General features: G+C 34.2%; 1 long non-coding RNA gene and 1 pseudogene across 1 annotated transcript; one reads left to right on the plus strand and one right to left on the minus strand.

Annotated features, from left to right (window-relative positions):
• The first annotated feature begins 9029 nt into the window (after nucleotides 1-9029).
• On the plus strand, nucleotides 9030-10090 carry LOC111886767 (GDSL esterase/lipase At1g29660-like; annotated as a pseudogene).
• Nucleotides 10091-31253: 21163 nt separating this feature from the next.
• On the minus strand, nucleotides 31254-32505 carry LOC122197654 (uncharacterized). The gene is made up of 3 exons (XR_006191265.2): nucleotides 32286-32505; nucleotides 32086-32210; nucleotides 31254-32011 (listed from the first exon to the last, which is right to left on the minus strand). It is a non-coding gene; the product is annotated as an uncharacterized LOC122197654 (long non-coding RNA).
• Nucleotides 32506-72089: the final 39584 nt, after the last annotated feature.

The raw sequence follows: 72089 nt of genomic DNA on the forward strand, positions 1-72089 counted from the left end.
ATACACCAACATGAATCATGTGTTCAACGCTCTCAGGATCACGACGTAGCAATCCGATTGCAGACGCAACATTCTCCTGACCTTCTGGTTTCCCTTCTTTCACCAATTTCAGCAACAGATTGTCTCCACCTTCTTCAATTATCAACTTCCCATACCAATCGTTGTCTCTCGCAAGCGAGACAAACGCTGCCACCGTGTCGGACCTGTCATCTAGGCTTCCAGTGTACAAATTAAATCGCGATTTGCTCCCAAATTAAACATAAAATAGGTTCATTAGCAGCGATCAGAAAGAGATGACCCAAGGTCAGAGGTGAGTTGAGGTAGATTCAGTACTAGTGGAGGCAGATTAGGGTTTACAGAGAAAAGGAAAAGGAGAGAGTGAAGGTTGTTGGCTGGTGGCGTGCTTGCCTTGATCGACGTCGACGACCTGGCCGAAATGGCAAGTAACGATGTCGATGTCCAATATAGATTGGAAGACATCTGAACAGACACAAATTCCAACCAAAACCAAAAGATCAAAAGTTGCGATTACACACCCCCATCTAATTTTTAACCGGAGCCAATCGAAGAGTCGTTTACAGAGAAAAGGAAAAGGAGAGTGTGAAGGTTGTCGGCTGCTTGGAAGGAGCGTTGTTAATTAGGGAAAGAGGGAAAGGAAGAAAAAGGGTGGCGGGCTTTTTAATTTTTTTGGATTTCATTTCCCTCCCCCCCCCCCCCCCCCCCCCCGGCTATAAAATGATGGAACGCGCGTTTCCATTAAAATTTATAAAGCGACGTCTTCAGACGACACACATTTTATTATAGGCGCCCTCCATGTTTTTTTTAGACACTAATTTAAGGGCACGCAAAAATACACGTCTTAAATCCTTAAAATTTATAGAGAGATGACATTATTTTTAGGCCGCACACTTTTGCATATCGTAAATCGATGCGTATCATAAATTGCGCGTCGTAAAAGGCTGTTTTTCTAGTAGTGTGTAAACATATACAATAACAAACAATAAACAACAAACATAGGTAGTCCAACAGATCTACCAGTCTAATCACATAACCATTGAACACATATCTCAACATAAAATTATGTAAGAAAACAGGATATCTAATATAAAGGGCCGACCTTGCTGCCCTCGACGAATTAGTACAGGGAAAACTCACCTTTTAGTCCAAACATATAGCTGAATAGGTCTCTGCTCTAAATATCAGCTCTAACCGTCACCTATTCACCAATTAGGGAACAATCTCAAATACAACTAAAAATAAAGTAAAGTACCCAAAATACCCTTAGGTCAAACTTGGTCAAATCTTGGTCAAAGTAAAAAGTCAACAAACCAACCGAGTCAACTCAGCTGAGTACGCAAGGCTTACTTAGCTTCACGCGAGGCGTACTCAACTTCACGCGAGGCGTTCTCAGCTTGACAAAGAAGTCGAGGTTTTGACCACGTATGGGAAGTGTACCATTTGGTACGTCGAGCGTACACACCTGGCCACCTCAACTTCTTATTCAGAGCTAAATTCATCAAGTCCTTACGTCCAAATCCAAATCCAAGCCCTAAATATCATTATAAGTCATAAACTTTCCAACTTTATGACTTTGCATGGCTAGAAGTGCTTAATACCAACAAATCATCACTTCTTAAGCCATTAGGACATCCTAGCACATGCATGGGGAAGAAATAAGAACCAAGAGCGTATTTTTATGCTTCTAGAAATCTCAAAACGTATAGACGACTTATACAGGATAAAGTATGCGATACTCATAAATGTCAAGATTTGGGACCCAAATGCTTCAATGCTCAAGAGTTAACATGATCTAAAGAAATGCAATCCAAATTCAGAACTTTATACCTCTTGGAGATATATAGATGGGGGTTCCAGATCCAAAGCTTCCTCAAGCTCCAAGGTGATTCCACTTCTTTCTTTCTCCTAAAAGGTCACCAAAAATGTACACTAAAGGTCAAGAATGTTCAAACAAGGAACTAGGGTTTGTTATGGTCGAGTGAAGTGATGGAGGATAATGAGAGAAAAGACTTAGAGGCCATAAAGATGTTTAAATAGGGTCTAAACCCTAAAATTTAGGCTTTGGGATCCTCCCACGTACGCCCAGCGTACGTGCCCCTACACTCACTATTTACAAAAATGTCACTATAGGCCATTTGCAGCTCTTGTCATACATAAGGGCTAAAATGCAGTAATCTTCATACTTAGGGTTAAAATTTAGAAATACCTCACACACACACACACACACATAGATACATACTAATTGTGAACCTACCAGACGCAATGACATAGAATAGTTTCGAGGTAGCAGACTTCAAGTGCCCGGGGGGTGTTGTTGGGGAGTGTTTTTTTATTTATTTTTATTTTTATTGATCTTTCTTTTGTAAACATATTATATTAAATAAAAATGCATTTCATTTGTGAATAGTGTCCGTGATGCGGGTAATGAAATTTTCTTTTGGGAAAATGACTTAAAAGCCTAACGAAGTTTCCAAACTGTTAAAAAAAAACCCTAATTATGTTTTGTGTTCAAGAAAAACCCAACGAACTTAACATTTTTTCTAAAAAAGCCCAACTAACTTACATTTTTGCTCAGTTCTTATTAGGGTCAACCGGCTAATGAAAGCCAACGAATGACATGTAATTAAATATATGGAAAATGACTTGTAAGACCAACAAAGTTTCGAAACCAGTAAAAAAACACCAATCATGTCTTGTGTGTTCAACAAAAACCCAACAAACTTAACATTTTGTCCAAAGAAACCCAACGAACTTACATTGCTCAACTTCGACCACATAAGACGACCCTCACTCGACTGCTTACCTCCGGCAATCTCGCCGGCCTTCAGTGCTCTATGTCTGACGTTCTTCTCCGTTGAAGTGTTTATCATCCTTGTAGCCATCTGTCAACAATCCAAAGTGGTTAAGGACATAATGGTAAGCATCCGTTTCATTCCTTATCTTTTTGTCTACAGATTTCCATCTCGTTGATTTGCACATTCTTCATTGATTTGTTTAAGTGAGATTGAATAGCAATAGAGAAACATTTGTGAAAACTTAAATTGGTGAAGTGGAAATCGTTTGTTTAATTATAATTTCTCTGTCACATTCCAATCGAGCTTAATTTATGTTCAACACACAAACTGCTTGATGAAATGACTTATGGAGATCTTCTTTTGAATTTCAAAATAAAAACTTCTTATATTAAAATTAACATATAAGTAATGTGTTTTGTGATGAGACGATATAACAAAATCTAAGGTGATGGATAGCTTGTATAACTTTCTACCCATTGTAGGATTTGATCACTCTAGTAAAGATGCACCACTGACCACTTGAAGCTGCTGTTGAGTAATTTAAAATTAGGTTAAGACTCAATGTAAAACCCTTGGCTAAGGCTTATATAGGTAATACACACTGATCAGTTGATTCCCAAATTTTTTAAGATTAATTAAAATATTAGTTGTTCCTTGTTGTACCAGGTTTAAATTTTGACATGATGCCTTCTTTCCGTTATGTGATGCCAATGAGCGAGAGTTTGCAAACGATTGCATTTGAATTTAAAATTAGATATTGTCATATTGTTTAACACGTTTGGCCTGATGAAAGAAAATACTAATTTGAGTTGATATGCTTCAATTAGGCATGTTTTTTCATTTAAAATTAGAAAAAAAATAAAAAAATAAAAAAAAATAAAAAAAAAAAATAAAAAAAAACTAATTTCAGCAATAAATATAGACATGAAAAATAGATCTCACTTATTTCCTATTTACGGTATTATATATGTTTTTTTGTGTTTTATGTTAAAAGTATATATATCTTTTTGTTGTAGTTTTGGGTTAACTTAAATTTAATCAGACATAAAAACAAACCGAGAAACTAGTTTGGCAATGGGTGAAGAATATGATTGACGATGAAAACAAATTTGGGTGGATCCCGCCTGCTTTACAATGTTTCTTGACATTATACCTACTTTTTTATTTTTTTGTTATTATTGATTTTATGATTTTGCATATTTTAAGTATTGAACATTATGACCGGAAACGATTGTTAATTTTGTTTTCGTTAGGAAACCGATATTTTTTTATTTGTAATGGTATTTATATAAATATATGTTGTTTTCTATTTCTGAATATCCGTTTAATAAGATACAGAATATAAATTTCAAATGGATAATACTGTAAAAAACTGTTAGTTATGTGTATTTTGTGTTTGGGGGTCAAAATGGTATTTGTAAAAAAATTAATACTATAAAGTTTAAAATATATATATATATATATATATATATATATATATATATATATATATATATATATAGGGTTAGGTTCATTTGAGACCACTTATATTTTGTGAGACCGTGAGACGCATTTGTTTATTTTTTTTATTTATTTTTTATTTTTTTTATTTTTTTTTAGTTAATTCATTTTCCGAAAATAATATTTAAAAAAAGAATTTTTTGATTTTTCCATTTATTTTGCATTTTAAAATTATTTTTAGAATATGTACAGTGTAATATTCTATTTAGAATATTTCACGTATTTTTCAAAAAAAATAGAATTTATTTTTTATTTATTTTTTATTTTTTTTAGTTAATTCAAGTTCCGAAAATAATATTTAAAAAAAGAATTTTTAGATTTTTCCATTTATTTTGCATTTTAAAATTATTTTTTAGAATATGTCAGTGAAATATTCTATTTAGAATATTTCACGTATTTTTCAAAAAAAAAAAACGGATTTTTTTTTATTTTTTTTTATTTTTTTAATATTTTTTTAGTTAATTCAAGTTCCGAAAATAACATTTAAAAAAAGAATTTTTGGATTTTTCCATTTATTTTGCATTTTAAAATTATTTTTAGATTTGGTCTCACGGTCTCACAAAATTAGAATGGTCTCAAATGAACCTGAACCTATATATATATATATATATATATATATATATATATATATATGTATATATATATATATATATATATATATATATATATATATATATGTATATATATATATATATATATATATGTATATATATATATATATATATATATAATAAAAATAGAATAAAAACTGAAAAATATAAAATTTTGAAACTATACGTATTTTGTAAATATTTTTGAAACTATATCTATTTGGTAATAAAATTTTCAAAAATTACCTATTCGGGCAAAAGCTCATTAAATCTTTGCGTCACGTTTTTTTTTTTTTAGATTTAGAATTACACTACAATAAGATTGGGCAACAGCGGCGACATGCGTCGCCGCTAAAGGGTGGGCTTGTCGCCGCTAATACCTTTAGCGGCGACATGTCGCTGCAAATGCGTCGCCGGTATTGTTTCGTCGCTAATACGCTGAATGTCGCCGCTAATACCCAGCGTCGCCGCTAATACCAGGCGTCGCCGCTAATACTGATCGTCGCTGCTAATAGTTTGTCGCCACTAATGACGTTACGTCGCCACAAAAGCTGTCGCCGCTAATACTCTTTTAATTTTTTTTTTAATTTATTTAACATTAAATTTATAATCAATCCAACTATTAATCCATATAGCATTTGAGAAATCTGATATGTTTTTATAGAAATATTAATACATATTATACAATCAATCCAAACTATCATACTACATTAACTATTCTTCCAAATTACAAAACGTTTCATAAAATCCTAAAATAACTACTCGTCCTCATCATTATCTCCTTCATTATTTGGTGGCGGCAATGAGCGCAACCACTCTTCCAATGCTGCAGAACAGGCCGGGTCTTGTAGTATTGTTTGGAGCATTTGCAACTATAAAGAAAACGAAATATATTAACAACATATCAGAATAACATTATAATTAATTATACCATTCTACAAAATATCAACATAACAAATCATAACCAACATATCATTATAGCATTCTACTTTCCAATATAGCATTTACTAACAATTACCTGTGATTGTGGTTGTTCTTGTGTCATTGGTTGCTGCTGATCATACATAGACACAACGGTAGGGGGTTTACGCCCAATGCCTCTAATATGTCCGCGTCGAACACCCAATATTCTTTCAAAACAATCTTTTATATCAGATGGAGCTAGACCGCTTGCCTCAGAAGTAGCTTGGGTTCGTTGGTTTATCTCTTCGAGTAAAACATTCTGTATTTTTTAAAAATAATAAAAATCATAAAAATTAGATTACTAAATACCTTTGACGATATAAACACTTATATGAAAAATACAAATTAACCACTTACGTATTGTTGCTCGACTGCAGGACTATAAAATACCCCTTGGCGATTGGAATTAGCTTTACGAAAAGCTTCGATTCGACTGATATCCTATTTAACATTAAAATTTAGATTAGTTATACTTTAAATAAATATTTAAATATATCATAACTTACCTCTTTAAAACATACATTGTTGTATGAGCTCGACCCCCCTCTGTTTACAACTACTTGTTTTGCACGACATTCCTTGTTTGACGCCGAACGCCTTAAAAATTCTGGCGTTTGAAAATGTTCGACTGCCTTCGCCCAATTTTCATGTGACATTCCGTTAGGGGGGTTGTTTAATGCGGCTTGGATATCTGTAGGCCCCCCGATTTCCTTAAAATAAGCATGAGCTTTACTTTTTCCACCTCTGTAAACTTTTGCAAGACTCGAATCAATGCTCCGCAACAATTGAGCACGCTCCGGATCCATGTTAACCTTATCCAAATCAAATTTATTCTGCAAAACACAAAAAATTTAGTTAATTAAATAACAATCACAACTAAAATTAAAATTGTATCCAAGTTACCTTTAGATAAACAACTGTTGCATTCCTTAAAGCGAGGGAAACTTTGTCCCAACCAGATATGTTGAAAGGGACATTGTTCCACAAATACCTCCCAATTTCATGGGTGAACCAATTACCACGCTTCCCGACAGGGGAATATGTGATCTCCCTGTCGAAATCCAAATCTATGGGCTTTCCCTTATTTGCCCTTATCAACTTTCTCAACTCAATATTTTTTGACATGCCTTTCCTTTTTTTAGGAAGCTCGGCTGTAAAAATACAATTAAACCTATTAGTCACGATAACTTATTATAAAATAATAAAAATAGTTAATAAATATATCATAATAAAACTCACCATCTTGTTCGTGCTGACCACGACCAAAGCCTCCTGGAGGTGGTGGATCCCCGGCTCCATCACCTCCGTGTCCAAGCCCCATAACATCGGCCATCATGGCCAAGAGTATTGCCCAAGTAAACCTCATCTGTAATATGAATAAAAGTTAGTTACCCTGCGAAATTGTAAGATATACAATATAGACAAAAAACATAAATAAAAGTTAAACAAATAATATAGACAAACAACATAAATAAAAGTTAAACAAATAATATAGACAAACAACATAAATAAAAGTTAAACAAACAATAAAAGTTTCTATTACCAAAAAAAATTGATTTTTTAATCAGAATCTTGATCATATACTTCAATGTCTTCTTCATCCGTATCATAATCTGAATCGTCATCATCATAATCAGTCTCTTCATCGGAAACATTATCGATTCTACCTGTTGGCGGAGGTACCTCAGTCTCGTCTTCATCATCATAATCAGCATTGTTTTGAGCTACGTCAACATTGTTTTGAAAGTATTGTGAGAAGTCAATAAAAAATCTAGCTCCAGATGAAGAGTTGTTTTGAACTATGTCAACATTTTCGGCCTCCACATTGTCGACATCTTGGACAGAGTCACTGTAAGCATTTTGGACACGAGGATTGTCGGATGGTAGATCCGAAATATTTCGATGATTAACATGCTCGATGATACAACGAGGGTTGTTGTTTTGGTTTCTTCGATGATTAACAGGCTGGCGGATGTAGAACACTTGTTTGGCTTGCGAAGCATATATTCCAATTTCATACACTTAAGTCAAATGTATACATCTAATTTGCATATTCCAATTTCATCCGATTTCATACAAATATAAACATCTAAATTTCATTTTAAGGCAATGTGGTATAAACATAAATTTCAATCCAACAAATGTATATATTCATGTCATTTTTTTATACATCAATCTAATCTAAACATAAATATCAAAATATACACAAAATGCATAATTAAATTCCCACAAATCTGGAAAAAAAAACACATACAAACCAACAAAATAATCCAACAAAATACATACAATCAAACAAAATTATCCAACAAAATGCATAATTAACCACTTCATATCTCAAAATACAAACATAATCACTCAATATAATTGAAAAATGCTCACATTTTATCATCTTAATTAACAAAAAAACAGAAAAATCATAGAAAAAGATGAGAAATTCGACCTTGGGGGAAGGAGGGGCAATTTCGGAATTTGCAAAAATATCACCGGTTTATGGTTGTCTTGGGGGAAGGAGGGGCAAGCACCGGTCTAAGAAGCAATTCCAACTCCACAAACTTGTCAAAAAATCGTGATATTGAAGAAAGAAAGAGAGGAAAACGAGAGAAGGTGGAAGGTAAGGAAGAAAATGGCAGAAAGGGAACCTGTGAAGGGGTAATCTGCGTTTAGTATTAGCGGCGACGGGTTTTAGCGGCGACGCAAGGGCAATAGCGGCGACATTAGGGTATTAGCGGCGACATGTGGAGGGAAAAGGTAACGCGCGTTTCCGCTTTCCTCTACAGTCGTTAGATCAAAGTAAAATCGGACGGATGGGGTGAAAATGACGCGGATCGCTAAATCAAAGCATTAGCGGCGACGCATAGCAATAGCGGCGACACGTAACGCGTCATTTACATGTCGCCGCTATTGCTATGCGTCGCCGCTAAAGGCGTCGCTGCTAATGCTTTGATTTCTTGTAGTGTTATATTATATAAGAAAAAAAAATACCATAATTAATATTTGAAACGACTTTGTGTCCACTTGCCTCCTTCTAACCGTTGAAAAACAAAAAGTTTCCCTAGCCCAACCCCCTATTTTTTTCTTTAATTAAATAGCAAACAGTTTTCATTCGAAATCTACCATCAACCGATAACTTTATTAATTCTACTCCAACAAACATGACTCAAACATGAGTCGTCCACTCAGACTCCTGTTTTCGGTCCTCATAGTTGTCACAATGACACAACTTGTAACATTTGTTGTGAGTCAGCCACAAAGTCCCATGCTACATATTTGGAGACGAATTGGTCGATAACGGAAATAACAATGCACTTTCTCCAACTCTCTCACTTATATATCTTGACAATTTATATTTTAAAATAGTTAACCAATCTTGTTAAAATTATGTAATGTTTAACTTCATATTTTTGTGAGCAATACCGTGCTTATTAACATTATTCAAGTAAATATTACAGGATAATAATATTGATATCAAGAAATTGTATGTTTGATTGCAGGTCAACTTCTAGGTTTCGATAACTTCATTCCACCGTTCGCTAACGTAAGTGACCAAGAGATCAGCACAGGCGTAAACTAGTGCTGGTGCTGGCATTAGAGATGAAACAAGACCACAGTTGGTAATCACGATCCTTTTTATTTTTTTCTTCAACATTAAACACACATAGTAATCAATTTTTGTTGTGTTACTTGATGACAGGGTGATCGTTTCACCTTCAATAAGCAAAATCTTAATCATGCAACAATAATCGCTCGCCTTTGGCTCTTACTATGCAACCGGACATTTACTCAAGAATACCTTAAAAAATGCATTTACGTATCAATCATTGGAAGCGATGATTACATCAACAACTACCTGATGCCTAATAATTACCCCACGAGCCGCATATCTACCGTTGATCAATATGCAGCTGCTCTCGTGCGACAATACTCTCAACAACTAACGGTACAAATTATTTTCTTCCCCTTTCTACACTAATCTAGTTTTTAAATGTTTTGTGATATTTAATCGTTTGATTCTTCAAATCATATTAATTTTCATTGAACTGAAAATTTTAAATTTGAATTTGTTTCAATATACATGATAGACTCTGTATAAATTGGGAGCTAGGAAGATCGCGTATCGATTTGGGTCCGCTAGGGTGCACCCCAACTGAGATAGCAAGGTTTGGAACCGGTGGAAAACCTTGTGTGGATTCGATCAATAATGCAACTAGTCTATATTTTGTATGACGTAAGATTCACTTTCATCAACGTAACAATTAACCCTTCAGCATCACAAAAAGGTAAAACACTAGTACAACCCATTCTAATTTATGGTGTATCATTCATGTTGATTAATTACAATATCATTTTTTTTCTTCTGAGCTTCACATTATTTCGTATGTAATTATTCGCATAAATTGATTTGAATTTGAAATTGGTCCTTGTTGTCAAGTACGAAAAGATGGACAATGTATTCCAAACTCAATTCCTTGCCCCGATCATAATTTAACTATTTTTCTATGACGGTCTTCATCCCATAGAAATTACAAACATGGGCATTGCATCAAAATCACACAAGGCACCTTCTCCCACGGATGCATCTCCATATATACGATATTAGTGGCTTAGTTCAACTTTAATTAGCATTGAGAACATGATTGCATAAGAAAGTGGTTTGCAATTCTTTGTATGCAAATCAAATAAGAAATGCAAATAAAAAATAAGAATTTTGGATATAGATACTTATTGGTTATGTTTTATCTTTATCTTCTAGTAGGTTTCTATGTTTTAGCCTTGTTTGTTTTTCTGTTTAAGCTATTGTATATATAACTTCTCTTGTAAACGTTTTTTTTTATGCTAATAAACAACAAGAATCAACTACCTTCTCTCTGATTTTCTCATGGTATCAGGCTAGTGGCGGCGCCAGGGTCAACGTAAAGGGGTATCCCGAACCAATGGGTTCGGTTTCTCGGTTTTCAGTTTTCCAAACTCAATTTCGGGTTTAAACCCAAACTCATTCAAAGGTTTAACTTGTTGAGAATTTAGAATCTTGTGTTGCTTATATAACAGATGTATAGGGCTATTTTCATTTTATGGCCGATGTGGGACAATTTTAGAATTATAAGAAATAAGAAAGAAGTTGAAGGGATATAGGATAGAAACTGACAAACAAAAAAAATTAACATGTGTCAAGCCGAAGATTCGAACTTCCAACCTCCGGAAAAACACCATGTCGTCATAACCAACAAAACCAACTAGAGCTTTTGTTATTTTTCGCAAAACACATTTATATTAAGGAACACAAAATAAGCAAAACTTCTCGGAAAAATTTATAATACTAAAATTTTTTTGTGGGGCATCCCGGGATACCCCGGGATCCAATGTAGATCCGCCAGTGGTATCAGGTCACAATATAAACCCTAATCACCCTCAAACCCTGCAACCATCATGACGGGGGATGATGATGATCCTTCAAAGAAAAATGGATGTGGACTGAATTCCAACTCACCACTCTATATCCATGCATCTGACTATCCAAAGTAGATTCGTGCAAATGATACCCTTACTGACAACAAGTACATAGATTGGTCTCAAGAGATGATCAACTATCTCTTCGCCAAGGACAAGGTAGGGTTCATTGACGGGTCTATTCCAAAACATGAGAAGACGTCAGAAGATTACACTACATGGATGCGATGTGACGCCATGGTGAAGGGTTGGCTCACAACAGTGATGGAGAAAGACATCATAATTAGCGTGAAGTACGCGAACACCGCCTCCAAGATCTGGTCAGGCCTTCTTGAAAGGTTTGGAAAAGAAAGCGCCCCTAGGGCTTACGAGTTAAAGAAAACACTCACAACAAATCATCATAATGGAGCCTCTGTGTCGGCGTATTACACCAAAGTCGTGGGAATCTAGGATGAGATGCAAGTTGTGCTTCCTACACACAAAAGCACGTGTGACGGCTGTAAATGTGATATAGGGAAAAGCCTCAGCCAACTCAAGGACAAAGAGAGATTATACGAGTTCCTCATGGGCCTTGATAACGAATTTGTTGTTATCAAAACTCAAATCCTTCCAACAAACCCGATTCCTAGTATAGGGAATGCTTACCATCTCGTTGCAGAAGACAAAGACAAAGGGCATATCTGTTGAAAAGAAACCTTCCATGGAAGCGGCTAATTTCAAGACTTATACTCCATGAAACGGGAAAACAACAACCCCAGTCAACGTCGTGACAAGCATTGCCAAATGGAAGTCAAAATTGGTGACGCCCTGGAGCACTTTAGTTTCTGTGGAAAAAATGGACACTCTCGAGAAGGTTGATTCAAAAGAATAGGGTATCTGGAATGTTGGTCAGGAAACTGGAAGAAACAAGAATCCAAACCGAAGGTGGTGTGCATTGAAACCAGTCCAATTTCAGGTTTAACTGCCACTCAATATGAAACCTTCCTGAAGCATTTTGAAGAAAAAGGAGGTATAAATAAAGAACACGCAAAACTGGCAACTTAAATGACAGGTAAAACGAATTGTTATAATGATTGGGTGGTGGACTTCGGATCCACTGAACATATCACCCATGCTATCAATATCCTTGAAAGCAGAACTAAAAATCACTGTGAACGCCTTGTACTTATCCCCAATGGAGAAATTATTCCGATCGAGGGTAAACGAGAATATATCTTGCCTAGTGGATCAAAACTAAAGGGAGTCTTACACATACCCAAGTTCACTTGCAATATTTTATCTATGAGTCAATTATGAAAATATCTTCAATGTACCGTAATTTTTTTTCCTGAGTTTTGTGTCATGCTGAAGCTTTACACGAGGAGCTTGATTGGTGCCGGTAAGTACATAAAGGGTCTATATCGGATAGGAGTAATTGAGAAAGAAAGGAAAGCCATGATGACGACTAGAGATAATGACATAAAAGGCTTGGTCACGCATCCAATGAAAAGGTCACCAAAACTGTTTCTCTTAATAGTTTTTCTTTTAATAAGTTCTGTGATTCTTGTTCCAAAGCCAAACACACCATGCTTCCTTTTACTAGTAAGGAAATTAAAAGCAAAGATTGTTTTGATTTATTTCATTGTGACATATGGGGCAAATATCGCATTCCTTCATTTTCTAGAGCTAGTTATTTTTTAACTATTATCAAAGATTGTATGGTATTTCTTCTAAATTTCAAGCATGAAGCAAGTAAACACTTGTTAAATTTTAACAAACTTATCAAGAATCAATTTGGAAGATATGTTAAAAAGATTAGATGTGACAATGGTAGTAAGTTCACTACAAATGAGATGCTCAAGTTCTACAATGAACAAGGGATCCTTCTTGAGACTATTTGCCCCCACACCCCACAACAAAATGGGGTGGTTGAACGAAAACATAGGCATCTTCTTGAAACAGCTCATGCCTTAAGATTTGAAACCAATCTTCCTAAGCGATTCTGGGGTGAATAAGTGTCAACGACTGCATACATTATAAATCGTCTACCGTCTAAGGTGCTCGATAACAAAGCACTTTACGAAGTCCTTTTAAAACGAACAACTGATTACGAAATAATGAAAGTTTTTGGATCCTTTTTCTTATTACACAAACAATGAGACCAGAGGGGACAAAGTTGAGATGAAAGGAAGGCCTGGAATATTCCTAGGATACACAACGGGAACGAATGGCTAAAAAATTTATGACATTGAAAGCAAAAGAATGATTGTCTCTATAGATGTTCGTTTTTGCGAAAATATCTTCCCATTCCACAAAATGGATAACGATCATCACCGACAAGAATCTTTTGATTTTTTAACACAGTCACTGATTATGAAGACTCACATGAGAGTGACATAAGAGTTAATGGGATTAAGGATCATCGCGAGCAAACACCCACTGTTAACAGTCCAACTGTTAATAGCCTCACTCATGAACCATACCTTGAAGATAGGCAAGCACAAGAACATGAAAGTGGTTCTAATCCCAAACAACTACGATCATAATGAAACAGAACTCAACTAACTCACTTCCAAGATTTTGTCATCCAACTCCCTCCTTCGATAGACCCTTCACATAGCCCTCCAAATCAAAGCTCTGTAATGGTACATTCTTTAACAAATTATGTTTCTTATACAAAATTTTTAAATACTCACAAAGCCTTTTTACTGACCATCAATTACAACGATGAGCCAAAACACTTCCATCAAGCCATAAATGATGAACGGTGGAAAGAAGCAATTAAAAGAGAAATGTGTGCTCTGGAAGAGAATGGGACATGGATTGTTCAATATTAACCAAAAGAAAACATGTTATCGACTGTAAATGGGTCTACAAAGTGAAGTATAAACCAAATGGAGAAGTTGAATGATACAAGGCTTGTCTTTTCGCCAAGGGTTTTTCCCAGTTGGAAGTGGTAGATTATCATGATACCTTTTCTCTGGTTTCCAAGTTATTCATGGTTCGAACCCTCTTGGTTGTTGCTATAAAGATCAACTGGACAATTCACTAACTGGATGTATATAACCCCTTTCTATATGGAGATCCTGATGAGGAAGTTTACCTAAAACTTCCTCAATGTTTTTCCAAAGAAGGAGGAATGAAAGTTTGTAACCTACTTGAACTTGGTACCAAAATTCACCAATAACCTACTTGAACTTGATTTTTATTCTTCCAAGGTGAATCAATCTCCTTTCATATGACATAGAAAGGATAACTTTGTAGCTCCTCTCATTTGTGTCGATGATGTGATTATTGTGGGAGATGACAAACAAAAAATACAAGACACAAAAGAAGAGCTTGCTAAAAGGTTTAGCATAAAGGATCTCGGCAATCTCAAATACTTCCTTGGAGTTGATGTAACCAGAACCACTAAAGGCTTAGTTTTAAGTCAAAGAAAATATACATTGGATATCTTACATATTGTAGTTTATAAGGATGTTGGCCTAATTCATTTCCAATTGAACAAAATATGAAATTGGACAAAGATAAAGATGGACCTCGGGTCGATGTTAGTAGTTATCGGCGTATCGTGGGAAGATTGTTTTACTTGCAAGCTACAAGACTAGACATTGCCTATACAGTAGATGTATTGAGTCATTTTGTTGTAGATCCAATCCAATCCCACATGAGTGTTGTCCATCGAGTACTACATTACCTAAAGACTCCCTTAGGACAAGGAGTTTTACTCCCACGTGAAGGAGGTTGTGTTAGGGTATGAAGTATTGTCCAACATGGACCACTTAGATCACAACAGCTGACTTAGGGTTCATGGAACATGTGACAAAGGAACAGATCATCCGAGAAAGCAATGGACCGTCTAACAAAGGAATGGATCAAAGGGATTTGGAGCACTAGGAATAGGTTTGGAGCGGTTGGGAGTGATATGGAGCGACAATGGGATCTTTTTGCACCATAGGTTAAAGGGATGGGCCAAAAAGGATGCTCTTGCACCATGGTATTCCTTCTTGCTCCATCATGCTCCCCCTTGCACCATGAGGGGTTCCTCTTGCGCCATGAGGATCCCTTTTGCGCCATGGAGTACTCCTCTTGCGCCATGAGGTAGCTCTTGTGCCATGCATGGCCTTTTTTTCGCCGTGCATGTCCCTATTGCGCCATGGTAGCATTGTTGCTCCAATCTTGATGTTCTTGTGCCATACGTGAAGCCACTTGTGCCATCCATATTCTTGTTGCGCCATGATGACACAAGATGGACCATCTTGGTACTTGATGAGCCAAGTATGCTATGAAGTCCTCTATGATGCTCATCATCATTCGAAGACGCTCAAAAGTTGGTATTACTCAAGATTTACAACATTTTGTGCCACCATGATGGATGTTGGACTATTAGTGTTAATTATGTGCCACCTGTGCATCATGATGTTGCACTGTGGTCAAGGTGGTATGTCATGTGTGTTGTTAATGCTCACGGGTTGTATAACATGGAATAATGTTCCATAAGATGATGCATGGTGGAGTATGATTGGTTGTCACCATCCATGGGCTTATGAGCCAATGGGCTTGGCCCATTAGGGTTTTAGGTTTGATCCCTCAAGTATAAATAGGCTCATACCTGCATCATTGTAAATTGCTAGATTTATGTGAGAGCTCAAAGTGAGATACAATTTTGAGTGCATGTAATTGTTCCAGAAAGTTAATAAAATCATCTCTCTCTCTCTCCCTCTCTCTATCTCTATCTCTATATATTTGTCTATCTATCTATCTATCTCGTTAGCTCATGCACGTAGGTCTCCTTGACTGAACCACGTTAAATATCATGTTCTTTTGATTTACATTTTACAGAAGTTTTGTGAGTTCACTGTAGTTTGTTTTTTGATATTTGTCTGAAGTGCTTAACTTGTTTTGTTGACACCCAACAAACTGGTATCATAGGTATGGTTGAAGACAGGAGAGTTAAGATTGACAAGTTTAATGGAAAATATTTTGGTTTCTAGAAGATGCAAATTGAAGACTACCTCTAAAAAAGAATTTAGATGAACCTTTGTCAAAAGATTAGTTGTTCCTTATGAAGTAGGAGGATTGGGAGTTGTTTGATCGGAAGGCACTTGGTGTGGTGTGTTTATCATTGTCAAAGAAAGTTGATTAATATATTGTCAATGAGAAGACTACTTATGGGTTGATTAAAGCGCTATCTAACATGTATGAGAAACCTTCAACAATGAATAAGGTTCACGTGATTCGACAATTGGTAAATCTGAAGATGAAGGAACATGGCACAGTGACTGATCATGTCAATGAATTTAATTCAATCCTATCAAGGTTGACATCAGTTAAGAAGAGTAAATTTGAAGATGAAGTCCATGTACTGCTACTAATATCATCATTACCAGAAAGTTGGTCAGGAAAAGTGAAAGCAGTCAACAGCTTAGCTGGAGGTGCCAAGCTGACATTTGAAAGCATACGCGACTTAATCCTTAGTGAGGATGTGTGCAGACGAAGTGCTGGAGATTCCTCTAAATATCTTTTTAGTATTGAGGAAAGAGGAAGGAAGTCCAACAGAGGGAGAGGGAGTAGAGGAAGATCAAAGTCGAGGAAGATAGGTGTATTGAAAAATAGGAAGGACGTCTCATGTTGGAACTACAAAGAAAAGGACCATTTTAGGATTCAATGCTCGAAGCCTCTTGCATACAAAGGCAAGAATGAAATGAACATTTCATTATACTCTGAAGGAGATGCTCTTATTTGTGCAGTTGAAAAATCAACTGAATCCTGGATCATGGATTCTGGTGTGTTGTTCCATGCTAGTCATTCCAAAGATATAATCCAGAATTTCAAGAAGTACCAGGGGAAAGTCAGACTAGTAGACAACAAGAGCCTTGATATTACAGGTGTTGGGGATGTGTTCCTCAAGATTACCTTGGGCACGAAGTGGAATTTGAATAATGTCAAGCTCATTCCAAACTTGAAAAGAATGTCGCTATCAGTGGGGCAACTTGATGATGAAGGTCACCATGTCAATTTTGGTGATCATCAGTGGAAGGTAACAAAGGGAAATTAGTGATTGGTAGAAGTCAAAAGCAGGTACACTTTACATGGTGGACCTTTCTGATGATGAGGCGCATGCTGTTGAAAAAGTTGGGGCATCCACTCTATGGCACCAAGGACTTGGACATATGAGTGAAAAAGGAATGAAGAGGCTTGCCTCCAAAGGAAGAATTCCATATCTATAGAACGTGACAGTAGATTTATGTGAGCCATATGTTCTTGGAAAACAGAAGAAAGTTACTTTCACGAAGATAGGACATCCACCCAAGACATGGAAATTAGGGCTTGTTCATTTAGATGTTTATGGTCCCACTTCATTTGCTTCAGTGGAAGGATCCTGATATTATGTTACTTTCATCAATGATTGCAGTAGGAAAGTCTGGGTCTATTTCTTGAAATAGAAGTATGAATTTTCAGTGCTTTCAATAAATGGAAAACAATTGTGGAAAATGAAACCAACTTGAAAATCAAGTGTTTCAGATCTGATAATGGGGGCTAGTGAAGTCTTGTCCAACATGGAACACTTAGATCATAATGGAGCACTTAGTGTTCATGGAGCATGTGACAAAGGAATGGATCATCTGAGAAAGGAATGGATCGTCCGACAAAGGAACAAATCAAGTGCTAAAGGAACAGATGATGTAGAAGGGGGTTTGGAGCACCTGGAAGAGGTTTGGAGCACTTGGGAGTGATATGGATCAATAGGGGATCTTGTTGCACCATATCTTAAAGCGATGGTCCAAGAAGGATACTCTTACACCATGAAGTCATGAAGATAGGACATCCAGTCTTGATGTTCTTGTGCCACACTTGAAGTCACTTGTGCCATCCATATTCATGTTCCACCATGATGGCACAAGATGGACCATCTTGGTCCTTGATGAGCCAAGTATGCTATGAAGTTCTATACGATGCTTAAGATCATTCAAAGATGCTCATAAGTTGGTAATTCTCAAGGTTTACACCATTTTGTGCCACCATGATTGATGTTAGACCATTAGTGTTCATGATGTGCCACCTGTGCATCATGATGCTCCACTATGGTTAAGGTGGTCCATCATGTGTGTTGCTGATCCTCGTGGGTTGTATGCCATGTAAGAATATTCCAGAAGATGTTTCATGGTAGAATATGTTCATTGGCCTATGGGCCAATAGGCTTGGCCCATTAGGGCTTTAGGTCTAATCCCTCAAGTATAAATAGACTCATACCCCGATCATTGTAAATTGCTAGATTTTTGTGATAGCTTTAAGTGAGATACAATTGAGAGTGCTTGTAATAGCTCTAGAAATTTAATACAATCCTCTCTCTCTCTCTCTCTCTCTCTCTCTCTCTCTCTCTCGTTAGCCCGTGGATGTAGGTCACCTTGACCGAACAACGTTAAATATCGTGTTCTTTTGATTTACGTTTTTCAGATGTTTTGTGAGTTCACCGAAGTTTGTTTTTTGATATTTGTCTAAAGTTCTTAACTTGTTTTTTTAACACCCAACAGGTTGCACTCTTAAGGCATTCTGTGACTCTAATTGGTTAGAATGTCCTTTTACCAGGAAATCTAGGACTGAATATCTTTTGTTACTAGGGTATGCTCCTATTTCATCGAAAATAAAGAAACAGTTGTGTCTCGATATTCGGAGGAGGAAAAGTATAGGTCTATGACATGTCTTCTTAGTAAAGTCTTATGGGTTCGTTGGCTATTAATGGATTTAGGTGAGACTTTACATGAACCAACTCCTCAGTATTGTGAAAATCACGCTGCACGTAACATTGCTAATAATCTCGTCTTGCATGAAAGGAGGAAGCATGTGGATATGGATTGTTATTTTGTTAGAGAAAGGGTGGATTCTCAGTAGATACAACCATGTCACATTGCTTCTAATAAGTATATTACAGATCTTCTTACAAAAGGCTTAAGAACTCAAAAACTCAAATTTCTTCTTAACAAGTTGCGTGTTTGAAATCTCCACATTCCAACTTGAAGGGGAGTCTTGGATAAATAGATACTTATCGGTTATGTTTTATGTTTATCTTCTAGTTGGTTCCCTATGTTTTAGCCTAGTTTGTTTTTCTGTTTAATTTATCGTATATATAGCTCCTCTTGCAAACGTTTTTTTATGCTAATAAACAACAAGAACCGATTACCTTCTCTCTTATTTTCTCAGATGAAAAACCTGAATTCCTAATCGATGGTAACATTTCCAAAAAAATCAAATCCAAGGAAATAAAAGGGTGTAGGAAACTATTTCCTACATATTTACAATGAAATTACTAACACATTTCCAGCATACTATTTTGTCGGATATTTATGATGGAAAACAATTTTAATAATTTGACGCTATTATGGCGGATCTGCTTCCGACGAAAAGTTTCTGATGAATTTCAACATATATTTTTGTCAAAATTTCCGAAGGATTTTCTATGTAAGGTTTTCTGGCACCTTTCCAACAAAAGTTTGAGATTTTTATTAACAAGTTTTTTCATCCGTATTATGTCCGAAAACAATATAGCATTTGAGAAAACATTAAAAAAAACCTGAAAATAACATATTTTTCATGCCAAAAATGCAGTTTAAAAATAAAATACAACAATCAAATCTTGTTCTCCAAGTTCAAGCACAAATCGTAACATTTTCCAAATTCAACCATAAAAACACAAATTATCCAATACAACATGAGTCTTGAGATTTTGGTGTAAACCACAAACTAACCACAAATATTATAAACAACATGATAAGTGCAACAAACTAAGAGTCATTTGGTGGATGACTAGATGGTTATGAAATTGTGTGATGAATTGTATCATTTCTACTCTTCGAGTCATATTTTTCTTCTACTCTTCAAGTCATATCATTTATAAAAAATCTATTTTTAGGGGGTCATTATTGTGTTCGCACAGGCATTAGATAACTCAGGACCAACCCTATATATATATATATATATATATATATATATATATATATATATATATATATATATATATATAGAGAGAGAGAGAGAGAGAGAGAGAGAGAGAGGTTCATATGTGGATTAACAAACATTGTGTTGATGTAAGGAGTAATATGGACCAACAATTTCAAAAACAAATATACAGGTAAGTTTGTAATCTTCACTATTAATCAATTTTTGTAATTAAATAATTAAATCATCTGTCTCTTTAATTTAGGCAAACTACTTTAATAATATAAAACCCTAAGCTTCCACCAGAATACAAAAAGATGCTGACCTTAATTTCTCCCCCTCTGTCTCTAATACCCCTAAGTTTCTCCCCTCTGTCTGAAAAAACCGTCATCGGTCGTGTTCACTACTGGTCCTCCACCATCCGTCGGATCACCAGAGGTTTCGCCTACAAGAAAACATCCATATTCTTTGACTCTGTTATGTTTTTTGTGTGAATAACATGTTAATAAAGGTTATTCATAGCCATATGCCATGATATTACTCCCATGAAGTAACCCTTTTTCTTCATTCTTTGTTTCTACCGACTACCAACTACTAAAAGGACTATTGTATTGAAAGCCAAAGGTTCTAGCCTTCTTCTCTTCTTCATGCATAAAGTAAGCAGGTTATAAAAATTGAAATTAATCACATTTTTTTTTGGTTCTGCCGAATCCCTGTGTTTTATATTTTATAGTCCCTCATCAATCTTGTTTTGCATAAAGTAGGTTATAAAAAAATCTAACCTAGTTCTCAATTTGCTTACTTTTATTTATAATTTACGAAAAATAGTTGCATTTAATCACGAATCATGTATACTAGAGAGTTGTTAATTCAATTTTCTCAATTATCTCTTATAAAGGAATATTGTAGGTATTTTATTATTAGTCAAAATAGTTTCCTAAATTATGCTTTGCTTCCACCTTGCATGCTAATCTTTCACTGTTATGTTGGTTTTTACCTACCATACAACCACATCTATGTTTCCTTTTCATGTTATTCCACTCGAATCTCTGTATGGCCTAGTTTAGAATTCAAGAGGTTGAATCCATTCTTTTTATAAGAATGCATAGTTGGACTCTTTTAACAAATTATAGTTTTATTCTTAATTTAGAATTCCATGGAGAATGTATAGTTTTATTATTTTTGAAATGTATTTGGAAATTCTTTATCATGTTGCAAATTCATGGCGATCATTCTCACGAAATGCCACTTATTCTTTTTGTAGATCATGAACAAGGCATGAAGATGAACATGGAATAAAATCTTGTTATTCTCAAGACATTTATTCTTTAAGAATATTGTTATTCTTCAAGAACGTTTTTTTGTATCACATTCTTAATTGTAATACTTTTTACAAGATAGTTCAAGAATGGTGTTATTCTTTAACTAATGGTGCAAGAATTTCGTTATGTTTTACGAAAGTATTTACATCAGAATGTATATTTGTTCATGTATTTTACTTCAAAATTGTTTATTGTATCTTATTCTTCAAGAATGTAAATAGAAATTGTTACTCTTTAGATGATTTGTTAGTCTTTTGATGTAACCTAGTTCTTAGAATGTAGTTATTTGATATGTTATTAGTTTAAAGAATGCTTTTATGTATTACATTCTGCCGAAAATAAATTTATTTAAGAAGAAAAAATCTCATATTAATAAACATATTTTAGAGAACACACCATACCCATAAACATATTCTGTAAGAATATTTGAATTAAGGGAATCAATTATTCTCTAAATTTAATTTTTTTTTTTTGAAACTAAGATAATATTTATCCCCTCAAATATGAAAATTCCTTTTGTAAATCTAGTTTAATTGAATAAAATACTTTTATAAGGATATTAGTTTAATTACATTCTACACGCTTTCACATTTTAATAACATACACCCTAAATCACATATATTCATTATTTTCATCAATTGGTCCAGAATCATTCCTATGACCATATAATATCTGTTGTTCATAAATATTTTCTGGCACTATATATATATATATATATATATATATATATATATATATATATATATATATATATATATATATATATCATACATACTTATAAAGCTAACATTTTCTCTTGAATCTCATGCATTTGAAACTCCCATGACTTTTCAATTTCTTTACAATAATATTATAAATAAGTTAAATAATGTTCTATAAAAGAAAGGGTGTTTTATTACAATGTCTTCATCCCACATCGATGGTGAGAGTAAACAAGTGAATGTTTCCTCTTCTATAAATAGGAAAGGTTATGAAATGTTTCAAAGGGACCAAACCATGAGAACTTCCTCATGCCTACCTTTGTAGGATTTCGAAAGTATTATTTGGTGAGATTGTCTATATTGGCAAGTGTTCAGTTAACTTTTAGAATTCCAAAAATGGTTTCGAACCAAATTTTTTTAAGTTTAAACCGTGTTTTAGTTAGAAAAAAAATTATGTAGTTGGGTATATTGAGTTGAACCGGAGCTGGATCAATTTGGACCGATAAAGGAATCATTTTCCTTTCATAACAAACATTTGAAACTCCCATATTTTTCAAATTATTTCTAATAATATTTTAAATAAGTTACATAATTTTATATAAATATAAAAAACATCTACCTAAACCTAAAATTATAACTATTTGAAAAATCATTTTGATTCAAAAGCACGAAATATATACAAACTGAGTTTCACTAGACAAACAAATATGTAGTTTGCTATATTTAGTTGAATCGGTCCGAGTTTAATCTATTTGGACCATAAAAGAAGCATTTTCCTTTCACTACATAAATTTGAAACTCCCATTATTTTTCAAATTGTTTCTAATGGTATTTTAAAAAAGTTACATAATGTTATATAAATATAAAAAAACATCTACCTAAACATAAAATTATAATTGTTTGAAAATTCGATTTGATCAAAAGCACGAAATATATTTACGCAGATTATATTTTATAAATTAATTCTTTTTATAATGTACTTTTGAATCTTGAAAATACATATAAACAAACTTTCTATATTAAGTACCAAACTGCATTTATGATTTTAGAATTGAACAAAAAGTTATTCAATAAAAATTTACTTTTTTGGATAGCAACTTACGATATTATAGAAAAATGGAATTATTAAACAATAAAGAAAGGGTAAACAAGAGAAAGGGTGTTTTACTAAATAAGTTGAATAATGTTTTATTAACAAGAAAGCATGTTTTATTACAATGTCTCCATCCCACATCGATGGTGAGATTATACAAGAGAACGTTTCCTCTTGTATAAATAGGAAACGTTGTGAAATGTTTCAAAGAGACCAAACCATGAGAACTTCCTTATGCCTACCTTTTTAGGATGTTGAGGGTATTCTTCGGTGAAATTATCTTTATTGGCAATTGTCCATTTAAGTTTTAGAATCCCGAAAATGGTTTTGAACAAGATTTTTTTAGGTTAAACGAAGTTTCAGTTGAAAAACCGTTATGTAGTTTGGTATATTGAGTTGAATCGGTTTGAATTTGATCAATTTGGACCGATAAAGGAGCATTTTCCTTTCAGCACATACATTTGAAACTCTCATGATTTTTCAAATTGTTTCTAATAATATTATAAATAAGTTACCAAAACATAAAATTATAATTGTTTGAAAAATAAATTTAATACAATTTAAAGTTTTAACCTTATAAAAGACGTCACTATCATCATATGTTCTACATAATTATGGTAATATTTATGATACAAAACATTTTTTTCACTATTTAAGATAAAAAGTTGTCTCTATTATCATATGTTGTACAAAATGATAAAATTTAAGATAGATAAAAAGATGTATCTATTATCGTATTTTCTACATAATGATAATATTTAATATAAACGTTTTAATTTAATATGAAATTATTATTTAATAGATAACAAGAACAATTTATTTATTTTTAAAAATTAATTTTTTTCTGTTTTAATCATATAACTTTGTATATGCAAAACAACTTCAAGTTCTAACATTATCTCTTAGAATATAGTTCAACATAATAGCAATACTAAAAATCATTTTTTTATATTTTTATTAAATTATTATTTAATTGTTAATAATAATGATTTAGTTATTTTTAATGTAAAATATTTTTTTATATCCCACGCAACGTGCGGGCATTCGCCTAGTTATTATATTATAAAGGAAGCATTTTTCCTTTCACCACATTTATTTGAAACTCCCATGACTTTTCAAATTGTTTCCAATAATAATTATAAATTGGTTAATAAGATAAAATAAATATCAAACCTAAAGTATAATCACATATAAACTAAATTTTAATATTAAAATAATATATTTACTTCTACTAATTAAGTGAATTTTTTTAACTTTTAACATATTATATACTTAATTTATTAGTTTTAATATATTATTGGATGTAAACCATTTTCATTTGAAAGATATAATTTTGGAACATAGAACACTTCAATTATTAATTTGAATGTAACATTACAAGGTTAACCTAAATATAATTTTTTGTTTAACTTAAACAACCCGAACAATATTTTGTAAATAGTTAAAAATGATTAATTATAGTGTTTTTCTAATAATTATTATAAGTTGGTTAATAATATTAAATAAATTTCAAACCTAAAGTGTAATCATAAATATACTAAATTTCAATTTTAAAATAATAACTTTACTAATACTTATAAATTTATGTATTTAACTTTTAGCATATTATACTTAATTTATTATATTTATTATGTTGTTGTATGTAAACCATTATCAGTTTAAAGCTACAACTTTTGAATAGTTTGTACAAAATACTTAAATTGTTGTTTTAAATATAACATTACAATGTCTACATAAATATAAATTTCAGTTCCACTTAAAAAGACAAAAAGTATTTTGTAAATAGTTAAAAGTGATAAATGCAAAAACTAAATTGTAATCTCAGTTTAACTAAAATATTCCCTAAATATATTTGTATAATCATTAAAAGTATTTCAAATAAGTAACTTAAAATAATTTACAATAACAATAGTTAAAAATAGCTCTATATAAATGATTATATTGTTACCTTTAAAATCAAAAAAACAATGTTTGATGTTTTGAATAATTATAATGATAAAAATTAAAAGATTAAGAAATTAAATTTTTAAAAAAATAATTAACAATAACAACAACTATAAATAACATTAAACCATATATTATATTTAATTTTATTCATGTATAACTCGCAGGTAGAAGTCATTCAAACGATTGTGATTATGCAGTTATAATAGACATATATATATATATATATATATATATATATATATATATAATTCAAAATAATCAATACATTACAGCAATTTAGTATACGAATTATTATATCAAATTTAACAACAACATTATTGCTATATTGAAAAAAAAAACATATATTTATAAAGACTTTCACTATGTAGGTGTTTCTGCGCAATGCGCGGGCATTCGCCTAGTATACTTATAAAGGAAATATTTCTCTTTTCACCACATTCATTTGAAACTCCAATGAATTTTCAATTTCTTTCTAATAATAATTATACGTTGGTTAATAATGTTAAATAAATATCAAACATAAAATGTAATCAAATGTAAACTAAATTTACATACTAAAATAATATATTTACTTCTACTTATAAAGTTATGTTTTTTTTACTTTTAATATATTATACTTAATTTATTAGTTTTAATATGTTGTTGGATGTAAGCCATTATGACTTTAAAGATACAATTTTGGAATAATTTGTATAATATACTTAAATTATCCATTTAAATGTAATATTATAGGATCAACTTAAATATAAATTTTAGTCTAGCTTAAACAAACCAAAAAAATACTTTGTAAGTAGTTAAAAGTGATAAACTGTAGTGTCTTTCTAATAATGATGATAAGTTGTTTAATAACGATAAATAAATATGAAAACTAAAGTGTAAGCATAAATAAACTGAATTTCAATTGAAAAATAATATATATTTACTTCTACTTATAAAGTTATGTCTTTAACTTTTAACATATTATATTAAATTTAAAATGTTGTTGGATGTAAACCATTATAAGTTTAAAGCTACAACTTTTGAACAATTTTGAAAAAAAAATACTTAAATTGCTAATTTAAATATAACATTATAGTCTCTTCTCTTCTCTTTTCTAATGAAATCTCATCATGTTCTTCACATATTTATATTTTGATATACGATCAATCTCGAGATATTTTTCTTCAGCATCCACCGATCGTATAAAAATGGGTCTCTACAATTGATATCAGAGTCGTACCTTGAAGGTTCAAACGACTAGTTCAAGGGAACGACTCCCGTTCAGTGATTATCTTGAAGATTTTTCGTGTTTTTGCAGGAATTTTTGGGTTCTACCGGATATTTCTGATGAGTTTTCTATTTTTCTGGGGTGATTCTTACTTAGTAGAATAATTATGTTGCTACTGCTCATTCAAATTTTCTGCTGGAAATTATGTTCTTGAAGTTCTTAGTATTTTTCTGTTGAAGAAATGAAGAAAAATGGGAGAAGATATTATTTTTGTGGTCACCAAACTGTTGAAGAATATGATCCAGAAGGTTCTTATTCTTGGAAGAAAAGACACAAATTGATGGGCTTATTTTCCTTGAAGTGTTGTATTTTTTTCCCGAGCCGCTCTTCTTCACAATATGAAGTGCTTATTCTTCACATTATTTTTGTTGTGATCATTAAATTGAAGAGATTTGGACGTAATATGTGTTTTCCTAAAGCACTTTGTCCTTTTTGTTCTTTTGGGTAAAATGTATTCCACTCATATTTGCCTTCCCAATTAAAAAAAAAAACATGTGACTTTGACCTATCCCATCCACTTTTGTCCCTTTAAAACCCCCTGTACACTTTTCTTTTAGCCTTTCCAAGACCACTTTTTGACTCAAAATGCTTGAAAAAATATTCCCCTCGTTAAAATATTAATAAATGGCCTTTGCGGTACCATTTTTCATGGAAAAATATCATTTTTCGTCATCTATTCAGTCCTTCTCGGACCCCTGAACCGCAGCCAAAAACTGCCTACCGGAGTCTCTTAAGAAGCCTCTCTGCAGCTCTTCTTACCCTTAATCCGAAGCCCCTCTCAAGCCTTGGTCAGCAACCTCTTAGCCTAAAACCGAGGATCGCAACCTCCTTTCTTCCTGCTGACCGAAGCCTCTTTTTCCTTCGGACCAAAGTCCAGACCCCTACCGCAGCTTCAGATTCCCTCATCAGACCGCAGCTCGCTTGCTTCTCCTTCGCACCATCAGTAGACGTCCAACCTGCAATCCACATCCGCAGGCAAGCCCCATCCGCACCATTATCCCTCCGCATCCCCTCCTCACCTCCACCCGTAGTCTACTCCTCTCGCAACCTCCCTTCCCTCCTCTTCTCAACTTCGGATCTTCTCTTCAGCCCTCATCCCTCCTTCTCTTCAGCTCCCTTCCAGCCTCCCTCCTCCCCCCCCCCCCCTCCTTTCCTCCTTTTTTTTCCTCCCCTCTCATCAGTCCCTCCCCTTTTTTTTAAGCCTTCTTATTTTTTTAACTTCATTTTTTATCTTTTTCAGCCTTTTTTTATTGTTTAATTTTTAAATTTATTTTTTTAACAATATTTATTTTTATTTAACCAATTATTTTTTTAGCCAATTTTTTTATTAAAACCAATTATTTTTTTTACTCCAATTATTTTCTTTAATACCAATTTTTGCCACAAATCACCCATGGATTGTCACATTAGTTCAATTCATGTCGGTTATTTTGGAAGAATACTCCATACCGTAGTCGGACTACATATCATTCTTTGTGATGCTTGCACCGCAACGGCGATTGATCAACAAAGTTCTTTCACATCCTTCACTTTATGGGATATTATGACTTGGCGCTCTTGATCTTCGATTGACGAATCATGTATCTTGAGCATGTGGACTTTACTTTCTTTTGAAGACCACTATGAGAGTTCTGGCACCGTAGTTTCGATATTTTGGTATATTTTCGACACAACAAAGATATTTTGCATGTAGTGATTCTTCGTTCTATGGTATTTGTTCATGCAGCTTCAGCAACTATATCACCCATCTTCTCATGACCGCAGAGTATCTCTTTTACTCTATTTCTCGTGTCTTATCGAGACCCTTCATACATCTTGGGAGAGCTCTCTTAGCTCTTGGTATCCGACAGTCTCCATCCGATGATTTGTTGATTTTTGATATCCGGTCATTGGTTATGAAAAATAGGGAGAAATATCATTCGGATTTGGTTATTATGATTGTTTGAGTTTGAATATTTGAAGACTTCTGAAGACAATTATTTATTTAGTGATGCGATGTGACACTTATTTTTGGTCTTCACGAATCAAATTTTTTGCATTACTTGATGTTTTACGATTCAGATTATTTATTATTCGTACTCTACCACAAGATGATTTTGTGTTTGCAACCGGTTCAGATCTTATGATTTTTCGAGTTTGGATTTGTGATATGTTGAAGACGAAGATTATTTGACACTTATTTTTGATCCTTGGATCAAATTTTTGGCATTGCTGGACCAAGTCTTTGGACTCACATTATTTTTATCCAGACTTCATAATATGGATGCTTCACATTTTCAGCAGGTTATTCTTTGAAGAATTTTGGTTTATTATGACTCGCGAACTCGAGAGGTTTTTCAGACATTTAAAGCCGAAGTGTTTGTTTTATTGGATCTTCTACTTGCTCATGGTAATCTTCTTCCGGTGATTATGACTAGTTTGAAGAATTGGATCTTAATTTTCTGCTTCATTGGTGGTTCTTTGAAGCCGAAGACCTTCATTTTTAGAGATTCATGGTCAGTTTCAGACTTCACAGACACTTCAGAGTTTTAAAGACATTTCAGCATTTGGATCTCATTATGTTTCATTTTATTACCATACTTGCTAGTCGGATTACTGTATTATAGACATATATCACTTAGTGTATCTCTCATCATTTGTAAGCATATATTGTGAGAATGTTGGATCATGGAAATGCTCTACAAATAATGAGTGGTAGTTAGGTTGTATTTTTCCCTTTATTGTACTTTTGGTGTATTTTACTCTCCCTCAAATACAAAAGGAAAGGTGGTCATTTCTTAGTAATACACTCTTATTCTCAATGTAATTCTAGAGAGAGAATTGGTGGGTTCTCCCCACCTAGGGAGAGTTTCTGTCTCCCACCAATGTTCTTCATGAATTATATTTTATATCTCTTTTTTTTATCTTACTAAGAATTCTCATCATGTTCTTCATATATTTATATTTTGATACACGATAAATCTTGAGATATTTTTCTTCCGCATCCACCATTCGTATAAAAATGGGTCTCAACAGAAGTCATTCAAACGATTGACATTATGCATTTATAATAAATGTATATATTAGCATATAATTCAAAATAATCAATATATAATATCAATTTAGTATACAAATTATTATATCAAATTTAACAACGTTATCATTATATTTAAAAAAAACATATATTTGCAAAGATTTCAACTATATATGTGTTTCTATGCAACGCGCGGGCATTCACCTAGTGTGTGTGTGTGTGTGTGTGTATATATATATATATATATATTATGTTGTAAACCTCGCCGAGTTAGCTGATTACTCGGTCGAGTACTCCCTACTTGGCCCTTTACCGAGTCAAGTTACGAAATATGAGTACTCCTGGATCGACCCCTTACTGAAGCGAACTGTTTTGTAAAACTTGGCCAACTTGATGATTAATATGTATAATATACTAAATGATTTATTCTTTAACACACACACATACATGTGATTATTACTACATGTATATATCTTAGAGTTTCTGTAATTATTCATGAAGTGAGACCATTGTGTGTTTTTCAGTTTTTGTGTATTTACATGTATCTAATTTTTTTTATTTCAATCAAATTATGATTTTGACATATATTATTCCCTAAAAATACTTTTACATGAATTATTGAATTCGAGTACTCATGAGTACTTGCTACTGAGTATTCGGCCAAACAGGTACCGGGTAGCTAGTTCTACTAACTTGCATATATATATATATATATATATATATATATATATATATATATATATATATATATATATATATATATATATATATTGTCAAATACAAAAACCATGTCTAAATTTCCCATTTATTTACAAACATGATAACAAATGAAATTATAAATGATTATTAAAATAAAGGATGTGTGCATACTCGTCTTTCACTATTATGTTGGTTTTTACCTACCACACAACCACCTCTATGTTTCATTTTCATGTTTTTCCACTTGGATCTTTGTATAGCCTAGGTTAGAATTCAATAGGTTGAGACTATTCTTTTTATAAGAATGTATAATTTGACTCTGTTAACAAATTATAGTTTTTTTTTAATTTTTAAACTTAGAATGCTCATAGAAAATGTATAGTTTTATTCATTTCAAAATATATTTGGAAGTTCTTTATTATCTTGGCAATCATTCTCATGAAATGCCTCTTATTCTTTTTGTAGGTCGATAAGAAGTCTTGAATGTGAACATGGAATAAAATCTTGTTATTCTCTAAACATTTATTCTTTAAGAATATTGTTATTCTTCAAGAACGTTTTTTTCTATCACATTCTCAATTGTAATATTTTTTACATGATAGTTCAAGAATGGTAGGATTCTTTAATTGATGGTGCAATAAGTTTGTTATGTTTTACGAATGCATTTACATCAGAATATATCTTATTTTTGTTCATGTAGTTTACTTCAAAAATGTTTTTTGTATCTTATTCTTCAAGAATGTATATAGAAATTGTTAATCTTTCGATGATTTTTTCAGTCTTTTAATGTAAACTAGTTCTTGGAATCTAATTATTTGATATGTTATTAGTTTAAAGAATGTTTTTTTGTATTACATTCCGCCAAGAATAAATTTATTTAAGAAGAAAAAATCTCATATTAATAAACATGTTTTTTTAAGAATATACATCATACCCATAAACATATTATGTCAGAATATTTGAATTAAGAGAATCAATTATCCTTTAAATTTAATTTTTTTAAGACAAAATTGCAAAAATGGTCCCTGTGTATGCCTTTTTTTTGGGGTTTCAGTCCAAACCTCGACTTTTTTGGATTCATGGTCCTTTTGGCCTAGTTTGTATTTACAATGGGTCCCCCGAATTAACTTCCGTTAAGTTGTTGCTGTTAACCCCCTCATGTGCCTCCCACATGAGGGTATATTTGTCTTTTCATTTCTAAGGGACCATTTTTGCACCTGAAAAAACATATCTCCCTTTTTTTTTAAAAATTGATACCAATTTGTTTTTTTAATAATTAAAAAATAAAATAGGTCTCTCTCTCTCTCTCATAAGCACACAGACCCAGATTATGTATATCTCTTTTTTCCCTCCTTGAAACTCCTTTTATTCCTTCATCTTTCACTAGTTGGTCCTCTAGGAAAAAGATGTTCTTGTGGTCTTTTTTCTACTCCATCACAAACCTAGACTCCTCATCGATATTCCCCCGTCAACTCTTACTCCGCCTTCATCGCCTCTACTGCATAGAAAAGCTTCATCTTCAAAAGAGAAACCTCAGTTGTAGGATTTCATCTATGGGGTCTCAACTAAACTGAACTCACTTTGAGGTAAAATATGTAAAAAGGAAGAACTTTAACAAAATATTCTTCTGGGAATTTCGCAGCTTTGTCTATGATCGAATCGAAGGTCAAAATCGACCCAATTTTTACAACTTCTAGTCTTAAAGGAAAACTAGCAGTCTTCAGCTCCTTGAATCTAGGAATCTAAAAGAATAAAAGTTGGGTATTGAACAGTTATAACAAATTTAAATCATTTTGTATGCAATCAAGATATGTACCTGAGCTTGGGCACATGTGTGCCTCTGCTCCTCGATGAAACATCCATTAAAGAAAACCAACACCCCCAATAATCCCCAAATTTGATTCACATCCATCTCTCTTCAAAACCCTATTTCCACACACCCTGTCATTGAAAACAAAAACCTGATAAACATAGTTTATCGCGTTCCAGATTCATCAAAACCTTTAAAAAAATTACCTAAAATAAGTAGTACTAGCAATATTTGTTATCAACTAGAGACAACAAAAGTTGAATGTAGGTTCAATAAAACCTGTTAACATCTAGTGATCTACTGATCAGCTTTCAAAATTGATAAAACATCAGAATATTTAACTTCTATCAACTAAATCATACTCAACTTACATACGAAAAGGGGAGATATTAATAAAGAGCAAAAGAGCAAATTGATTATGAAGTAGAAAAGCAACCATGAAGGCTCCTAAATGTCAAAAAGTTCACAACTTTATACAAAGAAACATCCATGAGAGAGAGATACCTTTTTATTTCTTAATTATTAAAATAAATAAAGAGGTATTAATATTATTTAAATATATATATATATATATATATATATATACATATATTTCAGGCGCAGTAAAGGTCTCTTATAAGTGAAAAGACAAATATACCCTCATGTGGGAGGCACATGAGGAGGTTAACAGCAACAACTTAACGAAAGTTAAGTTGGGGGACCAATTTTACGTACAAACTAGGACAAAAGAACCATAAATCCAAAAAAGTTGAGGTTTGGACTGAAACCCCAAAAAAATGTATACCACATGGACCTTTTTTGCAAGTTTGTTTTTTTTTTTTAAATTAAGATAATATTTATCCCTAAAATATGAAATTTCCTTTTTTAAATCTAGTTTAATTGACTAAAATACTTTTATAAGGATCATAGTTTTATTATATTGTACACGTTTTCCCATTTTAATATCATACACCCTAAATCAGATATATTCATTCTTTTTATCCATTGGTCCAAAATCATTCCTACGACCATATAACACTTATTGTCCATAAATATTGTCTACAACTATATATATATATATATATATATATATATATATATATATATATATATATATATATACATACACACACACACACATACATAGATAATTGTAACATCCCAATATTCAGGCATGAATTTAAGCTTTATATTTGAATATGCTTTTAGGGCAACTCAACGAGTTGGGAGGCACCAACTCGTCGTGTTGAGTTAATAATGGTCGCCTATGTTTATGACCTACTCGGCGAGTTGGAAGGCTGAACATGAAAACCTTAATTTTTAGGGTTTGCGCCTTATTTAAAGGACTGAACTCTCATTTTTAGCCTCCCTCATTGTCCCAGCAGTCCAGAGAAAACCCTAAATCGCGCCCCATCTTCCATTTTGAGTGTGTGAGAGTTTAAAGAGTGTTCTTTAGTGTTTTTATTGAAGGAGTTTGAAGTTGGTGGTGCATAGTTGAAGGGAGGAGCTTTAGATCTGGGATTCTTAGTGTTGTTGCAGCCATTTGGAGGTATAAAGTCGATATCTTGATCATCCCTTTGCTAGATATCCTCATTTGAAAGTTTATGGCCATTATTAGCTTATTTTGGGACCAATCTTGGATTTGAGCATGTTATGAGGCTATGGTTTTAGATCTGACATCTCATGGCCTCCATGGACTTAAAGTTACCTAATTTATCAAGTCTTGGCCCTCCTTCATACCCTAAGTCCCATACTAGGCTTTACTTAAGTGTTCTAGCCCCTTGATGCCAAGCATGGACGTAATGTTAGGAATTTTACGTGGTATCTCAACCTTAGGGGACCATATCTATAGTTCGGAGCATTAGACTCACATGGAAAGTGGCTGAATGAGTTAAGACAAGAAAAACTCGATGAGTTGCTTTGCCAACTCGCCGAGTTCGCTGGAAGTTTTCTGATCTTCTAGACATTGTACGAAATCGACGAGTTGTCTTGACGAACCAGCGAGTTGACTCAAGCTTTTCGCGGTTCTCTGAGTTCTAAAGGAACTCAACAAGTTAGTAGATGCGCTCGACGAGTTGGGTCAACATGGACTGTTGACCATGACTGTTGACTTAACTTTGACCATGGTTGACCAAGTTTGAATTTTGATGGCATTTTGGGTACTTCAGAGTTTTGATGGAAATGGAAACATGGTGGTTGTAGGCATTTGAGTCAGGAGCTGATATTAGAGAGTTGGATCTTATGAGTTAGTGCTTCTTGTGAGGTGAGTTTTCCTCATTGTAGTAATAAGGTCGAAGGCACCAATGCCGACCCTTTGATTGATTTACTGATATACGAAATATATATGCATGAGTATGCTAGTTATTGATATGCTAATCTAGTAGATCTGTAGGACTGCTTGTGATATTGTCTTATTATCTATATATGATATTAGCTGTTATATATTGCACATATTGTATAGGTTGGGTTGAGGTTCTACTGCTTTGTGCTATAGCCAACAAACCCTGGAGTATTTCAAATATGAGCTGAGGGCCAGGGAGGGCATGCCAGACTCACACGGGGGACTCATTAGCATTCCAGATATGAGCTGAGGACCATATAGGGCATGCCAGACTCTTACTGAGGGCACATTAGCATTGCAGATACGAGATGAGGACCGAGTGGTATGCCAGACTCGTACTGAGGGCTTGAGGGTATTGGAGCAATCCAAATATGAGCTAGGGACCTGGAAGGGCATACCAGACTCATACTGAGGGCTCATGGGCATTCCAGATACGAGCTAAGGGTCAGGTAGGGCATGCCAGACTCGTACTGTTGGGTGGGGGAGTAAGCCAAACATGAGTTACGGGCCTAGGGGTCAAGCCAGACTTTTGCTGTGGGTTCAGGGGTAATCCAGTCTTTTAGTTGTGGACACAATACATGCTTTTATTTGCATACGTGTTATTATTTGTGTGTTGGTACTTTAGGGGAACTCACTAAGCTTTGTGCTTACAGTTTTGGCTTATGGTTTCAGGTTCTTTAGTGGACTGTAGCAAGGTGAAGGCGTGACCCTAAACATCCTCGTGTTTCTAAAACTTATGGTTTCTAGATACTCTGATAAGGTTATTGTTTTGGAAACTATGTGTAAATGATTCCGATTTTAAATAAACGTTTTGGAAACAACGATTTTGTAAACACTTCTTTAATAAATGGGTTGGTTTGAAAAGTTTAAATTTTATTGAAATTTTATGGATGTTACAATAATGTTGTAAAAATCACCGAGTGGCCGATTACTTAGCTGAGTACTCCCTACTCGCCCCTTACCAAGCCAAGTTACAAAAACTGAGTACTCCCGGGCCAGCCTCTTAAAGCAACGAACAATGTTGTAAAACTCAACGATCTCAGTGATTAATATATATAATATACATAATGATTTATTATTTAACACACACACACACGTGATTGTTACTACATATATATATATATATATATATATATATATATATATATATATATATATATATATATATATATCTTAAAGTTTCATTAATTATTCACGAAGTGAGACCATTGTGTCTTTTTTTAGTTTTTGTGTATTCACATGTATCTAAGTTTGTTATATATTTAAATCAACTTATGATTTTAACTTATGATTTTGACATATATAATTTCCCTAAAAGGATTCACAGTTTCAAACTGATAACTTCTCTACCAGTTATTTTCCCAAAAAAATGGGTAAATTTTTATTTTGAAATTCCCTAAACCTTATCTTAGCAAAATATATTTTATTTGAATACTAGCAAAAGGACTTTATTAAATTGCCAGTTAAATTAAATGATAAGACTTTCACACACACACACACACACACACACACATATATATATATATATATATATATATATATATATATATATATATATATATATATATATATATATATATGTTTAGGTTCATTTGAGATCATGTTAATTTTGTAAGACCGTGAGACGCAATCTAAAAATAATTGTAAAATGCAAAATAAAAGGAAAAATCTAAAAATTCTTTTTTTTTTTCAATTATCATTTTCTTTACCTAAAAAAAATTAAAATAAAAAAAAATAATAAAATTACTGTTTTTTAAATATATACTTGAAATATTCTAATAAAATATTGCACTGTAAATATTCCAATGTGACTTTTAAAATGTTAGAATATTCTACTATTCTAATAGATGTGTCAGATTTGTAAAATATTCTAATATTCTACAATAAAGTGACGAAAATAGTATTTTTAAATTTTTTTTTTGAAAACTTTTAATTATTTTATATTTTAAAAATATTTTTTTATCTACAAAATGATTGGTTAGGACTGCGTCTCCTAGTCTCATAAAATATATTGGTCTCATATGAACTTAAACTTTTATATATATATATATATATATATATATATATATATATATATATATATATATATATATATATATATTAAAGATTTATTTATTTATTTTCAGAATTAGAAAGTCGTTAAAGTACAAACATTATTGGAATTAAATCAAGACAGGAGAGCGCAATGGGGGTTAATGGGTTATCCAAAATATTAAATTAAACTTAAATTCAGCACGCAATACGCGTTATTAAAAATAATTAACTGAAATTAAAGTTCTTAAATTTAAACATTATTGAAGTCAACTGAATTTTTATTCATCTGTGACTATTCACCTCCAGGGCTATTTTTTGGAAATGTATTTGTTTGTTTTTGACTCTTAAGGTCGTGGTCCTATTATATTTTGATTGTGAAGTTGCGTTTGATTCATAATTGTAACACATTAAGTTGTAACCTATTCGAAAAAAAGATAAATGAAATTCACTTATTGTCATGTTGGGCTTATTTAACTTGAATCTTATTTGAGTGGCCTCGATTTTAACTTGGTATCCAGGTTCATCAATAACTTTTTTTTTAATTGATGAAAAATTATATTTTTGACATGTACATGGCAAAAGATAATAGTGGAAATGACAGGGAACTGCAAAAGCTTTTAAATGTGGACACTTATATGCGTTGTGTTGTAGAAGGTTGGTATGATTAATGGAAAAAATATTCAAAATTTTCTTGCTTCATGGGATACTGGGAAAGTGAAATAGCGTAAGTGAAATACTATTGATTTTTTTAGAATGTATTTGTCAATTGACATGGTTTGTCTATTTGCATTTGCAGTCTTATGAAAGGGATTTTTGAATAAGTTTAAAATATAAAGGAATCAGAACTACCAAGTGTGCTGAAGATGAGCTCACTGCCTAGCGTCACAAATAGTTTTATCCAGCTTATTGAATTTCTGGTGAAATGCGATATCTCTGGTTTTTTTTCTCTCTTATGAGGTTTTAATATTTGGTAAATAATTAAATTTTTTTATGAAAAGGCTGAAGTTGTGATTGTGCTACTTGCAGTGGGCGTTGAAATATAGTACAGTAAATTACATTTTTTATGCTCCTTTAATTTAGTTGTTTGTTGTTCTTGAGTGTATTAAATGGATTGGTTTTTTATTTTCCTCTCACGTTTTAATGGCAACATCTGCCATATCGAAGCTTGTACATGAGGATCCAAAAACTATGGGAGGATAAAATTTCTGATGCCATCTTTTCGAAGAAAGACAAATGAAATTCGGAAATCTTTGGGATAAATGCAAGAAGTAGCAAATGTAATACTAGTATCATTTGTTTATGTAACATATCATTCTATTGTGTTATTTTTACCTTTTATAGCACCATGTGTGTTATATTGATATATCTTGAGGATGTTCAATTTTGAAAACCAATGGAAACACCCAAATCATCATTGTGTTGGCGTTATTTAAGGGAAAAATACTAAAATTACCTCTCATGAGGGCCGTGATTATCACGGTCCACAAAACCTACCTAGTATATATATATATTAAAGATTTATTTATTTATTTTCAGAATTAGAAAGTCGCTGTTCTTAAAGTACAAACATTATTGGAATTAAATCAAAGACAGGAGAGCGGGGGTTAATGGGTTATCCAAAATATTAAATTAAACTTAAATTCAACACGCAATACGCGTCATTAAAAATAATTAACTGAAATTAAAGTTCTTAAATTTAAACATTATTGAAGTCAACTGAACTTAAAGCTAAATACGTAATCGAGTAGTCTACCCATAAAACTTCGACTTTCTCGAATGGGCGTTGTTTAAAACAATTGCAACTTAAATCATGGGAATGAAAGCCGACCAACGAAAAGGAAAACAGAAATAAATAAAAACTAAACCAACGCGCGCATAACAAGTTATCGTATCATCATAGGAAACCAAAAACGGTATCAAGTTGTAGAAATAACAATAAAATAAAGGGTAAAGTTATTGTAACTTCACATTGTTGATGCGAAATATGAGTAGTAGTGGAACTCATCTAATTCAGATCAATAGACGGACTACACTTTGTTATTATGGAATTTTACATAGTCGGTGTCAGTTTATGAGACACAACAAAAATATACGAAACGAAATCGGGACGAAATCAAAATTCGAATTCGTGTTCGTGTCAAGATTAAAAAACACGATGTCGTGTTCGTGTTCATAAATCGACACGAAATTGACACAATTAAACATGTGGTTGTCGGGTTTTTCGTGTCTGTCGTTTTTATCGTATTATATTTATGTGTGAATGAAATACACTAATAGTTATGTAATATTATCTTTGGCGTGTCGTGTCGTGTTGTCATGTTTTAATTTGTTCGTTTTCGTGTTAATGAAAAAAACATGACATCGTGTCGTTTCGTGTTCGTATTATACAAAACATTGTCATGTTGTGTTAGACAAAAACACAACACAACTGCCCGATTTGACAGCCCTATTTTTACATCTCGGCAAACACGGGTGGGGATGAAAAACAAAATAGAAATAAATAAAAACGATTGTTGATGCGAAATATGAGTAGTAGTGGAACTCATCTAATTCAGATCAATAGACGGACTACACTTTGCTATTATGGAATTTTACATATGGGTGTTAATTTATGACATGACACGACAAAAATACACGAAACGAAACGAAGTCGGGACGAAATCAAAATTCGAATTCGTGTTCGTGTTGTGTTCGTGTCAAGATTAAAAAACATGATGTCGTGTCGTGTCGTGTTCGTGTTCATAAAGCGACACGAAATTGACACGATTAAGCATGTGGTTGTCGGGTTTTTCGTGTTTGTCGTTTTTATCGTGTTATATATCTTTAAATGTGAATGAAATACACTAATAGTTATGTAATATTATCTTTGGTGTATCGTGTTGTGTTATCGTGTTTTAATTTGTTCGTTTTCGTGTTAATGAAAAAAAACATGGCATCGTGTCGCGTCGTGTTCGTGTTATACAAAACCTTGTCGTGTTGTGTCATGTCAGACAAAAACACGACACGACTGCCCGATTTGACAACCCTAATTTTACATCTCGGCCAACCTGGGTGGGGATGAAAAATTGAGCACCAAAAACAAACGTCACGCAGGTACAATAACCAACTTTAGCAAACTTCTCTGCGACGAACAACTCAATTAAGCTCAGAATAACAACCTACCACAAAAGTATAAATATAACTTTTGTTGATTTTAGGTTTTAATTTGTATTTGGTATTAAATTGGCTCATTAGTTAAAACCTCTAATTAGCTACTATATAAATTATGTATGTCTCTTTCATTGTAATTATACTTCTCATTTGATAATAATACGAAACCCTAGTTGTTCTATGTCTTTTTCTTATTAGTTCTCATGATATCAGAGCTTGGTTGATCATTTGTATTTTCATTTTTGGGGGCGAGTTGTAGCAGACATGACGTTGCGCAGATTGAGGTTTTGGTTATGATTTCTTGATTCGTTTCTGTATTTTGCTTGGTATGATTTGTTTGATTTTGTTGATTTTTGATATCTTGATTGTTGTTGCTGCCATTCGTCTTTGTTTGTTTGTTTTTTTTGATATATCCGTTTAACAGTTATTGGATATATGACCCCGAAAGATGATTCTCTTCAGTCCATTGATACCTAACTCAATGGCAAGAACTATGCCTACTGGAGTTATGTTATGAAGAATTTCTTGTGAGGCAGAGTATGCTGGGATTGTTAAAGGTGACAAGAAAAAACCAACAGATGACCAATATGAGAGTTATGCAACCTTACTGGATTCATGAGAGACTGATAACTCCAAGAGCATTATTTGGATTAATAATTATGTTATCCAGTATGTTGTACTCAATTGGCGAAGTATAACACATCAAAGGAGGTTTGGGATCAATTGGATATGTTGTATACTCTGTCCAATTTTACAAAGCAGTACCGGTTAGAGCTTGATATTCAAGCCATCCAACAGAACAATCTCAGTGCTCAGGAATTCTATGCAGCTATATCGGATTTGTGAGATCAGTTAACTCTTACAAAACTTGCTAAGTTGAAGGCCTTTAAGCCTTATACTGATAGAAGGGAAGATCAATGGTTGGTTCAGTTCTTGATGGAATTACGTTAAGATTTTGAAGGCTTTTATGGATCAATCTCGCATCGCACACGTCTTCCCATTATTGATTCAGTTGTACACGAGTAGATTGCTAAAGAAACTAACATCAAGTCCCATGCTGATAAAGGTACCAAGACAGCCACGTGTGCTGTCTTTGTTGTTCCACAACGACCTCAATATTTAAACCATAATCATCCCAAAGTTCCATTTGATGAATGTGCTATTTGTAAGAAGAAGAAGAACCATTGGAATGCAAATTGTCCTTTGTTGTTAAGCAAGAGAAATCAATAGTAACAACAAACCAAATTACATGCATAGTCTCAGCCTTCATAGCAGAACATGTCTTCTAGACAGTCTCAGTTATGTCTCTCGTTTCCACATTTTAGGCCACCACAGTACGCTGCTGCTGCACCTTCAATTGAGAATGAGACATATTTTACACCACCATCAACATTGGTTCCCCAGATTGTTGAGCAGTTTAGACAGTTCATTGCTGCCAGTCCAACTGTGATGTCAACTTCCATGTCTCATTGAGGTCTGTCCTCATCCAACACTTTAAGTATTCATCCATCCTTATGGATATTGGATTTTGGTGCATCTCATCACTTGTCACTACATTTGTCATCTTCCTCTTCGTTATCACCTCGTTCAACCATCTCTGTTATGTCTGGCTAGTGCTACACCTATGTCACTATAGGGTGTTGGTTCTACTGTCACTCCTTATATCTCTTTAACAGATGTCTATTATATTCCCACATTTGCTTTAATTTGAATCTTTATTCGGCCTGTTAGTTGTGTAATTCTGGTTGTTGGGTCTTATTTTCTAATTTGATTTGCTATGTACAAGACATTCAGTCTAAGAGGGTGATTGGGATAGTCCATAGACTTGTGGAGCTTTATTTTTTGGAGCCGCTACATGTTGCTGATGTTGATACCTCTAGTATTGATTTGTCTTCTTTTCATTTATGTCCTTCATCGTCTGTTTTTTTTATTTTTGACATTCTCTTTTAGGACATGTGTCAGCGTCACGTTTACATTTTTGGTTTCCACTGGGGTGTTAGTGTTAAGATCATGTCGCAACGTAAACAAATAAATAATATAAATATAAATATTGCTCAAATGCACTAGGGGTAGTAATGGAAAGCAGGGTCGAAGGTCTATGCCTCTCTTGCGTAAGGCACACACTAATTTAACAAAAATTAAAGGGGAGGGGGGCTGATGAATAATAAACTAATTTATAAAAGAAATCAAAATTAAAATACTTGAGTAAAATTTAGAAGATAAAAACAAATTCAGTTTTGCAGTAATTCTCCTAATCATGCAAATAACTTACAACATGTTTATTAAATTGTGTATTATTTAAATTGGTACTGAAATCATTAAGAAGCCTTAACAATTTTCTTTTACTAAAATGTTTAACCAAAACAAGCTCTTTGAGTTAAACCTTACTTTTTACTAAATTAACTAAATAAGCTCTTAATTAATTAAGATAAGCAGCATAAAACACAGTGTAAAATTCCCAATAAAGTCTAATACTTCTCACAACCTCGAAAGCGTAAACCTTGTCTGATCAGTTTATATTAGAGTTAGTCCTAACACTGAACTAATCTAATATTCATCACTTTTACATATTAATAAAGAAAATTATGGATCTAGACAATCAAATAATTTGAATGATTGAACAACAATTAATGTGGCCAACAAAAATTGTATCCAAATCTGTCACACCCCCGGCCTGACGGCGGAAATGTTTGGCGGCATGACATCAGGATGTTGGATCACAAATACATATCGTTCATAAGATAAATGTTACTTCCATTTAACAAATTATAGCTTACATAAAGGCTTTACGTTATTACATTCAATTTTATCTTGATATCTATACTCTTCGGTAGACTGCTAAGCACTTCATACGCTTTTACTGAAATATATTATATCTTCATTTGGTGACCTAGGAATACATGTAGTCTGAAAGGTCAACATAATGTTGGTGACTTCAAAGGTTTTGTATACTTTAAAAAGATCTCACGGACTTTATTTGGTCAACACTTGTTGTATTCTCAACTTAATTTAGTGGATTTGTGTATACCAAATTATTTAATAATGTTTCTGGTAGTGGATTTAGATAGTTTAGTAACTATATCTGAATTTGGATCTTTGTTTATGAATAGATAAATGTATATTATTACTTTCTTTAGATCTTGATAAAACTTCTATAATCCTTTGTTGTTACTAGGGTAATAGTATCCTAGTATTCTTTTATCGTGATGTGTGTACTCCTACTCCCATTGAGGCATCCCTTAAAGAGTAGTAACTAAAATTTAACAATGTTAGGATGATTTCCCATAATCGAGCTTTGACTGGTGTTGTTGTTCACTCAGTATCTTGACGCTGCATCAGCCGTTGTCCATAGTTAGAAAGTTGTGCCTATTCCGACTATCATTGGGTTGTAGCTAGCAACTGCAGGTGGAGATGTCAACTCTATATAGATCTATACATATCTTTCCTGCTCACTCAATATTTTACAATTATTGGAACGGGATTAGTAGCTAATGGTTATGTAGCTTGTTAATGAATCATATCTCATCTAACACTTGTTGTGAGGGCCTCCCCTAGCCGATCGTGTTGTTATTCTTCTTTTTATTTATACGGGATACTTATTATATATTATTCATTTTCTATATATATATATATATATATATATATATATAGACACTTAAGTTAGAGTGTTTTGCATAGTTGAGTATCTGGACAGAGTAACCACTAGGTACTAAGCTTATCCAAAGGGTGGCTATAATAATGACTAGAGTATCAGTGTTTCTTGGAAAATGGTCAGCATAACAACTATGTATGATATTTTCTATTAGTGTGACTCAGGATAACAACTAGACATAATATTGTCTTTAAAAGTTGGGGAGAGTATCTATTGGGTCATAATATCATCCTAATGTTATGAGCATAATTATCTAACTAATGCTATATGATTAGTATTAACTATGAAATATTTGTATTTTAACATGTATTCCCGCCGAAAAGGTTTAGAAAACAGGGGCATGAACTCACATGTGAAGCGTGAAACCATTGATGTAGGGTAGAATTCGGGATTCCGGAACTCGAGAGGCACTTGGGAGTCAGTGGCAGGGAAATCGATAGAGAGTGAGGTGTGTTTTGAGGTGTGAGAAAGGATCCATTGGAACTCGCTATTTATAAGGGATTTTAGGGTGTGTGTCGTGTAGTGTGTGTCGCACAACTTGCACGTGAACCACCCACAGGTTGACACGTGTCCTCTTCTCCTGGTGCCACATTATCCATATCCTGACGAATCGAGTTGTCAGAGCTCACGTCGTGTGGGTGCACACGAGGAGTAGATTTGGGCTGCACATAAAGAGTAATAATTATTAAAAATAAAATCCTTCAATGAGATAATTTATAGACATGTGCGCTACAGACTATATAATATAAGTTTCATATTAAGAAAAAAAGGAAAAATAAACTGAATCATCCGTAAATCATAAAAATGAGTGCCCCAAAACATATATATTTTTATATATTTAGAAAGTACACGTCGTCCTGATCTCGAAAATATAAAATTTGTAGAAATTCGACTCCTTATGAATTAGGTATGATTTTTATAAGATATAAAAGTCAGCTGCGCATAAGGAATGTGTGACATAAAAAGCCACGAAGTAAATGGTTGACCTTTAGCTAAAGTAACCAAAAGGAAAATCATAGTAATCTTTAGGATAAATTTTTTGAAAAAAATAATGTCAAAAACAGAGTCCGTACGAGAGAGTTATGATTTTAGCAAAATCATTTAATTCTATAAAAATAATGATGAAAAATAAAGTAAGAATTAGCTATTAGGTTCTAAAGGAAAGTTGTAGATCTGTTCAAGAGCTTTCCTAGGATATAACGTATGTCAAAAATGGAGTTTGTATGAAGAAGTAACGAAATATAAAAAATCTGTGTTTTGCGTTGTGGCACTGTATGCTTGACGCGTGCTTCTAGAAGGTGAAATGCGGCCCACATATAGTCCGACACGTGGCACAAAGCGGCTAGGGAGACACAACCTTAATATTCGTGATGTGCACCCCATTTTCACGCCGTGCACCCCAAAAAATGCCTATAAATAGCCTATAATGGATCATTCTCTTCCCATACCTCCCAAGTTATTCTCTCTCAAGTTGCTTTCGATTTTAGCCTATTTTTCCTTTGTTTTATTATGCGGAGAAGCCCTACGATCCCTAAAGTAGTAGTAGCTAGCAAGTAGAAGCTCTGCCAGTGCAATTTTTGGACTTTTGTCTAGGAAATCTTTGTAAGTTAAATTACACTCATCCTTATTTTAGTTGAATTTATATTTATAAGTCATAGTCATTATTATGAACCTATAAATAAGATTTATCAGTAATTCCATGTCGTTATACTGATTGATCTACTTACGAAAGTGGTGTCTAGAATGGTCACATTGGCTAGGTTGTTGGATTTCAGAAAAGCTATATGCATAAATGATCCTGCCTCCCAACTATCCTTCCTGGCTGATCCTTACTTGATAGATATTGATGTAAACATTGGGATTAGTGAGGAATCCGGAATATAATTATTATGTTCACCAGGTGATGGGTATTCGAAGCTTCTCGGGTTTGTCGAATATTCATTTGCGGATTTGAAGACCGGTGTTACTTCGAGGGGGAGTTTGGTCTTGATCGCGCTAGCTCGTTGGAGATTAAAGCCGGACATCCAATCATAACTTTGAGGGGGAGAATGTTAGGGTGCAAAGTCATGCTTGGATGTAGTGTTTTAGGTTTTCCTCTTTGTATGTGTAAATGGGTTGAGTCTTTCCTATAAATAGGAAGTGAGTGACTCCCATTATGTAAGAGTCCATTTTGGAGTGTTAGACTAGAGAGAGAAATTGTATACAAACCCATTTGTATAATCTTTCTAGATCTAATAAGAGCTTACAAAGATTTATTTACTCCTTGTGTTCTTGATTTTACATGATGAATCACTAGATCTTTCCTAATTCCGCACATGCCATCATAATCAACACCACTACAATTGGTATCAGAGCGGGTGTTCTTGATTTTCATCAAGAATTGATCCTTGATGGCTATTTTGATTTGGTGATTCTTATTGTTCATTGATCTTTGTGTTTTAGAGAGTTTTTGGATTTTAGAAATCAAATTCATCTTTGATTCTATTCATAATTCGATTTTCTTCACTAGAATTCAAGTGATTTTTACTTTCTCTCTCTAGAAAACCCATTCACAACCCTATTTCCCTCACAATCACCTGAAACTCCTCAACCTTCGCAACCCATGTCTGATAATGAAACCGAAGGAGGAGCTTTTGGAGGAGTATTTGAAGATATTCACTTTGATTCAGAGGAGGATATACCTAATCATATGCTTATGAAAGGAAAGCAGTTCAACATCCTGAATCATAAGTTAAATGCCATTATTCAGTCACAAACTGATTCTGGCAGAATATCATCTATCTCAGCAATGGAGGTTGATGTTATGCTTAAGGCTACTTAGAAGCGAATATTGGATAAGGTTGATCAGACAGACAAAAATAATGAGCTTCGCATTACAGCTCAAGGAAGTTCATTCAATGGAGTCGTAAAAAATTTACAATCTGTTGCAAAAGAACGCCATGTTCTGTTTGTGCAGGATGTAAAGAAAGTTCGGGAGGATGTAAACTTCAAGCTTGAAGAGTTAAAGACCGAACTTGCGAAGGAGCTTCAAGATATTCATTCTCAACAGATTGAAGTTCAGAAGAGGGTTGATGTAGTTGTCTCAGACATCAACAAAATTATTGCTGCTCCTATCATTAATGCGAATCATAAAGAAGATATGGTGAAGTTTGATTAGTTAATTCAAATGGTGACTGAGTTGAAGGCCTTGATTTCGCAATCTTCATATTCGTCTATTCTTACTCTTGAATTCTTGACTCTCAAAGTAAATACTTTGGAACAAGCAATTCAGAAGGTACTGGATCCAATTGCGAACTTCACCTCTTTACTACCAAAGACTGCCCCACCTGCTTTCACAGGGGTGCAAGGGGGAGAGAAAAATTTAAGTAAAGAGGATGATGCGAAGACCGTGGGGAAAGCAATATCTACTCAGCTCAAATCTACTCTTCCATTACTTACGATGCCAATTTCTTCAACAATAATAACCACAAGACCATTTGCCAAAGGAATATCGATTGGGGCAAAAGAAGGAAGTTCGAGTACGAAACCTCAAACTGATATTGTGGGAAAAGGAAAAGGAATTTTGTACGAAAAAACAAAGGAGGAGAAGAAAGCTGAAGCAGAGGCTGAGTTGGAAAGAATGAGACAAGTCCAAAGTATTATGAGGTAAACGGCAAGTGATCCTCCTACAATGAACAAAGGAGATCCTGCGAAGCTGTACTCTTATGAAACTATAGAGTCAAAAGTTGTGGGAAGGGAAATGTATGAATTCGAGAAGAAGCCAAAGAGAAATTATGATATTGCGAATTCAGACAATTGTCAGTTAGATTTTCCGATTAACGAAATGCTCTTCATTACAGCTCAATACAAGATTAGTGAGAAGTTTGATAATCCTGATGACTACATACACATGAAAATCAGATTTCATGTTGTATTGGGGAAGAATCCAGATGAAGTATGGTCTTTAATGAAGATCAAAAAGGTGTTAACGATCAAGAAAGATACGATGTTTGAAGACATGCTTCAGAATTTTCGTTACTTTGTTATTCGAGCTGATAACAAGCAGTATGACTTCACAATAGCTGACTTCCCTCTGATGAGTTGCAATGATTTGATTCAAGTGGCTCTCATTTTGAAACATATGGAAGAGAATAAGTTTAAGGGATCTGAGACTGAAGTGTTTAAGATTGGGTTCGCACATGTCAAGACGTATATCGACAATTACTTTGATTTTTTGGCTCTAACTGATGAAGAATTGGCAACTACTTTGGGAAGGGAAGTGAACGTCCCTTGGGAAGAAACCTTAACCCAGCCAGCATTATCAAAGTATGTTGTTGGGGAAATATGCCTGAAACCTTTCGGCATGGTGTTTTCGGGAAGAGATACGAAAGGAAAGCCCAAGAAATTTTTGTTAAAGGTCTCAGAGGTTGAAAGATATACTTCTTCGCAATATACGCACTTTATTGTTCGTATGAACAACTGCAAGAAGAATAATGAAGGAGACAAGAAGGAGCTCAAGAAGGTGATTTCCTGGTATGGAGAAGTGCGAAAGACAATTCACTCAGCTGTTCAAAAGCTTATGGACTAAATAGCTTCGACTGTTTACAAAGGGAGAGATTATAGAGGTTAAATTGTTAAAGTCGAATTGTGTGTTTGTTTAGTTTTGCATTTTTAGTTATTTTACTAAGTCAGTTTTATGCGAAGCGTATTGTAATAGACTTAGTATATTTTTTGTACACTCAGGTTCCCTATAAATAGGGACTGAGGATAGAAGTAGAGGATAACATTTGGAACTCAAATATCCTTTCTGCTTATTCTTGTAATAAGTCTTTATCAATATAAGATCTGATTAATATTTACTCTTCGTGTTCTTACTTTTCAATCACTCAAATCATTATTGCTTTCATAATCTCGATAACAATTCTCTTCACCAGGATTATGAAACTAGACTAAGACTTAGTACTTTATACGTCTAGGTTTTTTCGAAGTATGACACAAAGCGCTGCCAAAATCGTCAGTCACTTTTATCAAGCGAGTGCATAGTCCCTTTCATGAACATGATTTTAATACAAGTATTAATTAAGTATTAAATATATGTTAAATATTTTATATGTGAGCTATATGCTTATTACCTGGAATATGTGTTAAGAATATATTTGATAAGATATGATATGCAAACAAGGTACGGTTCTATATGTGTTATGATGCACATGTTATTTCATGATAACTGTAATATATGTATTAGGAGTAGAGAATCATAGCCTTACCAGATATAAAACAAGGCTAACACAAAAAAACCTAAGTTAATATTGGGTAGTATCTCCTTAAGAATATGTGTGAGATATACACGAAGAGTAGAACTCTAACATTTGTCCCTGGTCCAAGACTATGGATATAGCCATTCGCCACGGATTTGATAGTACGGGTTAGACATAATAATTTATCCATGATCCGAGAGTACGGATTAGTCATAATCATATGCTCTTGGTCCGAGAGTGTGGACTAGACATAATCATTCATTCCTGATCTGAGAGTATGGATTAGATATAATTATTTCTTCTCGATCCAAGAGCATGGATTAGGCAAAACCATTTATTTCAAAATCTGAGAGTATAGATTATGTGAGGATCGGTGGGATAGGGTACATTGCTTATAAGTGATATATTTGTATATTGTGAGTTTTGGTGTATACGTATGTATATATCTATATATATATATATATATATATACATACATGCACATACACATACTATAACATTGTGGGATTGAAATCCTTAAGGCTACCCAGCCTATAAAACCCTCTGCATCACACACTTACCACCCACTTGATCCTGCAACTCAAGATCCAAAACCTTGACCCAACGGTCTCTACTAGGTCCCACCTGTATTGCCATAATCACACAGGCCTTACCCATGGGCCCCACCCATCAAGATCTACTCAGGCCCGATTCCGCCTCGGACCCTAATGGTCGTCAACCTAAAAAGAGAATACTCCTTGACAATCACGGCCGGCGTGCCCAAGGCATGAACTGGCTCCCTCGACACACTCATGACTACCTCCAGTGGTAGTCTACATTGAATTGGTGAATGCTACGATCCCATCGCAACCTCAAATTCCCACTTACACAACCTCAAATTAAACGGCCAGTTGAGTCGTCTATCCTCCTAACCAGGATGTGAAGCTTGCCCCGGTTCATACCCTTCCCGCTTTCTGGAAAACCTGATAGATTATCTCCCACTTGGGTTCGACAAATTTCTCTCACCCCTTAGACCTAATGGGTTCCCAACCCATCAACCTCATATAGCCTGAACTCCCTATGACCGACACTAATCAATACTAACGTTCCATTGTTAGCCTAACTCAATGACCGCCGAATTCCTAAAATTCTAAAAAATGGTCTTGAGATCTTAACCAGCCTGATAATTTAAATCACCTCCCATAATACCTCACCAATTGTTGTGTCCTTATGCTGGCGACATAGAAATCATAACCCTTACCGTGAACTGGCGAATCTTCACCCCCAACATCCATTCTTCAAGAATCATTGGACTCTAACCGTCTATAACCCATGCATATATAAAACTCCCCTAGCACTTCCAATGACCCAAAAACTCATGCAATTGATACCACCATCTTCTTGTTACCGCTCCTCTCCTAACAATGGTAGTACTTGATCCCAAAGTTCTTCCACAGATGACTGTCGCTTCTACCATAACAAATACTAAAACCACTGAACCCTGAAGATACTGGAGAACTTAAACTATTGAATCCTGACCATAGGCCTCCCACACAATTCGCCCGAACCGATCTCGACCAAAAACCTGAATAACAACCGAACACATTGGGACCCGCTACATGCGATATAACCCCTCAATAACCCACTAATGAATCATGGCATGTAAAAGGCATATAACAATTCTCGAACATATAACCCAACAATAACAGAGAATTAAACCAAAGATAACGCTTACCCAAACCAATATAAAATTCCAAGCATCATAAATACCGATAACAACCGAAGAGCAAGAAAAAGATAACATACCCGCAAAATCACCTACTAAAGCCTGGGTCTCCTCTGACAGACATTTCACTGATCGACTCCTCTCTGTTAGGGCTCCTTCCCTACCCTCACGACTATCAGAGATCCGTAAAATAGTTGGAGCAAGTGCACTCGCTGCTCCTCCCCTCCTCATCGGATAGACAGGCCTCTTGTGGCCCACTTGGTCTTAGTGAAACATAACAGACTTATCCCCTGAGGACAATCCCTGCTGGCATGATCAATCATGGCACACTTGTAGCAACCTATACCCCTGGAACGGCAAGTTCCATCGTGCAGTTTCTCGCACATGCTGCACTGACCTCAAAATTGCTGACCGCTCCCCCGCCCCAATCGTTGATCCAAAGTCTTGGTTCTCTTCGTGTAACCCACCCTTTCCTACCTCTGATCTAGCTCCCCTCATCCCTAGGTGCTCCAAATCGATCTCCCGCTCACAGAAGGATGCAGTGCGGGCTCCAACGATAACCATAATCTCCTCGCGGTTTGCGCCCGAGCGCTCTTCAATGATTTCTAGAATCCCTTCCGTGGCTTAACCCAAGACCACCAAAGTTTAATCCGAAACACCACGAGTAATCCCCGCTAAGATGAATTCCCATGACCACGCATCAGTTGGCTTAGTACTTGCTCCTTAGCCGGAACCAGAATCTAGACCCCATTCCTGATTGCTTAATACCATACCAAAACAACATGCAAAAAGGACCAGATATACTCAACAATCCTCACCCTATAGGACCCGATACTACCTTCCACACCTACCCATACTTTCCTCAAGAATCCACCCAAATTCTCTAAGTCACCTTCTCAAATCCATACTCAAAGCAATCGCTAAATAGCGTAACAAAACCCACTCACGCATCCCTAGGCTCCCGACCTCACCTTGCCATCAGCTGCTGAAGAAATCCTTGTAATGTCAGTTATCTACCTCACGAACACAATCACTTAGTAGCTAACTCACATAACTTATGATTTCCACAATGCACCAACCAAACAACATTTGTGTAGTAACATTCCAATCCATAGAAAAATCAAAGAACATTCAAGCTCACACACCATAACTCATGCTAAGAACTTCCACCCTCACTGTCAGTTACCTTATGCATGCAAATTATACACAGAACATGATCAAATAAACTGTCGAATAAAAGACTCTACCCTAGAACCACCACCAAACAAGGAACTGGAAATAAGGCCAAATCAGTCATTCTAGGGCTATAAGATCCTAATCGTATACAATTTTTAAAGCCAACACTTAGCAATTACTGATACCAAGAATTATTCCCATCCCAACATAACATCCAATGCTCCCAAGGCTACAAGACATCATATATCAGGCTAATCCATTGTTGACTAATCATCACTAGCATGCAAGTCTACCAGATCTTACAATAGACATACACAGACATCTCTCCTATCATTCTAGCATACAAAAACTGATTAGATCCTTAGCCCTAACTAGCATGCGATTCACAGATTCATAGATTAAAGCATAAAAGATAACATGTATGAGTATTTTGGGAAAACTTACTTGAGCTCGGCTGATTGCATGCACCACACCCTTTTCTTATCTTAGAAACCTGTTTTCTTAAAATAATTTTCTTTTGAAAGCTTTACCAAATCATCAGTTTAATTTCAGACACACCCTAGACCATGTCTGAATCCCCCAAACCAAGGCTCTGATACCAACTTATATCGTCCCGAAAATAATGACATAAAATTTTTTGTTTTTAGATTAATAAATCGTTAATATATATTTCCAATAAAACCAAGGTAACCAAGATTTAACAGAACATCATCGAATCAGAGTAATTAACAGAATGCGGAAACATGTGGTGTGTGCTTTGCAATCATCCTGAACTCTTCCATTTGAAACCGGAGTACCTGAAACATAAACTGAAAAATGTAAGCAAAAATCTTAGTAAGTTCCCCAAAACACCACATAATATCATGCAACATATATATAGTTTCCATGGGCTACCCCCATGGTCTTTACCTGGAAAACCATGGGCTCCGCCCATGGTCTGACATCCAAGTGCCATGGCCTACCCTATGGTCTTTACCTAGAATGCTATGGGTTCCCCCATGTTCTGATACCCAAGTGCCATGGGCTACCCCATGGTCTTGACCTGGAATGCCATGGGCTCCACCCATGGTCTGATATCCAAGTGTCATGGGCTACCCACATGGTCTTTCATGCAAGTGTCACAACGATAACTAGCATTCCACATAACAAGTAATAGGTCGGTATTGGTGCCTTCGACCCGTGGATATAATGAGAAGACTCATCTCGATAGCTAAACCCACGAATAAATCTCTGACTGCTGACCCGCTAAAATCCTCGCGCTATCAAGCAATTAACACCCATTTATCAATTAGGTTCCAAACCGAATCCAATAATCCACATATGAGGTAAAAAGAACATTTTAACCCTCACCTAGTTTTGTCCAAGACTAAGGCCCAAATTGCTCATCATAAAGGCCCATAATTCAATAATCATCTGAAGCCCACTTATGGACCAATTTTCCAAATTAGGCCAAAACCCTTACATAGGCCTTACCCTAAAGCCCATTCAATTTTCATAATCCAAAACACATATTCCTAGATGGTCCAACGTAGCCCCAAGCAACCAAGCTTAGAGCCGAAACCAAAACGCAACACTAAAAGTCTAATAGACTGAGTACGTGGGGCGTACAAGTACATACACGCAACATGCTCGATTGGTGGCTTGTTCACCGCACGTACCGGCTTGTACACCCAACTTACTCACCCTATCCAGCCCAAACTTGATTTTTCACTTAATCCAGATTTGACCTCCTTGAGTTGGATTATCACGTAAAGTTGCCAACTTTACGTCCATACATGACTAAATGAAGCTCTTAAACTTAATGGACTTAATAAATGACTTAAATCATGCACGGCACCATTCCTCACATAAAGCTTGCACCTTTATGCTCAAGGATACCAAAACAAACTCAAATCTGAAAGAACCAGCCCTTAAACAACCTTACTCATCCATAGACCCAAAAAGAAGACCAAAATCATAATAAACTAGCCATGAAGAGATCTAATCATACACAAGCCAAGATTCAAACTTGATACCTCAAAAAGCTTCCCCACAAGATGATGATTCTTGATCCAGATCCTGTCCACAAAGCCAAACAACTTCAAGCTTCTCTTCTTTCCTTCCTAAGGGCAAAATGTTCACCAAAGCCTTCCAATAGCTCAAGAACACCGCCAAGAGGCTACAAGGTCGAATTAGGTTTTTTAGGGTATGGTGGCTAGCTTAAAAATGAACCAAAGGGACTAACATAAATCTTTTATAGGGTACAACACTAGAAATTAAGGTTTCACACTAACCCTCGCATGCCCAACGTACGAGGTCTCGCACCTAGCTTTCAACCTCGTAGTATACTAAGCGTACTCCTTGTTTCGCACGACGTAGAGTGTTCACATTAGTATGCCTCACGTACTCTCTTGGTACGCCCCACATACTAAGGTCTTCCCTCAAACCCTAATTTATTTCGAAGGTCATTACTTCTTTGATACAACTTCGATTGCAACCATCCTTATATCCATGAAAGGTTAACAAGAAACTCTTAACTTTAAACAACTCATAATTGCCTTACAATATCCCGAACAAACATCTAATTTCCATAAAAGCCCGAGCTAAAAAATTACCAAAATACCCTTGGCTCCAAAACTAACTCTGAATGCCCGAATCATCCACATACCATCACCCACACCCAAATGGATAAAGATTAAGAATAGGGTGTTACAAAGTTAAATAGTGACATGAGTATCACTAAAACCTACAAGTGTTATGGTGGCATAGTAGAAAATTAGCACTAAAGCCCCGTAGAATTGTAGTGAACTACCAAAAAGTGTCACTAAATCCCAATAACAATGGACATTTACTCCATAGCAAATCATCTACGGAAATGATTTTCATAGCTAATATATGTTGCTAAGGAGCTACAAATAATTAATTTCTAACAAAATTCGTAACAAATGTTGCAACTAATATCACCTCCATAGTCAAACTTCCATGAGTTTTATTGTCATTGCAAATTTTCATAGCTAAATAGCTATAAATTTGAACTCCTTAGCAAAATTGCTTTGGAATTTAATTTTGTAACAAAATTCCTAACACCTTAGCTAGACTTTTTATTTCCATAGCAAACAAGCAACATAAATAAAGTTTCATAGCACAATTCCTTAGGTAAATACCTATGAATGCTACTTCCATAGCAAAACAACTATGAAATTTTATTTAATTGCAAAATTCCATTGTAGATTAACCACGATATTTAATTCCATAGCAAAATTACAACGAAAAGTATTTCCGTAAAAAATTTTGTTGCAAAGTTGCTACAAATAGTTTTTCCATAGAGATATCGGTAGCAATATAGCAAAAGATTATAGTTATTATGTTATTTTAAACTATTATTATTGTTGACAATTATGAATTAAAAACCATTTATTTGGGAAAAATTCAATTACTATAAAATTTTTTTGATATTTTTAGTTAATTCGACATGTCGATTTAGTTTCATATTTAAAACATTTAGATGTTTTAAACACTTTTAGAAAATAAGTTTTGAATTTTATTTATTTATTTATTTGAAACGACAAATCTAACATACTCCTAAACTATATTTTAAATTCAGTTATGTACACGACATGACTTGAACCCTCAACCTTAAATAGGGAGGACAATAGGATATACTACTGGACTAGAAGCTCTTTGGTATATTGATTATTTGATATTGAGATTTATATTTTGGATTTCTAATGATATTAAAATTATTTAGAAGTTACTTATTCCATATATTTTTCTGTAACGAAAGTTATACCACTTTTTATGATTATTATTGTTAGTGGTTTGATTTAAAAACCATTTATTTGAAAAAAAAAACAAATTATTATAAAAAATACGTTTTGATATTTTTAGTTAATTTCAAATGTCGATTTAGTTTTTTATTTAAAACAATTTAATGTTTTGTAATATTTTGAAAAGTAATTTTTTAATATTTTTTTTGTTTATTTGATATATTGATTTATATTTTGGATTTACCATGATATTAAAATTAACGTTTTAAGTATTTATATTGATAATTCAAAAAATCTACCATTAATATGTTAATATTTCACATATAATAACACATGTAAGTTATATATATATATATATATATATATATATATATATATATATATATATATATGTATATGTGTGTGTGTGTGTGTGTGTGTTGTGCGAGGGGGGGGGGGGGAGGTGGGTAGGGTTCAATTTAAAAAAAAAGGTTGAGAACGAGGATACGAATACGTGTCATTCATTTCGAATCTATCGCTTAAGCGCCCCAGCGTACAAGCCGACGGAATATATCATATTCATATATGAATAGGTATATTCATATATGAATAAATATGGCGGAATTGATTATTCATATATGAATATAGCGACGGTGGATAGTTATGGAGGTTGCAGTAGAAGTTAGTTATTTGATATATTTTTCTGTAACGAAACATAATGTAATTTATAATGTTATGACACTTTTTACTATTATTATTGTTAGTGGTTTGATTTAAAAACCATTTATTTGAAAAAAAAACAAATTATAATAAAAAAATACATTTTGATATTTTTAGTTAATTTCAAATGTCGATTTAGTTTTTTATTTAAAACAATTTAATGTTTTGAAATATTTTGAAAACTAATTTTTTAATACTTTTTTTGTTTATTTGATATATTGATTTATATTTTGGATTTACCATGATATTAAAATTAACATTTTAAGTATTTATATTGATAATTCAAAAAATCTACCATTAATATGTTAATATTTCACATATAATAACACATGTAAGTTATATATATATATATATATATATATATATATATATATATATATATATATATATATATATATATATGTGTGTGTGTGTGTGTGGAGGGGGGGGGGGTAGGGTTCAATTCAAAAAAAAAGGTTGAGAACGAGCATACGAATACGTGTCATTTATTTCGAATCTGTCGCTTAAGTGCCCCAACGTACAAGTCGATGGAACATATCATATTTATATATGAATACATATATTCATATATGAATAAATATGGCGGAATTGATTATTCATATATGAATATAGCGGCGGTGGGTAGTGATGGAGGTTGCAGTGGTTAGTGGTGGTTTGTTATAGAGGGGGTGGTTATAGCGGAGGTGGTGCTGATGGTTGGTGGTGGGTGGTGACAGAGGGAGGTGGTGTATTCATATATGAACACATTTATATTTATATTCATATATGAATACTACTCATCATCCGTCGTTTCGGTATGCCGGAGCGTTTTGTGACAAAAATAAATGATTGGCTGAGAATGATTACCTCAGTGTCAACATTTTCGTTTTTCTCAATTGAAGTTAACTCATGTATATATATATATATATATATATATATATATATATATATATATATATATATATATAGAGAGAGAGAGAGAGAGAGAGAGAGAGAGAGAGAAAGAGAGAGAGAGAGAAAGAGAGAGAGAGATAGGTTCAAATGTTTCTAGCAACTATTGTGTTCATAAATGCACCAATGAGAATTCAAGAATTAATAAACAAATAAATTAATCATTTAAGGGTATTTTCGATCTTTTGTACTTTTTAATTATGGAATCATTTAATTGAAATCCTGGAATTAAGGAAATAAAATCAATATATTTGACCTAGTTTTTCTCTTGTATCGTGTCTTATATCTTCCACTATTCAGTTTCCCCGAACTCATATCGGCCACCATTGGCTTCATCCGATCAGCAAATATCGGCGTGTCTACATCGGCGCCATTCAATCAATATATTCTGATCCCCTCCCACCCTCTCGAAATCCATTTCATAACAATTTAATTCCTCCTAAAAGCCCTAATTTTTCTCGCAGATACAATTGGATCATTGTTTATATCGAGAGGAGAGTTAGGGTTGTTGAGGGAATGACAATTCTTTACGCAATGGTGGCGAGAGGATCTGTGGCGTTGGTAGAATTCAATAGCTCGCAGACGAACGCGAGCACAAGATCGAGAAAATCCTGAGAAAATCCCAAAAGCTCGTACCAATAAGGTGGTGGCCAGGCAAATTCTCGAGAAAATCCCAGGAAATAATGATCTGAATGTTTCGTACTCACAAGATCGGTATATTTTTCATGTTAAGCGTATCGATGGGCTCACGGTTCTTTGTATGGCCGACAACGTCGCCGGAAGTAAGCTAAACATCATCCTCTTGGAATTCATGTGTTTTTCTGTTCAATTTAAAGTCATGCAATTGTTCCGGAATTGTTAATTTCATTTTAACTCGAATTTCTTCCATAGATTTGGTCATAGAAAATTATGTTACAAAATGACCCGAGGGTTGGGATTTTAAAATTTAGGATGATTTTGCATTATCTGCTGAATTGCTCCTGTGTAGGGAATTGAAAAGGAAGTTGAAATTAAATTATCTTGGATAACCTAAACTTCTCAAAGTAACATTGTTGAACACTCTGATTGTAATCTTTTGCTTAAACAAAGTCATGATATAAAACATTGACAAAGTTCTAGAGAGAGGGGATCGATTGGAGCTACTTGTTGATAAAACTGCCATTATGCAAAGTAATACTTTTCGCTTTTAAAAAGCAATCTAGAAAATTCAGGAATTCAATTTGGTGGATTTATATGTGAATGTAATCTGATGTAATTTTCATTCACATGTGAACGACGAATATAAATGATAAGTATATGTATGAATGATAACTCATCTTAATATATAAGATTTAATTGTGACTTTCAGAAATGTTCACATTGAAATCAGAATCTATCTAATTCTCTTAAAACTTAATACGAAAAGAATTTATTCCAAGTCAAATGTGGGTGATCAAAAATTGTTTCAAAAATTAGGAAAAATGATGATTTGAATGTGAAGTAATAGATGAACAACCTTATTCAGTTCAGATCAACAATGTGATTTTGTACTATTTGAAACTAAAAAAATAGTTTAAATTAATATTTGAAACCGAACAAGCTGAAACAATTTTGTTTATAAAATAGATACAATAGAGATTCATATGTTAATCTATACGAGGTAAACTAAAATATTATTTTTTATATATCGATATGGATATCTATATATAGAGAAAAAAAAAATATGAATTTTTTGATATACGTTAGCTTTATTTTTTGAAAATGAATAAATTCTTTGATTAATGAGAGTGTTTTTTTGTTATGATTAGGTATATTCTTAATGGGTAGTTTATGAATGCCTAGATGGGTCACATGGTCCACCTAATTTTATAAATAATAATAGAAATTCCATACCAAGACATTGAGGAACCACCTAAAGGTTTTCTAAAGACCTATCTTATAAAGAACTAAGCGAATGCCCGCGCGTTGCGTGAGATATAAAAAAAATTATATTAAAAATAACTAAATCATTGTTATTAACAATTAAATAATAATTTCATAAAAAATTATAAAAAAATGATTTTTAGTATTGTTATTATGTTGAACTATATTATAAGAGATAAGATTGGAACTTGAAGTTGTTTTGTATATAGAAAGTTATATGATTAAAATTGAAAAAAATTAATTTTTAAAAATAAATAAATCGTTATTGTTATCTATTAAATAATAATTTCATATTAAATTAAAACACACTTTCTTGTATTACATACAGGGTTGTAAAACTTGGTTAACACAACTAAATACTCGGGATGTTACTTAAACTCGGCCTCCAATGGAAGCGAGTTTGCCTAACTCAGCCAGAAGACACTCGGATCCTTATTAAACTTGATCCAAATCTAAAAGATTCGGTCCAAAACATTTTCGAAATTCTGAAATTTCATTGGCCGCTTGTCGACAAAGACAACCTCACCAAAGAATACACTCAACGTCCTACAAAGTTAGATGCAAAGAAGATCTCATGGCTTAGTCCCTTTAAAATATTTCACAACATTTCCTATTTATAGAGGAGAATACATTCTCTTGTTTACTGTCACGATCAATGTGGGATGAAGACATTTTAATTAAACTCATTTCTTTATTTGCCAATAATTTCATTTTGTTAAATAAAATATTAAATAATAAAAATAAAACATTATCCAGAAAATTTATTGTTCAATAGTTTCATTTTTCAGTTATCTCGTAAGTTCTATAAAAAATTAAGTTTTTATTGAATAACTTTTTGTTAAATCCTAAAATTATAAATTCAGTTAGGTACTTAATATAGAAAGTTTGTTCATATGTATTTTCATGATTCAAAATGTCATTATAAAATGAATTCATTTATAAAATATAATCGAGTATATATTTTGTGCTTTTGAATCAAAGTGATTTTCCAAACAATTATAATTTTATGTTTAAGTAGATTTTTTTATATTTATATAACATTATGTAACTTATAATATTATTATAAACAATTTGAATAATCATGGGAGTTTCAAATGTATGTAGTGAAAGAAAAATATTTCATTTATCGGTCCAAATTGATTAAAATCAGACCGATGCAACTTAATATACCAAACTACATAACGTTTTTTCTATTGAAACCCGGTTTGTATATATTCTGTGTTTTTTAATCAAATTTATTTTTCAAACAATTATAATTTTATGTTTAGGTAACTTATTTATAATATTATTAGAAACAATTTGCAAAATCACGGGAATTTCAAATGTATGTGCTGAAAGGAAAATGCTTCCTTTATCGGTCCAAATTGATCAAACTCATATCGATTCAACTCAATCTACCAAACTGCATAACGGTTTTTCAACTGAAACTCTATTTGAACCTAAAAAATCTTATTCAAAACCATTTTCGGGATTCTAAAACTTGAATGGACAGTTGTCAATAAAGACAATCTCACCAAAGAATACCTCAACATCCTAAAAAGGTAGGCATAAGGAAGTTCTCATAGTTTGCTCCCTTTGAAACATTTCACAACCTTTCTTATTTATAGAAGAGGAAACGTTCTCTTGTTTACTCTCACCATTGATGTGGGATGAAGACACTGTAATAAAACACACTTTCTTGTTAATAAAACATTATTCAACTTATTTAGTAAAACACCTTTCTCTTGTTTACCCTTTCTTTGTTGTTCAATAGTTCCATTTTTCTATAATCTCGTAAGTTGCTATCGAAAAAAGTAAGTTTTACTGAATAACTTTTTGTTCAATTCTAAAATCATAAATTCAGTTAGGTACTTAATATAGAAAGTTTGTTTATATGTATTTTCAAGATTCAAAAGTTCATTATAAAAAGAATTCATTTATAAAATATAATCTGTGTATATATTTCGTGCTTTTGATCAAATCGAATTTTCAAACAATTATAATTTAATGTTTAGGTAGATGTTCTTTTATATTTATATAACATTATCTAACTTTTTTAAAATATCATTGGAAACAATTTGAAAAATCATGGGAGTTTCAAACGTATGTAGTGAAAGGAAAATGCTTCATTTATGGTCCAAATAAATCAAACTCGGACCGATTCAACTAAATATACCAAACTACATATTTTTTTTCTAATGAAACCCGATTTGTATATATTTCGTGCTTGTGAATGAAAGTGATTTTTCAAACAATTATAATTTCAGGTTTAGGTAGATGGTTTTTTATATTTATATAAAATCTTGTAACTTATTTATAATATTATTAGAAATAATCTAAAAAATCATAGGAGTTTCAAATGTTTGTTGTGAAAGGAAAATGATTCCTTTATCGGTCCAAATTGATCCAGCTTTGGTTCAATTCAATATTCCCAACTACATAAATTTTTTTCTAACTGAAACACAGTTTAAACCTGAAAAAATTCGGTTCAAAACTATTTTTGGAATTCTAAAAGTTAATTGGACACTTGTCAATATAGACAATCTCACCAAATAATACCTTCGAAATCCTACAAAGGTAGACATGAGGAATTTCTCATGGTTTGGTCCCTTTGAAACATTTCACAACCTTTCCTATTTATAGAAGAGGAAACATTCTCTTGTTTACTCTCACCATCGATGTGGGATGAATACATTGTACTAAAACACACTTTTTTGTTTATAGAACATTATTTAACTTGTTTATAATATTATTGTAAAGAAATTGAAATGTCATTGGAGTTTCAAATGAATGTGGTGAAAGGAAGTTAAAAAAGGGGGTTTCAAATGCATGAGATTCAAGAAAAAATGCTAGCTTTATAAGATTGTATGAAATGAAAGAAAAAAAAGAAAGATATTTTGGGTTGTAAAAAAAATCTCAATTGTTGAAACAGAGGTGAAACAATGGAACGACGATTAAAATTATTTAGGAACAATAGGTTTTTTCTGCTTTAGTTCCCAATTCCATTAAGGATAATGGACTCTCTTTTATTACATTATCATAATATCATTTTTTATTTTATATTTTGAGTTATAATAAAAATAAACATATATCTTATTTATTGACTTTTCTTGCTTTGGGGGCACCCGAGGATAAATCATCTCCAATTTGATCGCGAATTTATATCCATTTTGTTAATTTCTTTTTTATTTTTATTTAATTTTAAATAGATTTTCATATATTTTTTCATTAAAGAAAAACCTTTACTCACATATTTTTTTTATTACCGACTATTAGATGTATGAATAATCATTAACAAATCGGCTTTATTTTAAATTTAAGTGGATTTTTAGTAAAAAAAATTAAGGTTGATCGGTTTGGGCTCGGTCCGCTCACCGTTAGTTTTTATACGTGTTGAATTGATTATTTTTCTGGGTAAACCTGGTTTTTTTAACCAATTTTAGCTGGTGAACCACTTGGGTTTTTATTCAGACTAGCTGCTGTATATTCCCATCTATCTAATATTTTTTTTTTGCCTTTGGCCTCAAGATTAGTCCAATAGAGAACCAATAAAAATCAAGGAAGTAACGAACCAATAATAAACGTCGGAAAACAACATATAAGCAAGCAAATACTAGGATGTATATGTCTTAGTTGGACGCGTATGTACCGAACTTTAGCAAAAAGCAACTTTGTTTTGTTATGAATTTTTTGAATTTTTTTTTATCAAAACAGAACTAGATATACCATAATTCTTAATTTTTTGTTTTATATAAAAATACAAAATATGTATTGTATAAAAAATTGTTTCAGCTTGTTTAGTTTCACACATAAATCTGAACATTTTTTTTTTCAATTTCAACTACTTAAAATTTACATTGTGAATCTAAACTATATCTAGGTTTTTCATATATTAATTTACATTAAAATGATGATATTAACCGATTTTGCAACTATTCTTATTCATTCACATTTGAATTTGAATCTGAATTTGAATATATTATTTTAGTAATAAGTTTCAAATGAATTAATTATATTCACATGTGAATTTAGACAAATTCGCATATGGATATGAATATTTATTCAAAGCCACATGTAAATTTGATATGTTTAAACAAGTCGGAGAAAAATGGATGTTATAGAGTTCTATATTGGGTGGCAATATATTTGTTCATCACATTCTAAGAGGGAGATTGTTAAGCTGTAGAGAATGATGCTGACGCTCATCATAAACTAATTTCTTTAGTGTTTTGTAGGCTTGGCTTATTGGTAATCTTAGGCAAACAACTAGTATATATACTACATGTATTCATGTAACCCAAATAGTAAGTGTACAATCAATCCTTTAGGATATAAGCAATAAATCTCTCTCTCTCTCTCTCTCTCTCTCTCTCTATCTCTATAACATCCCGATGCTCTGGTACTTCTAAATTGATCCCTATAATTCTACTTCATGTCATTTTGGTCCTTAAGTCCAAGAAGTTATGATTTGAATCCCTAGTGGCAACTCCATAAATATGGTAGGAGGAGTACGTCATGCGTACATGTGTGCACACTGAGCGTACTAAGGTGCGCTGTAGTACGATGGGCGTAAACTTATGTATGCGAGGCATACTAACTTTAGTGGATACCCTAATTTTTAGGGTTTGGGTGGTATTTAAGCAACATTATCTCTCATTTCCCCCCACCTTTTCAGCCTCCACATCCTTTGAGACGTTTTTGGAAACCCTAGCCCTCCTAATGTGTGTTTTGAGCTCAAGAGAGTGTTTTGAAAACTCACATGGAGTATTAAAAACACATTGATTTACGAGGTTTTTCAGACGTCTTGGCGACGTTACACGTACATAAATTAACTACTTTAGGCATGAAAAACATTATTGTGTTACAGTTTTGGAACCTCTAAACTGCTACCCACATACGGAAAAACATCAATTTTCTAGAAACAAACATTGGTCTTGATAGAAGGCTACATTTATACCAGTAGAAAATATGAGATTTTCTAGGAACAAACAAACAAAAACAAACCATCTCATTTTAAATTCATACCAACATTGTCATTTAATACTTATGAAACTCACCAGCTTAAATGATGATCTACTCTTTCAAAAATACTTGTATGTCCCAGGGATTCAGTAATTACAGGTAACAAACAACTTTTGAAGAAGGGACGCTGTGACGCCAATTAATTTCATATTTTGGCATCATATTGTAATTGGTTTTGAACATGTACATTTTAACCATGTAGACTTTCAATTATATATATGATGGTTATATTGCTTTCTTTACTATGTATTCAATTGTTACGGTACTACATGAAGTCATCCGCCCCGAACGTTTTCGCCGTTCCGGTTTGGGGGTGTGACAGATTGGTATCAGAGCATTGTTTATAGTGAACTAAGTATATCGAACCACATAAGATATACAAATTATAAACGCTTAAGGGATTAATACTCTCTGACAAAACATTTTTTTGTTTTACGCCTAAGCCGCATTTCGTTTAACTTAAATTGTTAGTTCATTTAAGTACAAATACATGCATACAACAACTTATTTCATGATTATAACTATACAAGAAGTATTTAGACGAGTTTGACACTACGATTAAGACTCGATATATGTAATCAAATTTGGGCCAAATATAGCATGATCAACTATATTTATCCGAGATCGGACTAATGTATATCGAGGAATGCTCGTAGTGAGCAACAAGTCGAAACTTACCAAAACATCACAAGGATCAAACACATGAATTTAAATACTATAGGATTATTTGTTACATAAAATAGTTTAACCTACATGTTTAGTCTTACATGTTCCAAATTTTATTTAATTCTTATAACCCTATTCTCGTACAGTCAAATGGTTGGATTTCATCACCCCGGCGACCCCTACTATCCCAACCAAGGCAACGGGGGATGGATCGAAGAGGATCCCAAGGAGGACGAAGAACCCATAGAATTGGATGAAGGGGAGGACTCCGGTACCAACTCAGAGCCGGAAATAATCAACCCACCACCCGTACAACCTCCCGTCTTCATGAGAAACTTTCAAGGACCGACTCCCGTTTAGGGAAGTCACCTCCACCATTAGAGCCAGCAACAAGGGATACATCCTCCCGACGGCATGTTTCGAGACTTCTACGATGTCTGCGGCGGAGGTTCAGCCGATCGAGCACTCCCGGTCATGGTCGGCAAGCTAGCCAACCAGTCCTATCAATCCGGAGTTTAAGCTAGCCGGATTCGTGAAGTCAACGTGGAAGTATAGGTTCACACTTCTGACATCCGTAGGCTGGACAGAGCTCAGGACAATGCCCAACTCCAAACTGAAGCATTCCAAGCACAAATGATTGCAACCCTCTAGATGAGGGAGCAACAAGCCGCCTTCGATAGGCGTCTTATGGAATCAAAACAATCGGATGCGGAGTCAAGCTCCAAGCGCAACCTACGTCACAAGTAGTGCTTGCCAAATCCCAAATTTTGTTATAAGTTAGGACCTCGGCTAAAAGTTTTATTTTTCTTAAACTTTGTAACCGGAGACCCTTAGAGGGGTCAAATTTTTGTGATCGTTGTATCAACTATTATATTAATATAATTGGCACGCTATTATTACTACATTGAGTATTTCGTTCAATCCTTAAAATATTATGGAGAAACCATACGCTTGTTTCATATATTCGGATTTGCGAATAACTTCCATCCTTCTATCTTTGAGACTCATACTATCATCTGTTGTTGAACTATAGCGATTTAGTTCATGAGACAAATTCATTTTCTATGCTATGGAATTCTTATCTTTATCTTCTCAGCCTATAGTTGAAGGATGCCTCCGCGTAGAAACCCGAGACGAAACAACGGTGGGGAAGCACCGATACCACCACCGCATCCACTTCCTTAATTTGATGTTGTTATGTTCCAAGCAGCAGTCACAGCAGCTGTGACGGCTGCCATGTCACATATCAATACCCCTGTTATTACTGGTTCAGGAATTGGCACACTTCCTTCCAACCATGGCGAGAGTCATGGGCAACCCTGAGAGTGCACCTATAAACACTTTACGAATGCCAAACCCCGGATGTTTAATGGAACTAGTGGTGTGATGATTTTAAGGCAGTGGATCGAAAGGACATAATCAGTCTTTGAAATATGCTCCTGTCCCGAGCACAGCAAAGTCAAGTTTGCAACTTACATGCTTACTGATAGAGCTTTAACTTGGTGGAATGGCCATGTTAAGGCACTTACTCTGATAGTGGCGAATTCAATAAGCTGGGAGAGCTTAAAAATCATCCTGATGAGAGAGTACTGTCCACGAGGAGAGATTCAAAAACTCGAGCACGAACTCTGGACTCTTGGAATGATTGGTACCGACATATCAACTTATACCAACAGATTCTGCGATCTGGTAATCCTTTGCCCAGATATGATTGCTCCTAAGAGCAAGAAAATAGAGAGATACATTTAGGGACTGTCGCCCCAAATTCAGTCAAGAGTGTTAGCTTCAAAACTTGACACTTTTGAAAGTGCCAAGGAGCTGGCACAATCTCTTATTGATCGCGGAAATCATCAACTCAACGATTTCTGCACCATAACCACAAAAGGGAAACAACAACAACAATAACAGGAAGAGAGGATGGAATAAAGGGAAGGGTGGGTCTTCCCAAGAATCCTCGAAGAAACAACAACTAGTTATAGTGAATGCTGCTACTGTACCTACTACCATTCCTACAAATCTCTACCCAACAAAGGCTTATGTAGGTAACCTTCCAAAGTGCACCAAATGCACTTACCACCATAATGGACCTTGTCAGGAAATGCAGTGCTCCAACTGCAACAGAAAGGGACACACTGTCCGTTTCTGCAAAGCCCTCGTAAAGCAGATCACTCAAGTTCCCAATGCTGGTGTAGGCCAAGCTTGCTACGGTTGTGGCGAGGTAGGCCACTACAAAAGAAACTGCCCAAAGGCAGCGAATACTGGCGGAGTGCGACGAGTTTTGGCTATATGCCACGAAGAAGCCGTAGCTGATCCTACAATAGTTGCTGGTACGTTTCTTCTCGATAATTCATATGCATGCATACTATTCGATAGTGGAGCAGAGAGAAGCTTCGTGAACCAAAATTTTATTCACTTACTTAAGCATAAACCTAGCATGTTAGAAAAATCATTCACTATAGAAATGGCAAACGGAAAAACGGAAAACACTAATTGCATATACATGAGTTGTACATTAACTTTAGACGGTCATTCTTTCCCAATCAACCTCATGTCGGTCAAAATTAAAAGTTTCGACGTCATAGTCGGCATGGATTGGTTAAGTCTTCTTCGCGCCGACATCATGTGCTTTGAGAAAGCAGTTCATCTTAATCTCCTTAACGATGAAACAGTAGTGATTTACGGTGACAAATCAAGTACAAACCTTCGCATCATTTCGTGCATCCAAGCTTGAAAGTGTTTTGCGGAAGGATTGTCATGCATTTCTTGCACACATCGTCGATACTGATGGGTTTTAGCCATAAGAACTTTCCTATGTGCGCATGGAAAACCCTAATGCTCGGATCTAGGCTTTCTAATTAAACATGCTTTGAATCCAAGACTTCTAATGGCTAATTAGGATAAATAACAACATTGAAACAGATCTAGAACCATACCTTTGAGTTCCTTGTTGATCTTGTAGTCTTGGAGCTTCTAGAGTCACAATTGTCACTCCTCTAATGGCTTACAAACACCAATAGCAAGAAAGATGATTTAGGAGAAAGGAGAGGGGAGGAAATCGGCCAGGGTTCTCTTATTTTAGGTGAGGTGCCGATTTCCCTTGCCCATGGGGTCTATTTATACTTGTAGATTCCTTAAGGGTTATAACCTAAACCCTAATTGGATAATCTTCTCTTAAGGCTATCCAAATCCTTTCCTTAGATAAGTCATTGGACGATTTTGAAGCTATCCTAGCTTCTAGAATCTGTCCACTATATATCTATAAGGATTTATAGTCTAAAGCTTAACTATCAAACAATTGACAGTTTATACCCCTTTATTTAATTAACCTCTTTAAGTCACCAAATTAATTCCAATTAATTCTATGACTTATATTAATCAAATAACAATATATTATTCTTTATATTATTCCCATAATATATTAATAATATTCACTCTCTCTTAATAAATCATCCTATCAAGTTGCTATGGTGAAGGCAACCCAAAAGGACCATGCACAACCGAGTCAAATACTTGCCTAATATAGTTGCAGCCTTAGACACTATTCCAACAGTCTCCCACTTAGATAAGTCTAGTAACTATATGCACAAGTACAATTCGGTTTGCAATCGTAGCTCTCAAAGACGCTGTCAAACTCTGATCTAATCAATCTTGTCCTTTAGATAAGGGATCGTACAGTCCTCTGTTAGATATCATGCTGACAATCCTATGGTATGGTTAGTCAAGCATTTAGGTTTCTCGATCTCTGATTTATTCAACATAGAACTTAATCGAACACATCAATTCAGTTCTGACCGGGCCCGATACATAAGTCAAATCAAATCATCGAGCGGCCGAGATATCACTTTTACCTTCTTAGATAAAAGTTACAGATAAACTTCGACTTATATGCATTTATTTATTCATTAATCAACTATACACAACAATGCGTTTTATAACACCGAGTTACCGATGCATTTTCACATTATCAATGTACAATCAATTAACAAATAACAAACCATATATCTAGGTTTTAAGACCATATGATATTATCGTCTTGCGATCATCCTTTTATATCATATTCCATAAGGTGATTCCAGCAAGCGCGGGTTTGTTCCAATGCTCAAAACTAGTTCATAAGCACTCATGAACGTTGCAGCAACCCTTTGCAATGTCTAAAACCATTTAGACAATCTACACACCAATTCATGACAATCGTCATTCATATCTACTTCCAACATATGAACGATTGTGGACAATTTGAACAATTTGATTATTCCTAATAAACTCAATTATTCTGGAAGTCAAAACATGCAAAGTGAAACAATAGTTAAACAATTAACATAAGACAATAACATTACTCATAAATAAAACTCCTTTATTTAATCATCAAATGTTAATTACATTTATCTATTACACGTTTCTAATACTATCTAATCTATGCTAATATCATCCTTCAGCCCAATACTCCTAGCATGCTGCAAGTGCTTAACCCTACTCAGTCCCTTCGTAAGCGGATCTGCTGGGTTATCTTCTGATGATATCCTCTTCACTACGAGTTGTCCTTCTTCTAAACGATGTCTAATGAAATGATATTTTCTGTCGATATGTCTTGATCTACGATGATCCCTCGGTTCCTTGGTCAAGGCAACCGCTCCTTCGTTATCACAGAAAATCTCCATGGGCTCCTTTATGGCAGGTACAACTCCAAGATCACCGATGAAGTTCTTCAGCCATATTGCCTCCTTCGACGCTTCGCTTGCTGCAATGTACTCTGATTCGCACGTTGAATCAGCTACGGTCTCCTGCTTGGATCTCTTCCATGTCACTGCTCCTCCATTTAGGGTAAAGACCCAGCCCGACTGCGAAAGGTAGTTGTCCTTGTCGGTCTGAAAACTGGCGTCACTGTACCCTCGCACCTTCAAGTCATCACTCCCTCTGAGGACTAAGAACCATTCCTTCGTCCTCCGAAGGTACTTAAGGATATTCTTCACCGCAATCCAATGTGCTCTACCAGGATTCCCCTAATATCTGCTAACCATGCTCAAAGCGAAGGCTACATCAGGGCGAGTACAAGTCATAGCGTACATGATTGAGCCCACTGTGGAAGCGTATGGTACTCGGCTCATTTCTGCTATCTCAGCTTCGGTACTCGGACTTTGAGTCTTACTCAACTTGGCATTACTTTGTATCGGTAATTCTCCCTTCTTTGAGTTTTCCATACTAAATCGTTTTAGTACTTTATCCAAGTAAGTATTCTGACTAAGTCCAATTAGTCTCTTACTTCTTTCTCTTACTATCCTTATTCCCAAAATGTAAGAAGCCTCTCCGAGGTCTTTCGTAGCGAAGCACTTCCCGAGCCAGGACTTAACCTCCTGCAGAGTCGGGATGTCGTTTCCTATGAGTAATATGTCATCGACATATAGAATGAGGAAGCTTACTATACTCCCACTGGCTTTGACATATACACAAGATTCGTCTTCGCTTCGTACACATCCAAACTTTTTGACTTTCTCATCGAAGCAAAGATTCCATCTGCGAGATGCTTGCTTAAGTCCATAAATGGACTTCTCAAACTTACACACTCTATTCGGATGCTTCGGATCCACAAACCCCTCTGGCTGAGCCATGTAAACATCCTCAACCAACTATCCGTTAAGGAAAGCGGTCTTGACATCCATTTGCCAAATATCATAATCATGAAATGCGGCAATTACTAGCATCACTCTGATAGATTTAATCTTCGCAACTGGTGAGAAGGTCTCATCATAGTCAACTCCGAGAGTTTGAGTAAAGCCCTTCGCAACCAATCGTGCTTTATATGTGTGTACCTTTCCATCCACGTCGGTCTTCTTCTTGAAGATCCACTTGCACCCAACGGTCTTACGTCCGGGCACATAATCAACCAAATTCCAAACTTGGTTATCATACATGGATTGGATCTCGCTATCCATCGCCTCTTTCCATTTCGCAGACTCCGGGCCTGCCATGGCTTCCTTATAGCTATTAGGTTCATTAAGATTTATTAGTGTACCATCACTAATATACGTGTCCCCTTCGGTAATAATATGAAAACCATAAAACTGGGGATGAACTCTAACTCTATCGGAACGTCTAAGAGGTAAGGATTCGTCAATCGGTTCAACCGGAGTTTCCTCCTCGGGTTGAGTGCCAGCGGTAGAGGTTCCTTCATCTATCGACTCTTGAATCTCTTCAAGTTCGATTTGCCTCCCACTATCTCCTTGGCTTAAGAGTTCTCGCTCTCGGAAAACTCCTATCCTCGCAACGAAGACAACATTGTCCTTCGGTCTATAGAAGAGATATCCAAAGGATGTCTGCGGGTAGCCGATGAAAATACATCGCTCACTTCGAGGTTCAAGCTTGTCATGAGTATCTCGTCTTACGAAAGCCTCGCAACCCCAAACATTGATATGTGCCAATGAGGGAGCTTTCCCTGTCCACATCTCGTGAGGTGTTTTGGCAACCTTCTTAGTAGGGACTCAGTTAAGGATATGGGCGGCAGTCTCTAACGCATACCCCCAAAAAGAGATAGGTAGTGAAGCACGACTCATCATAGAGCGAACCATATCCAATAAGGTTCGATTACGCCTTTCTGCCACACCATTCAACTGCGGTGTCCTAGGAGGCGTCAATTGCGAAACTATTCCACACTCCTTGAGATAATCGTGGAATTCAAGACTTAGGTACTCTCCTCCTCGATCGGATCGAAGCATCTTGATTTTCCTGCCCAATTGATTCTCCACTTCATTCTTGAACTCTTTGAACTTTTCAAAGGTTTCTGACTTTTGCTTGATTAAATAGATATACCCATATCTACTATAATCATTGGTAAAGGTCACGTAGAAGCGGTTTCCATCCTTCGTGGTTGATCTAAACGGTCCACATACATCGGTATGTATTAGGTCCAATAGACCCTCACCCCTTTCACACGTACTCGTGAAGGGTGATTTAGTCATCTTTCCAAATAAACAAGACTCGCATGTTTCATCTTCCCTAAGGTTGAATGACTCCAACACTCCATCCTTTTGGAGTTGGGCTATGCGTTTCTTGTTGACATGTCCAAGACGACAATGCCACAAGGATGCTTTATCCATACTAGTGGAAGAATCTATATTCAAAACATCATTTCCTAAGTTATCAACAATCATAACAGTTTCATATATTCCATTACATGGTATAACTTCAAAGTAAAAGACACCATTTAGATAAGCCAAAATATAACCATTCTCATTATTAAAAGAAAATCTAAATCCTTGTCTATATAAACCATGAAATGAAATGATGTTTCTAGCCATTTATGGCGAATAGCAACAATTGTTCAAATCTAAACACAAATTATTCCTAAGCACTAATGAATACACTCCAATCTTGGTCACAGGCGACGATCTTCTGTTCCCCATGATTAGATTGATCCTTCCTTGCTCCACATCCCTACTTCTTCTTAGTCCCTGCACATTAGAACAAATGTGGTAACCACAACCGGTATCAAGAACCCAAGAAATAGCATGATTAGAATCGTTAGATTTAATTGTGTATATACCTGCGAAAGATGGCTTGATCTTTCCTTCTTTGATTGCTTGCAGGTATTCTGGGCATCTTCTCTTCCAATGTCCTATCTTGTGGCAGTGGTGGCACTCTGCCTCCTTCGGGTTAGGACAAGGCTTAGCGGGATCAACTTTGGTCCCACTAGAAGAGGCACCATCTCGGGCTTTGACCTTGTGATAGTTCTTCGATGAAGCCTTCCTCTTCTTTCCCTTTGCTTGACCAATAGCCAAGATAGGAGCAGCAGGCGGAT

The sequence above is a fragment of the Lactuca sativa genome, chromosome 4 (assembly GCF_002870075.4).
Source record: "Lactuca sativa cultivar Salinas chromosome 4, Lsat_Salinas_v11, whole genome shotgun sequence".
NCBI classification, from domain to species: Eukaryota; Viridiplantae; Streptophyta; class Magnoliopsida; order Asterales; family Asteraceae; genus Lactuca; species Lactuca sativa.